Consider the following 72,089-nt stretch of genomic DNA (forward strand, 5'->3'; position numbering starts at 1 on the left):
CTGCCGAATGACTGTCCTCTTCATCTTGGCATAAAAATGCTGCACGCGCTGTCTCTAGGTTAGCTAACGCTAGTTAGCCTTTAGCTAAGCTAGCTACTAGCCGACATGGCTATCCCGACTGTCTGAACCACACGTTAGCACTCGATATTATAACGTAGCTAAAGTTAACTAGCTGTCCCTGCCTTTAGCTAAGCCGACATGGCTAGCCTGACTGAACTGTCTAACATGCAACAACTTTAATCTTCAGTCCATCTGACCGTCCTCTTTGTCTTGGCTGGCATAAGCATAATAACCTCCAATGCTGCACGCGCGAAATAGTCAAACGCAGCTGACGCACGCCGGCCGACTGAGTCTGTACACATGTAAGTTGTAACCCCTCCCTTCGTTGAAACCAATAGTATGTCTGCTGCAGAGCCCCAGAGCTCCAATAGTGAGTATGTCTGCTGCAGAGCCGCAGAGGAACAAGTCAGACACATTCTACAAACGTGTCTAATGTGAAATATATAAGCATATAAGCAAAACTAGATTTTAGGTCTGTGATGAAAAGGGGCCTCGCGGGAAGGGGGGCCTCACAAAAAAAATTATAAAAAAAATAAAATAAATAAATAAATAAAATATATATATTTATTATAATTTTTTATTTATTTTTGTGCAAGGCCCCCCTTCCCGCGAGGCCCTGTGCGACCGCACTGCTCGCACACCCCCTGAGGCGGCCCTGCCCATGCACACACTCACTTTAAACAAACACACTGCAGCACCCACTCTCCACACTTTATATTTATTGATAAAGGATTTGCACTACAACTCGTACACCTTACTGTAAATTGTACCTAAATTGTACCTCATCCCATTTCTGCTTTGCACTATATAGTATTATATATTAGTACACTGCATAGTATATTGTATATTATATGGTAACTCAGTTACGTCTATTCTGCATCGAACATTGTACATATGTCTATACTGACACTGTGACCTCATTTTTTTACTTCTAATTTACATGCTATACTATGTTATTTCATACTTATCTTGTCTAGCACAGTCTCTGGAGCGTAACAGTAAGAAGCATTTTGTATAAAAGTATTCTGTACTTCTGTATGACAACTATTAAAGAAACTTGAAACTTGAAACTTGAGTTGATCTTCAAGGCTTCTGATGGTACACTGCTGACCTCCAGCGGTCCAGCTGTTGGGCTTCCTGTGTGATGAGTTGTCCCTGTTTATTCTTCACTGATCGGCTAATGGTTCTGTTCTTCCCCGCTAGTTGTCTTGTTTTTTTTTTACATGACATAAAACTAGACACACAAACATTAACAATAAATATCCACAATAAATCACAGGACTATACAGTCCAGTATTTGAATCAATATAAATGTAGGTTACGCGATATATACATAATACTTACAATACAATACAATACATTCCCCCCCGACACTCAACTAACCGCCTCGGACAGTCCTTCATACCAGCGGCCATCAGGCTCCACAACAGTGGGCAGCGACTAGCAGCCTCCAGGCTCCACAACAGGGGGCAGCGACAGCGACTGCTACCAGACATTGACCTGGGACTTATAGGAACCCAAGGAGGACAACCTACACTACCTTAGGCTTACTGCACCCTATGTGGATACTGTGATACTGTGATACTGTGAATAATGTATATTTCAGTGGATACCGTGATACTGTGAATAATGTATACTCAGTAGATAGTAAATTATAACACTACCTCATGCATACTGCACCTTATGTGACACTGTGAATAATGTGAATATTCCTCAGCTAGTCAGATAGTAAATTATATTGACCATATTGATCAAATTGTTTACACTGCCTGTGTTGTTTTTTACTACCTGTATACTGTGTTGTTTTACTACCTGTACCCCCCCCCTCCCCCCATGCTGCTATGATGCCTGAATTTCCCCAAGGGGATCAATAAAGGAATATCTTATCTTATCTTATCTTATCTTACATACATATGCTCTTGCTCGCTCTTCTCCCCCCCCCCCCACCCCCCCTCAGGACCCCCCTTGGATAATCCATCCATTATTTCGTTTCTAACCAAGGATTACAAATTTATATGCTAACCTTTATTCTCTCCACCACCTCTAACCAGATTGCTATGCTGGCTTCATTGACACCTAAAATTCTTGCGGTAGATATCTCTAGATAAATCACATCGAGATAGGTAAGAACCCATACCTTCCGGCACATTTTATCCGGTTGAATCCAGCGTGATGCTATCAGCTTTTTAGTAGCCGTAAGACCGGACAAAATTAGTCTCTTTAGCTGTATAGAGGCTGCTAACTGAGAAACATCATTCAACAACAATACAGAAGGCAGTACAGGTATGGTCAGAAATAAAAATTCTGATAATTGCATTGCGCTAGTTGTCTTGTGATTCTGTAAAGATCTTTCATGTTCCTCTGTCCGGCTGCTATTTCTGCCTCACATGCTAGGTTGTCAACATATCTTCTCTTGTCCCTTCTCGTCTTCTTCTTCACTACCCTGCTCTTTTGTTGGTATTCTTGCCTACACTTTTCTTTCTTTGTCATAGCTGGTTCCCTATTGCACTTGTTTTTAAGGTTTTTCCTTTCCTCTATGTCTTGCCATGTGTCATCTGCAATCCAGTCTTTTCGTTCACCTTTTCTATAGCCCAAAACCTGTTCACAAGTGTCAATGAGGGCCTTCTTGCAGCTTCCACACTGTTCCTCAACATCTCCTGTTTCTGCTAGTAATTGAAATCTGTTTTTAAGTGTAAGCCCTGCTTCCTGTCTAACCTGGTGATCCCTTAGTTTTCTGATGTTGAATTTTCTCTGTGCTCTATTTTCCTTACAGCTTGTTTGAGTCTAAACTCTCCTATCAGCAGGCGATGGTAGCTTAGCCAGTTTCAAGTTTCAAGTTTTATTTGTCACATAATGTGCTTCATAAGTAAGCTTCACAAGAATGTGCTTCATTCAAGGTTTAAAGAATAAAGTCCAAACACTATACAAAATATACAATATACAAACTAAGGTACAACCTAAAGTATAAAATTAAGTACAAAAATGCAAACAATGAGGTACAAAATGCTAAAAAATTCAAATAAAATAAAATAATGCAAAAATGAGGTATGGATGTTGTTACAAAGGGTCAGATTAAACCGAATATATATATTTATTGCTTGATATCCCTTGTATAATATTTGTATATCGTTTGATATCCCCTGTATATTATTTGTGTATATATGTAGCCGGTCCAACACTGAACCTGCCACTATTTCGACCGTGCCTTGAGTGGGAGTCGAACCCCGGGCGTCCGCACGGGGGGAAGCAACACAAACCGCTGCGCCAAGAGAGGAATTCCTCTCTAAGCGCTGAGCTTGAATGCCTCTGGGGAGTGAGTTTTACTTCCATGCACCGCTACCGAGCCAGCCACATCTCTGGTCACACTATCGCGGTGCATATCCGTTACACTCACCCCCCCTAAACTCACACCACCCAAGGCATCCGGGTCACGGCACCACTGTAGCCGGTCCAACACTGAACCTGCCACTATTTCGACCGTGCCTTGAGTGGGAGTCGAACCCCGGGCGTCCGCACGGGGGGAAGCAACACAAACCGCTGCGCCAAGAGAGGAATTCCTCTCTAAGCGCTGAGCTTGAATGCCTCTGGGGAGTGAGTTTTACTTCCATGCACCGCTACCGAGCCAGCCACATCTCTGGTCACACTATCGCGGTGCATATCCGTTACATATACACGGAATATCCCTTTACCTGCGTACAAACCAGAGTAATATGCGCTCTCCTATTGGACACCCCCCCCAGGCTCCAGGCAGTCTCGTACTCAGACAGGTGCAGTGGGCGCGTTTGGGGCATGTTACAACATGCCTTTGGCAGTGTAGTGATTCAGAACCAAAGAGTGACCAGGTTGGCACTAGATTGTCACTTACGTATAAATACGGCGCAGGTGTAAACAGCAGCACTTCGTTCATTACTAGTAAAGCCTTCACCACGAGTCAACGACCAAGTGAAGTGAGCAACCTTGCGTCAAAATAGTTTAATGTGAAGTATAGTGCACAGGAGAATCTACACCGGCGATTGCAGAACCATTTCTGGTTGGATTATATTGCTTTGGTACCGTTACCGCTGGAGGAGAGTACCGTGGATTCCACTATCGTTTGGGATTTACCCCCGTGAGGATCATCACTCGAGCCCGCCTCTAGGAGGAGGCTGGCTGGCTGTCGTCAATGCTATTCGAGCATCTTGGATTACAACTGCTGCTTTGTCTGCCGATCAAGGGAGTACATGTACCGACTCCCGTAGCTGGAGCCTCTTTATTCCTCGTTGACCCAGACTTTGTACCCGAACCTTCCTCTACCCCTGCCGGCCTTACACCCGGAGGGAACCCCCCAGTGTCTCCAGCTGGTACTAGTGTGCCCTATGTAATTGCTATGCCACAGGTGGCGTCAGTTTAGACCAATCTTACTATTCTCATTGACTTACGCTATTTTTTTTTTTTTTTTTTTTAAACTTTGGCCATTCCCCTGGCTCTTTTATGTGTTTATCACATTTATACTGGTCATCCTGGCAATGTATCCATATTGCTCTGTAATGTAGAGTGTGTGGTAGTGCAGAGACGGAGGATACAAATAGTGCATTCTTCTTTTGTTAATTTCAGATTGACATGTCAAGGAAGAAATGCCTATTCGAGCCCTGTGACGGCAAGGACAATGACTTCTAGACATCTGGACCAAAAGGCATTACAGCTTTGCTTCAGAGGAGTGAAGAGCTTGACGATTCAGCTACAACTGAGACTTTATCGAACATCATTGCTACCCATGGTGTGTCAGCCTCTGTAGTTTGTCACAAATCATGTTATAGCTCATATACCTCTAAGTCTAGAAATGCAACCAAACGCAAGCTCAGCTCAGCTAGGGAAACGTATGTCTCGTTCTCATGCCTTTGAGTTTTCTAAACAATGTCTGTTTTGTGGTATCCTTTGCGAACCCAAAGACACCAAACACCCTGATAGATGGAAGCCAGTGAAACAATGCCGGACTGTTGAGAGACCAGGAATGCCATCCTTCAAAAACATTTGTCAGAGTTACATGATATATATGTAGCCAACTCCGGGCACAGTAAGCAGATACTTGTGTGACTTATGGTATGGTATGGTATGGTATGGTATGGTATGGTATGGTATGGTATGGTATGGTATGGTATGGTATGGAGATGCTGTAGCTGTCATGAAGGTGGAAGGGTGCCAGACTATTGTTGGTTTTAGACATTCCATGAGTTAGGGCTCGCGTCCACCTAGCGCATATTTAGGACCGCACGCGTCTGTTTTCAATGTATTACAATGGGGAGGGAGCGCATGCGGCCGCCTCTAGGAAGTGCGCTGCCGTCGGCTTCTTTTTTCAGCGCCTTTCAGCTTTTCGATGCGGCCGCACAAAGCCTAGAGAGTTGAAACTGGCTGAACTTTTCTAGAGCGGTGCGCCGAGCGCATATTCAAACAACCAATCACAGCCAGTCATATCTACCACTCTGCTTGACAACGGAGCTCCCCGTACTGCTGTCTCCGGCGAATGGTGTCGTGTATCCAGATTCTCCTCCTTGCTCTACGACCGTCTGGCACGGTGACAGCAGCAGGAACATCGTTAGCAGCAGGAACATCGCTAAATGTATCCGCCCCCGCTCGCGTTTTTTTCTCACCGCATGCATGCGCCCTGCCCCATTCTACCGGGCGCACTGCCAGCATGTTTCACGGAGAAATATGCGCTAGGTGGACGCGGGCCCTAACTCACTCAAACTGGTAAAACGAGATAAAACCACTGTTATTATCGTAGTTATAGCGTGGGAGACCCAAGTTCGAAACTCCCTCGGGAATCGAAACAAGTAATTACCTACTACTATTCTCGAAGTCAACTTCCTGTCTGTTGTTGCTAGGCAACTGCAGCGTGGGGGGAAACTGCCCCCCCTGGTACATTGTGTACGGTTCATTTAGTGCAGAAACGGATCGTTAAAGCGTCAAATGAAAGACTATCAAGCGGAATTTTCTTCAGTCCTTCACAATGCCAAAGAGCTGCTGTGTTACGCGTTGTACTAATGACAAAAACAGAAATCGCAAGTTTTATACCATCACGGAGGAAAAAATGGCTGGTGGCTAACGTTCGGCTAACTCGCTCTGTGTTGTGGTCGTGGTAGCTACATGCTAAGCTAACGTTAATTACATAATATCGAACCGATAGGAGCTTATCTTATCTAATCTTACGTGGATGTTTGATCGGGGAGTGGCACACGTGGTACCACCACGTAAGATTAGATAATATAAGCTCCTATCGGTTCGATATTATGTAATTAACGTTAGCTTAGCATGTAGCTACCATGACCACAACACAGAGCGAGTTAGCCGAACATTAGCCACCAGCCACTTTTTCCTCCGTGATGCATCAGCTGGTATTATATAAAACTTGCGATTTGGATTTCTGTGTTTGTTATTAGTACAAAACGTAACACAGCAGCTTCAATTTGGGTATTCGAGAGATGGCCATGTCTGCAGGTGTTTTGTATGGACATTATGTCAAGTCAATCAGGGGGAGATCTTTGACTCATATCTCGCCTTAGAATCACCAGAAAGGCTTTCGAAATAGTGAAATGCCATGTTGGCCTCAATATTTTCAAAACAAATCGTATGAAAATGTTATGAAATGAACAAGAATGTGATAAAACATGTAATAAAAACGGACCTCAACGCATGCATTTGATGGTAGAAATCCGTATGGTCCCCCTATACCAGGGGTCGGGAACCTATGGCTCGTGAGCCATATATGGCTCTTCTGGTGACAGCATATGGCTCCCAGAAATTTTTTAGTAAAAAAAAAGAAAATGTTTTTTTTTTTTTTTTTTTTTTTTTTTTATACTTGTGACATTTCTTAAAAATACTGTGTCATTTAAAAGTAAACAGAAATTAGTTTTGAAGATACAGCTAATAGTATCTGTAGCTGAAGATATAGCGAGCAGAGCTGGCGAGGGAACACAAGTGGACAGAAATAAAAGATCTTCAACCTGAAGACCAGCTGATTCTTAAAACTTGGAACGAGCTTCCTGTGACATACCACACAATGCAGCGTGAGTATTGCCGTATTGACCATGTTTGGCTCTACATATGCATGTGGGCAGTCATTCTCGCATATGAGGAACATTAAGACCAACCTACGCTCACGTTTAACTGATGGAAGCCTCAACGCCTGCATGAAGCTCCACCTCACCACGTATGAACCAGATTACAAGGCCATCAGCAAAACCATGCAGCACCAGAAGTCACATTAAAAGTAAGACATATTTAATGTATTATACGTTAAAAATACCATATGGCTCTCAATGAAATATATTTAGAAATATTTGGCTTTTATGGCTCTCCCAGTCAAAAAGGTTCCTGACCCCTGCCCTATACCAAGATGGTGGCGGTCTCGTGACATCGGAGTGTCTTCGAGAATGCAGTAGGAGGAAGCGCATATTGTTATGTTGTGGCCTATATGCTTGAGTAATGTAAATACCTTTCTTTTGTTATTTCTGTTTTATTAAGCTATGTTATTGTACTCACCTGGACACTGACTGGTCTAGGAGAACATGGAGATACCCCACCTGAACACTGACTGGTCTAGGACAGGGGTCAGCCACCTTTACTATCAAAAGAGCCACCCCCCCCCCCCCCCCCCCCCCACCCACAAAATAAAATGCCTCTAGAGCCGCAAAACCAATTTACCCTTAAAATGAAGATAACACAGTGTATAATATTTTATATATAGTTACCCCCAAGCATACCAGAACATTTAGCATAAAATGCCTGACAATTGCATACCCAAAGTAATTAACAATGTATTATACTTTATACTTATAGCACACAGTTTGTTGCATTAATGGAATTATAATGCAACGAAAAGAAAATGTTTGACTTTTTATTGCTGTTTTTACCTGTTATATCAAAGGAAAACCTCAAACTCATATGAAGAGGAGAAAAAATACTGGCTGTGTAGACCTATTTTTAAATAAAACACAGAAGAGGAGACAAAACACTGGTGTCTGTAGACCGACTTTGAAATAAAACCCTGAACTATTCAGGTATATTTGAGTCCTTCCCTTATTTGTGGAACATTTATAAAATAAAAAGTAGTCCACTTTGAAAAAAGACTACCATGTGTAGACCTACTTTGAAATAAAACACAGAAGAGGAGAAAAAACACTGGCATTTGTAGACCTACTTTGAAATAAAACCCTGAACTATGCAGCTCTATTTGAGTCCTTCCCTTATTTGTGGAAAATCTATAAAATAAAAATAAATGTTTTTGTTGTTCGCAAATTTCTCACCACATATCAGGCATAGGCTACAGGTAAGCCTGCATCGTTAGTCGTGAAAGCAAATTAATCTGTCCACACTGAATTAAACCCTCTATTTTCCTCAGACTTTCCTTTTCTTGGATTTATCCATGGTTAGCTTACTGGGGGGTCGGAAACTCAAGATTAGCCACTTGCAGACGGCAGGGCGAGGCATGGGGTGTGACGTACTGTATATTTTAGTTGATGAAATATTTTTGTTGATTTCATTTCAGTGTCATAGTATGACATCGATCTCCAAAATAAGAGATACAAAAAAAAACGTTTACAAAAAAGGGGTTGCCGACCCCTGGTCTGGAGAGAACATGGAGATACCCCACCAGGACACTGACTGGAGAGAACGTGGAGATACCCCACCTGGACACTGACTGGTCTGGAGAGAACATGGAGATACCCCACCTGGACACTGACTGGAGAGAACGTGGAGATACCCCACCTGGACACTGACTGGTCTGGCGAGAACATGGAGATACCCCACCTGGACACTGACTGGAGAGAACATGGAGATACCCCACCTGGACACTGACTGGAGAGAACATGGAGATACCCCACCTGGACACTGACTGGAGAGAACATGGAGATACCCCACCTGGACACTGACTGGAGAGAACATGGAGATACCCCACCTGGACACTGACTGAAGAGAACATGGAGATACCCCACCTGGACACTGACTGGAGAGAACATGGAGATACCCCACCTGGACACTGACTGGAGAGAACATGGAGATACCCCACCTGGACACTGACTGGAGAGAACATGGAGATACCCCACCTGGACACTGACTGGAGAGAACATGGAGATACCCCCCCCCCCCCCCCCCCCACCCACAAAATAAAATGCCTCTAGAGCCGCAAAACCAATTTACCCTTAAAATGAAGATAACACAGTGTATAATATTTTATATATAGTTACCCCCAAGCATACCCGAACATTTAGCATAAAATGCCTGACAATTGCATACCCAAAGTAATTAACAATGTATTATACTTTATACTTATAGCACACAGTTTGTTGCATTAATGGAATTATAATGCAACGAAAAGAAAATGTTTGACTTTTTATTGCTGTTTTTACCTGTTATATCAAAGGAAAACCTCAAACTCATATGAAGAGGAGAAAAAATACTGGCTGTGTAGACCTATTTTTAAATAAAACACAGAAGAGGAGACAAAACACTGGTGTCTGTAGACCGACTTTGAAATAAAACCCTGAACTATTCAGGTATATTTGAGTCCTTCCCTTATTTGTGGAACATTTATAAAATAAAAAGTAGTCCACTTTGAAAAAAGACTACCATGTGTAGACCTACTTTGAAATAAAACACAGAAGAGGAGAAAAAACACTGGCATTTGTAGACCTACTTTGAAATAAAACCCTGAACTATGCAGCTCTATTTGAGTCCTTCCCTTATTTGTGGAAAATCTATAAAATAAAAATAAATGTTTTTGTTGTTCGCAAATTTCTCACCACATATCAGGCATAGGCTACAGGTAAGCCTGCATCGTTAGTCGTGAAAGCAAATTAATCTGTCCACACTGAATTAAACCCTCTATTTTCCTCAGACTTTCCTTTTCTTGGATTTATCCATGGTTAGCTTACTGGGGGGTCGGAAACTCAAGATTAGCCACTTGCAGACGGCAGGGCGAGGCATGGGGTGTGACGTACTGTATATTTTAGTTGATGAAATATTTTTGTTGATTTCATTTCAGTGTCATAGTATGACATCGATCTCCAAAATAAGAGATACAAAAAAAAACGTTTACAAAAAAGGGGTTGCCGACCCCTGGTCTGGAGAGAACATGGAGATACCCCACCAGGACACTGACTGGAGAGAACGTGGAGATACCCCACCTGGACACTGACTGGTCTGGAGAGAACATGGAGATACCCCACCTGGACACTGACTGGAGAGAACGTGGAGATACCCCACCTGGACACTGACTGGTCTGGCGAGAACATGGAGATACCCCACCTGGACACTGACTGGAGAGAACATGGAGATACCCCACCTGGACACTGACTGGAGAGAACATGGAGATACCCCACCTGGACACTGACTGGAGAGAACATGGAGATACCCCACCTGGACACTGACTGGAGAGAACATGGAGATACCCCACCTGGACACTGACTGGAGAGAACATGGAGATACCCCACCTGGACACTGACTGGAGAGAACATGGAGATACCCCACCTGGACACTGACTGGAGAGAACATGGAGATACCCCACCTGGACACTGACTGGAGAGAACATGGAGATACCCCACCTGGACACTGACTGGAGAGAACATGGAGATACCCCACCTGGACACTGACTGGAGAGAACATGGAGATACCCCCCCCCCCCCCCCCCCCACCCACAAAATAAAATGCCTCTAGAGCCGCAAAACCAATTTACCCTTAAAATGAAGATAACACAGTGTATAATATTTTATATATAGTTACCCCCAAGCATACCCGAACATTTAGCATAAAATGCCTGACAATTGCATACCCAAAGTAATTAACAATGTATTATACTTTATACTTATAGCACACAGTTTGTTGCATTAATGGAATTATAATGCAACGAAAAGAAAATGTTTGACTTTTTATTGCTGTTTTTACCTGTTATATCAAAGGAAAACCTCAAACTCATATGAAGAGGAGAAAAAATACTGGCTGTGTAGACCTATTTTTAAATAAAACACAGAAGAGGAGACAAAACACTGGTGTCTGTAGACCGACTTTGAAATAAAACCCTGAACTATTCAGGTATATTTGAGTCCTTCCCTTATTTGTGGAACATTTATAAAATAAAAAGTAGTCCACTTTGAAAAAAGACTACCATGTGTAGACCTACTTTGAAATAAAACACAGAAGAGGAGAAAAAACACTGGCATTTGTAGACCTACTTTGAAATAAAACCCTGAACTATGCAGCTCTATTTGAGTCCTTCCCTTATTTGTGGAAAATCTATAAAATAAAAATAAATGTTTTTGTTGTTCGCAAATTTCTCACCACATATCAGGCATAGGCTACAGGTAAGCCTGCATCGTTAGTCGTGAAAGCAAATTAATCTGTCCACACTGAATTAAACCCTCTATTTTCCTCAGACTTTCCTTTTCTTGGATTTATCCATGGTTAGCTTACTGGGGGGTCGGAAACTCAAGATTAGCCACTTGCAGACGGCAGGGCGAGGCATGGGGTGTGACGTACTGTATATTTTAGTTGATGAAATATTTTTGTTGATTTCATTTCAGTGTCATAGTATGACATCGATCTCCAAAATAAGAGATACAAAAAAAAAGTTTACAAAAAAGGGGTTGCCGACCCCTGGTCTGGAGAGAACATGGAGATACCCCACCAGGACACTGACTGGAGAGAACGTGGAGATACCCCACCTGGACACTGACTGGTCTGGAGAGAACATGGAGATACCCCACCTGGACACTGACTGGAGAGAACGTGGAGATACCCCACCTGGACACTGACTGGTCTGGCGAGAACATGGAGATACCCCACCTGGACACTGACTGGAGAGAACATGGAGATACCCCACCTGGACACTGACTGGAGAGAACATGGAGATACCCCACCTGGACACTGACTGGAGAGAACATGGAGATACCCCACCTGGACACTGACTGGAGAGAACATGGAGATACCCCACCTGGACACTGACTGGAGAGAACATGGAGATACCCCACCTGGACACTGACTGGAGAGAACATGGAGATACCCCACCTGGACACTGACTGGAGAGAACATGGAGATACCCCACCTGGACACTGACTGGAGAGAACATGGAGATACCCCACCTGGACACTGACTGGAGAGAACATGGAGATACCCCACCTGGACACTGACTGGAGAGAACATGGAGATACCCCACCTGGACACTGACTGGAGAGAACATGGAGATACCCCACCTGGACACTGACTGGAGAGAACATGGAGATACCCCACCTGGACACTGACTGGAGAGAACATGGAGATACCCCATGATATGAATGTGTGATTTTTACCCCGTTATTACCTAGCCTCGCGTCACCAGGCTCTATCCCTCGTCACACAGAGAAGCATCAAGTTTGATTCTAAGTATTCATAAACAATGTCTGTTTTGTGGTATCTTTTGCGAACCCAAAGACACCAAACACCCTGATAGATGGAAGCCAGTGAAACAATGCCGGACTGTTGAGATAACAGGAAAGTCATCCTTCAAAAACATTTGTCAGAGGTACATGATATGTCGCCAACTCCGGGCACAGTAGGATGCAGTAGGAGGAAGCGCATATTGTTATTTTGTGGCCTATATGATAGTCGCTCGTGGTGACTCTGTACCCACTCGTCTAGGTCCTCCGCCCCCTCCTCGATGACGTCTCTGCCCCCCAGGACATCTCGGGGCATTCTGGCGTCTCTTCTGAAGAGCAGGTAGAAGGGGGAGTATCCCGTGGAGGAGTGCACGTGGCAGTTGTACGTAAGTACCAACTCGGGTAGGTGCTCCTTCCAGTCTCGCTTCTTCTCTGCGGGCAGACTACGCAGCATGTCATGCATAGTCCGATTGAACCTCTCACATTGCCCATTCCCCTGAGGATGGTAAGGCGTGGTGCGGCTTTTGGATATTCCGTACAGTCGGCAGAGCTCCTTGATGACGCTCGACTCGAAATTTCGCCCCTGGTCGGCATGGAGTCAGGCAGGGCAGCCGTAATACACGAACCAGTGCTTGATGATGGCGGCGGCGGTGGTCTTCGCCGTCTGATCTTTGGTCGGTATGGCAATAGTGAATCTGGTGAACATATCAGTCAGCACCAGTACGTTCTCGTAGCCACCCGCCGACCTTTCCAACACGGTAAAGTCCATGGCAAGGACCTCCATGGGTGCCGTCACGTTGGTGCAGGTCATCAGGGCCTGGGCTTTAGGAAACACGTCCCGGGCTAATGCACATCGCTTGCATTGCTGCACCCATCTCTTCACCTCCTCCGCCATTCCGATCCAGTAATAACTTTGCCTCATCAGGTCCACCGTCCCTCGCCCCCTGTAGTGTCCCCCATCCTCATGTTGGGTCTCGTAGATCCTCCGTCGCAAGGCCGTGGGCACCACCAGCTGCAGAACCTCCTCCCCGTCGCGGGGATCACTGACGCGTCGAAACAGTACTTGTTGGTGCAGACGGAACCGCTCCCACTGCCCGTATAACTTGCGGAGTTTCGGGTCTCCTTCTTTCAACTGTACTTTAGTGGGAGGGACTCCCTGTGTCACCGCCCGCCACACGGGAACCAACTCGGGATCGTCCGCCTGTAGCTGCCGCATTTCCGCCCAGTCATATCCGCTGTTCCCCTTCTTTTTTTTTTAAACTTCATTTTTTAGCGTTTATCGCTTTTCTGGTCAAGCATGACCGACAGATGCAGGGTGAAACGGGAGGGAGAACAGGGGAAGACATTCGGCAAATGACGGCGGGTCCGGGAATCGAACTCGGAGTCAACCAGATCCGTGACGCAGCACGGTATTCCCCGACGCTTTCGCGTCGAGGTACATGGTGAGCTACTGGAGCTCCCCCGCTGTTCCCCTTCTGTGCCGCTATCTGACGTGCACTGACACTTGGGACCTCCCACATCTCGGTCGGTCTCTCGGGACCCAGCAGGGCCCGTACTTCCTCCGCTGGGACCATGACATAGCCATCGCGGGCGACTGAGGCGGGGGCGTACAATGAGGCGGTCCGTTCCGGTAGACCCTGGCGGGTGAGTGCCGGTCGCGGGTATTGTTAGGAAGTCTTTCTCGGTGTCCTCCACTTCAGGCTCTGACCGCATCGGCATGCGAGACAGGGCGTCTGCGTTCTGGTTGAGTCGACCAGGCTTGTATTGTACCACAAAGTCGTACTCCGCGAGCTGAGCGTTCCAACGCTGCTCCACTGCTCCCAGGTTGGCCGTACTGGGCGTACATCAAGAGGTCTCGGAACTTCTCAGTGACTGCCCACTTCAGGGCGAGGAGTTCCAGCTTGAATGCACTGTAATTTTGGTCATTCCTTTCGGACCCACGCAGACCTCGGCTCGCAAAGGCGATGACTCTCTCCACGCCCTCTTGTTTCTGACTTAGTACCGCTCCCAGTCCCAAGTAACTCCCGTCTGTGGTCACTATGAAGGGGAGCTGGAGGTCGGGGTAGGCCAGCGCCGGAGGCGTCAAGAGGCACTCCCGCAGATGATCGAAGGCCGTCTGACACTGCGGAGTCCACTTGAAGGCCTCGGGCCGGCCTTTAGCGAACCCCTTCTTTTCTTTCCCCATCAGGGCATGCAGTGGCTGGGCCACCTGGGCGAAGCGGGGCACGAACCGCCGATAATAAGACAGGAACCCGATCACCTGCCTTACTTCCTTCGCTGAGCGTGGCGCCGGCCAGTCCTCCAACGCCTTCACCTTGTCGTTGTCGACCTGTATGCCGGCTGCGGAGATGACGTGTCCCAGGAACTTGACCTCGGTCTTCAGAAGGAAGCACTTTCGGGGCTTGAGTTTGAGCCCATGCTCCCGCAGCCGTCCAAACACCAGGTCCAACTTCTGGCAATGGCTCTCGAAGTCACTGGCGAACACTAAGACGTCGTCTAAATAGACAAGCAGGACGTCGAAGGCCAGGTCGCCCAGCACAGCGGTCATCAACCGCTGGAAGGTTGCGGGTGCGTTACACAAGCCGAAGGGCATACGGGTCCACTGGTAGAGGCCGAAGGGCGTCGTGACGACCGTCTTCTCTTGATCTTCTTCTTTCACCGCCACCTGGAAGTAGCCGGCGGTGAGGTCGAGCGAGGAGAAGATCTTGGCCTGCCCCAAGGCGTCTAGGGACTCCTCGATACGAGGTAGGGGATACGCATCTCGGTGCGTCACGTTATTGAGACGGCGGTAGTCACAGCAGAACCGCACGGAGCCGTCCTTCTTTATGACGATCACGGCTGGAGACGCCCACGGACTGCAGCTCTCTACCAGCACACCCTGGTCCACCAGGTCTTGTACGTGCCGCTTTACTTCTTGAAACACGTGGGGCGGTATTCGGCGGTGCCGTTGCTTGACCGGGGGTGCGTTACCGGTGGGGACGTAGTGAGTGACCGTGGTCGTGTAACCGTAGAACCGCACTCGGCGTGTTCTCTAGCATCACGGGACGCCGCATCCCCGCCGTCGTCTCGCAGCGGCCTGAGACGATCACTTCGCTGTGCGGGGGAATGACCACCGGCTCTCTGCCGGCCACTTTGACGTACCCCATTCTTCCCGGGGCGGTACACTCTCTGGCTTCTTGGGCCATGGCGGCGACCACACGGCGGATGGCGATGATTCTAGCGTCGACTCGTCTTCGGCTCGCCAGGCGCATCCCCTTGATCCATTTGAACAGGCCGTCTACCCCGCCGAGCACGTTCATGCCCAGAAGTCCCTGGACGGCGTCTCCTGGGGCCATTCGGGCGGGATCGTCCTTTAGTATGAATATGCATTTACCCGTAAATGTCATATCTAGGCACTTCACCTCGGCGTAGAGACACCCCACCACTGGGATCTCCAACCCGTTGGGGGCGATGAGGGTGATCCAGTTGGAGGGGGTCAACCTCGACCGCGGGAAGTGTCTTCGGAAGTGGCTCTCGTTCATGGTGGTGACTTCGGCGCCTGTGTCGAAGAGGCAGCGGGTCTCGACCCTGTCGATCTGGACGTCTAGGGTGAGGCACTCCCCGTGCACATCTCGCGTCTCGGTGCCCTCCGCGGCCGAGTCGGCGACTCCGGTTACGACGGCGTCAACTGCCCTTCGTGGTCCAGGTCGGTACCCTGACGGGCCCGGAGCTTCGGGGGTGGGAGTAGAGGCTGGGCGTGGGCCGCTGGCTGAGCGGGGGCCAGCGTTTCCGTTAGCCGGTAATTACCGGTATTTGACTGGCAAAATCTGTTGAAGTCCGACAAATTTAATCTCTCCGGTCATAGTGTCCGGTGAAAATAGTTCCCTCTGGGCACAGTTTGATTATTTGAATTGTATTTGGATGGGCTGGAGTTGGTGCGTTGAACGAAACAATCATTGCGTTTGTTGTCGTTGCTTCGCTCAGCAGCCGGTCTGGTAATGACGACGCTGTGTCAGTGAGAGCTTGTTGCTGGATTTGCGGAAGGCATGCAGCTGCAGACCCACAGAACCCACCAGCTTTGCTGGCACAGTGCGGTCCCCAGACCTGGAAAGCTGCTCTGCGGGTCTGCAGCTGGATGCTTCTTGCAAACTAACTGCGGCGCTCGCGCTGATATTGTTGGACCGGCTGCTTGGTGGAGCGACGATGAAACGAATGTAATGAATCGTTCGTCGCATGGGCTATTTAATTTTGGCCTGTTTTGGTACGGTTCGGGTGGTCAAGTTGTGCTTGGAGGGAGTTGTTTTCACCGGACATTATGACCAGCACCAAGTCGTTGGGAGGTGGAGTATATACATCACGCAACCCCACGATAATTTTGCCGTCTCTCTGCCAAATTTCTCAGTTCTTCGCTTGATATAATTAATACAAATGTCCAATATAACGGAATTCGTTAGCTCATAAATGTGATTATAACAGACTGCTGTTTATTAATGTCGGGCCGACTGCCCACAGACACCTATTTGATTTAAAGTCGGCAGCAGCACGGAATCTCTGGACTTATTTTATTTGGAATATAATGACTGTATACGCAAAAGTAGCCTAGCTTTAAGTTAAAATATTATAAATCTACATGCCTTGAGGATGTCATTCTTTATATAGCCTGTTGTTTTTAAGCTCAATAAACTCTGACCGGAATTTCTCTCATTTGACCGGTAGATACAAATCTACCGGACCCTGAGACCGGCAACAATTTTTTCTAACGGAAACCCTGGCGGGGGCAATCCCTGCTGATGTGGCCCGGCTGATTGCAGGCATAGCAGATCAGCCTGCCCTCTTCGTCTCGGCGGGGTGGTTCCCGCGTGGCGGCGGTCGCGTCGTCCCGGCGTTGCCGTCCGGTGGCGCCTCTCCGGGGCGCGTCACGTTCCTGTTGGACACTTAGACCCTTTGAACCTCCCTTACGGGCGCAGTTCCAGGCTAGGTCCCTTTCCACCCCTCGGCTTTACCATCCAGACTCCTCTGGACCGACAAGCCTTAGCTTTCTGCTTCCCGGCATTTTCTTTTCAAAAACACGGATCACAGAAACACTACTTGCTTACTAACTCATTCGGTTTCAGCTTATAGTGGTCTGACTGTACATTGAGCCGAACGCGGCGGCCATTACCATGGTCTTACTGCCATCTATGCGATCCGACCGGCAGGTGACCCAGTCGATAGCGATCCTAGACCCCGTAGTGGTTGTTGGCCACCCAGGTAAGAACCGACGGTCTGATCCCCACCCCACTTTGGGTATGGAAACTTTGACCATTTTCACCCGCCTTGCCTGTTCACAGAGGTGCCCGTGCACTTCTGCTAGGTGTGGACTGTCATTCACGTACCACGTGTTGCCCCCACACTTGCGTGTGCGACACACACGCCGACTAGACGGTACCACGGTGGTATGTTGATTCATACCTCATCAGACACGGGGGCCCTTCAGTCTCTCCCCAGCACTATATTTCCTATTTTAACGTGCCCTCTGGGACTTCGCAGTCCCACCGCCGCCTGTTAAGCCCCAAGGTTCGGGGCGCCTACCCCCTCCCTAAGGCTTGGAATAGTTGCTCCTGGCGCGCACCTAGCCGCTCCTGTCCTGCCTTGAGCTGCTTAATAGCTTCCAGCAGTGTGTCAATGCTCAGCGGGGCCTCTCGTCCCTCTGCGGCCGCGGCGTGGACTAAACCCCGGGGGGCACTCTTGTCGGAGGGGAGGACCAGCTCGTCCTCCGACCAATCGATCGCTGCCTTCAGCACCTGGGGAAGCGGCCGCGTCCCGTCCTCCCTCATGTACTTCCGCATTTCTCTCCTCAGGGCTTTGTCTCTGAGGCCCACCACAAACCGCTCCTGCAGCAGGGCGGCGGCGTCGGCGACCTGTGCAGGCGCCCGACGGCGTAGGCGACGGATCCTCTCCTGCAGGTCATAGGCAAACTGGCGCACAGTCTCGCCGGCGGCCTGTCTTCGGTCAAAGAACTCCCCCAGGCGAACGCTGACCGGGACCTTGTCCCCATAGGTTTCTTCGAGGAGCGAGAACAAGGCTTCAGTGGCGGGGACGGTTCCCTCCGTCAGGAAGCGTACCGTCTGCTTCGCCTCGCCTTTGAGGTGAAGCTGTACGACCTCCGCTTGTTCCTCCGCGGGCACTCGACTGGCATGGAGATGGGTCCTCATTGCCTGGATCCAGTCTTCCACAGGCAGTTCCCCCCTCTCTTTTTCACCTCCAAATTTGCTGCACTTCCGCTCTCGTTGGACATACACCACCGGGAGGGGCGCTGGGGGGAGCTGTTGGATCATGGCCTGCGCCAAGGCAAGCGACTCTTGGCGCCTGGCCTGCTCCAGGTGTTCGTGCTGGTGGTCCAGGACGCCCGCCTGGTCTTGGAGTTGACCCCTTAGGAACTCCACTTCTGCGGCCAAGGTCTGCACCGTCTCGGCTTCCCCTCCTTCCTCTTTGAGAGGGGCCGGCGGGTCGTCTCGTTGCTCCGCCCGGGACGGCCCGGCTCTGACCTCTGGCTTCAGGGTGTCGCCCTCCGACATCTTAGGTCTCTTGGTCGTCACGTACGAGGGAGTGGAGTAGGATGTGTATCCTGTTCGTGACGCCAAATGTAGCAGGGTGGATTATCCCTGCTTCGTGGGAACGGGTGTGCACAGCCACTGGGTAGCAAGACACAGTAGATCTCTGTCTGACTGCACCTCCGTCTTTGGGTCTGGAGCATCAACTGGAGGCTGGCAGTGGGAGTGAATGGGGCCCGGGATTTACCAACCTGGTCTGGTACTCTGGTCTTCCTCTCCCTTCCAGGGCGGTCAGCAGTACTCCCCAACACGCTCTCACTTCCCCCAATTACTCCTTTAACCCTCCCACACCTAGTGACTGAATTGTAAATAAATAACTTGGTTCCCCCTGCAAGCAGTACCCTCCCTCAGTGACACTAGAAACCTTACAGTAAGAAGGGAAAGGTGGAATAGGAAGGGGTTAATTGCAGCAACGTTACCCACACCAAAATGGCTAATACTGGGCACAGGAATGGACACGCACACAGAACCCCATTTAAGCCTTTATGTTAGTTGGTACTATTCGGTTACAAGGATTTAATAAGAATGGTCAAATAGAATGAAGTCCTACTATTACTCCGTTTGTAACTCAAGACCTTATAGACTCTTATTTACACCCACCTCTGGGTCAGTACCAGGGATAATATATTCCAATGTGCTCGACTCATCACCCACGTCTGGGTTAGTACCATGTATAATACCTCTATCAGCCTTTAATTATATGGCCAGAATAATACCTCTCTAAGGCTTTACTTATGATGCACCAGGTCTGTAACCTCCCCACAGGGAAAGGGTTAATTAAATGGGAATTATTATTAAAGAACCAACACGTTATCACACTCAAAGGAAATCAAAAATGTGGGCCCACTGTACCAAAACAAGAGTCCTATACTAATGCCGGCATAGAATGTATATGGGGTACCCCTATGAACTGTAGTTAGCAACCATTAGCTTCGCCCGTAGGCCGCATTACACTGTGTACTGTGCAATAAGATCCGGCGCACTGGCGCTCTGATGTACTCAACCAAGATGGCGTCCTCGCCGCGCCCCCACTGTTCGGGGTAGCAAGATGGCGTCGAGCGCTCTCGTCACGGGCACTAGCAAGCGGGGCTGGAGCAGAGGAAGCAGTAGCGGGCTGTGAGCGTGTGCTGGATGATGGCACCTCTGCTGGACGGGAAGAACTCCCGTGCTGGGCTGAAGACCGCCGGTGCAGAGCAGACATCCACGCCGGCGAAGACTGATTGTTGACGGCCGGTGCTGGATAGACGCGCAGCCATACACTTGCCCTACCTTACACTGAAGCTACTCTCTGGGTCCCAAACAGCCCTCCTGCTAGCCGTGATATATAATGACGCAGGGTGTCTCTAAACACCGGTCCTCTTCAGGCCACGCTGGCGGGGCACCTCACTAGAGGGAATATCTTTAACTTAAGCCACACTTGGTTATACCGCACTTCTTCTAGGATAACTCGTTGTATCACTAGGGTTATTCAGTGGGGAAAACATGCAACGCTCCACTACGGTTACTCTTCTAGGATAACCCGTAATATACTCAAGTTCAATACGTTCGCCCGTGTGCTCCACAACGGGGGCTCTGTCGAGACACGTCTGATCACATCAAAGTCCAAACTCGAAGAGGCTCGTTCTCTTCCTTCCGTCTCCATTCACCTGCTTCCTCCCCCGTCGCTCTCGTACGCTCACTGCCTGCCACCGCCCCCTGCTGGTCGCCAACTAGCCACACAGGGAAAACTGGATGGGTGAATATGATCCAGTGATACTGCTTATAATCCACATTCCAGCCGATAGAAAAGGAGAAGCCTGCGTCATTGTCCGAGAGAATATTAATGGAAACTAGTTAGTATGTCTTGGTGCACCAGGGGAGATAAAAGGCAAGTCAGCACTTCTGAATAATAGCCATAATTTCAGGGTGCTACACTAGGATAAACGTTGTCAGCTCAATGCTTCCCCTTCCTCCTCCAATAGACCACTGGCGTAAGACTCAAACTATGATATCCAAATTAATTTGGAATAATAAACACCCGAGAATCAAAATAACTACCACTCAGCATAGGAAACAGGATGGGGATTGATTAATTGATTGAACATTTTATTAACAGATTGCAGAATGGGTACAATACATTACAGCTCATTATACAACGGCATGCAAATTTCTCTATTCTGATTGGCTGAAACAGTCCATTTACACGTATGTATCCTTCATAATCCACGCTCCTGGTCCCAGGACCCGCCCACCACCGAATCACATCACTCCGCCGGATCACTCCGTCGGAAAAAACAAGATGGCGGACAATAATCTTTAACAAATGGATATGTTGATAGCGTCATAACGACTAAATATAAAGCGATTCTGTCAAGGGGAACGTGTTAGTATTTTAAACAATGTTGGATGATGTAATTGATGGGTCTTGACTCAATCTAGAACAAAAGAAAAATCGCGGATTGATTGATAGATTAATTGATTGATTTAAATTTCTTCCTTCCTACTTTCCGACTGCAGCGTTCTCTCTCACACTGTCCGACGCTGGCGGATTGATTGATAGATTAATTGATTGATTTAAATTTCTTCCTTCCTACTTTCTTGCAGCGTTCTCTCTCACACTGTCCGACGCTGGCGTACCCACAAACACACACACACACATACACACACACACACACACACACACACACACACACACATACACACACGCACACACACACTGTGACACACACACACACACACACGCACACACACACACACACACTCCTGTCTGCAACAGCGGGGGAGTCAGACTGAGAGAGAAGCAGCGCTGTTTTAAGTGAGCATGGTCTATTGAATTGATTGATTGATTGATTGCTAATTTTATTACTGTACCCCTGGTTTCCAACTGGTTAAGTTTAGGCTAAAAGAAATAAATAAAAAAATAGGGCGAAGAAAACGTTTTTTTCCTATAGGGCAAAGAAAACGTTTTAATAAATTTTCAATCAATCATTCCAATAATACACAGTTGGATGTGTTAGTTGGTTGGATGCACTTCAAGCTGCTTCCACATGAGGCAACTTCTCTCAATCATTCCAATAATACACAGTTGGATGTGTTAGTTTGGTTGGATGCACTTCAAGCTGCTTCCACATGGAGTTGTGGGAACTACTTTTTCTGGCGGATGGTTTTTTCAATAAATCTTCGATTAATGTGTGTTTATTGTATAGAAATAAGGTTGGATGAATCTGGCAGTTGTATAAAAGCTTTACACCACGTGCAGTCGTGATTTGTGACCAATAAACCATGCCTAGGGGGGTCTAACGACCCTCGGCTGCGCCTCGGGCCTAACAACCACCCCTAGGCATGGTTTATTGGTCACAAACCACTCCTGCGTGTGATGTAATGCTTAAATACACACAATTGTTAAGGGGATGCAGACCAGAGAAAGACTTTCATCTTGTTTACATCAGGGTCCCCCATTTTCAATTCATCATAACATATATGACATACATGACATACAGATAGACAGTACTGCTACATCTATACATTTATGACATACCAGATTTACAAATACAGTACTGTTTGTGATCCAAAAAGAGTTTAAGAAAAAGAGAGTATATACATTTGACGAAGAAACTGTACATTGGAGGAGGTGGGGGGGGGTGGTGGTTTGGTAGGTGGGGTGGGGTGGGGGGGGATATAGGTAGGCGGGGTGGGGGTAACTGTACATTGGATTATCTACGAAACCATACTTGTTTCCAAGAAGAGGGCCTTGTGTATTACTGGGTTAGGACATTTACTGTACATTGGAGGGGGTTGGGTTAGGACATTTACAGCGGCCAGTTTCGAATTGCAGTCTCCCGTAGGTGCTCCTTGAGAGTGGTTTTAAAAGTGGGTAGTGATTCACATTCCTTTACAGCTGTGGGTAGGGCGTTCCACATTGATGTGGCATAATTGCGAAACATGTTTAGTCCCTTGTTTGAGCCGAATCTGGGTTTAACATGATTTGTGGAGCTCCCTCTGGTGTTGTGGTCATGGTATTCACTGACCTTTGGGAAGTATTTTGACATGTACATGGGTACCTTAGTCGTGTAGTGTATCTTGTAGACCAGGCCCATTGCAAGTTGCTGTACTATGTCATCTACTCTAAGCCATCCTAGGTTGTCAAAGTGGGCAGGGGTGAGGTGGGTTCTAGGAGTAAGGTCAAGCAGTAGTCTGACCAGTTTGTTTTGTGATGTTGTCACGGGTGAGGGTGTGTGTCTGTGTGTGTGTGCTGATGGACCTGCTTGACCCTGAGAGGAGGACACGACCCAGTGATGGTCCTGTGAGGATCTACATGCGTACCTGGCAGGGTGTCAGGCAAGTGCATATGCAATATATGTAGTTATGGTAATTTCCTATAGCCGTGCCGTGCTATGCTGTCCATTCTTCCCTTGTCAGATGAAGTCCATGGTGTTCCAGTGGGAGGAGAGGAGCCGTCCTACTGATGTGGTGATATGCGCTGGAGTAATTGATATCAGGTAGCAGGTGTGTGTATTCATTGAGCGTGGGATCTACCCATGGGAGTTCCCTCTCTTACGTTGCAGGCGTGTGCCGCTGGAGGGAGCAGCGGATTGGCTGGCGGGCGTGTAGGGGCGGTGCCATGAAGCCCCGGGAGATGGTCGAAGGGGAAATGTGTTCTTGACAGCAGCAGAATGAGAGTCGGGAGGTCGACACCGGAGGACGCCGAGCTGCTGGAATACTGGGACACGCAACTCTTTCTTTGTGCTTTTTTCCCAGTGGAATCCTTTCCTGCTGCCTACTGCTGTGTTCACCCTGCTGTTGAATGAGTGGAGCCTCAACCAAGAGATACATTATTGCAACGCTGCATGCCGTGAGTAAAAGGAATACAAGCATATCAGAATACGCGCCTGACAAGCAAACTGGTTCCAGAGCGGTCAGTGGAGAAACAAACTAACTGTGATTTGGAATCGTGAATGATATTAACTGTGTCGAGCTGTGGATTATAAGAACGGCATTAATTCAAGTAACTAAGTAAACTGTGGAAGATTGGAACGCAGTATCCTGGACACGTCTCCCTCTGTGAAACTGCCTCTCTCTTGTGTGTCGAGAATACTATTGAAAGTGTGCATTGTGACTCTAAACCCACGCCCGTGCGACTTGGCTTTTGTCTGATTGTGCTCTCCCTTGCAGGAAAGCTAAACTGATCTTGAAAACGAAACGAAAATACCCCTGTGTGTAACCGACGCCTAAGGTGATACTTGAATACTGAATGTTAATATTGAATCAGACAATATTGAATACTGAATGTTAATTCAGGTTGACAGTTGACATCATTTGACAGTTGAGAGGGGGCTGGAAAGTTGAGAAAAAAGACTAATTTAATCAGATTAATCACTTTATTCAAATTGAGGATTTAGTTTGAGGATATAAAAAAAAGAAAAATTTGAAAAAAAGAATTTGAAAAAATATTTGATTTTTTTTTTTAAAGGTGACATGCATTATAAATGGCTTTTTTCAGTGTCTAGCATTGTATTAATAGTTTAGTAATAGTAGTTAGTATCAATGTGTCTGTGTCTCTAAATACCATATTGGCGGATTGCTCTCATTCATGTCCGACCATTTCCTGCTCGAGTTAATTAGGTCATTCTGATTTGACTCGCATCGTGACGTAACGAGGCGAGGATGGAGCGGATAGTGATCCGATTGGCTCTGTTGTAGCGCATAGTGTAACCCGACACTTCATCAAACGGGGTTTGACAGAGAGCGAGCGAGAGAGAGGGAGAAACAGATACACCCTCGCGACAGAGCACACATACACATAGGCGCCCACTTAACGGAGCAGACGATGCACGGGCTCCAGGACTATTGAACTTGGGGGAGCAAGCTTGTCTCTTTGCTCCCTCACTTTTTGATCATATCATATGATATAAATATCCCCCCCAATATATAAATCTTATCGAACCATAACTACGTAATTTCAATCAAATTAATAATACGCAATGACACTTAATAGCAAGTTTTTAAGTTTCCAAAGATTGTGTGACCCCCCCACTTTAATGGTTTGATCCAGTGCTTACGGGCCACGGTTCGTCGGCATGACGTATACGACATGTTGGGGGAGGCGGCTTTTTCGAAAGCGTTTGAAAAATTCAGGCTGGATATTGGATAACATTGTGATTCGTGAGGATTATTCTTCGGCGTTTACATCAAAATGGAGCAAATCATCACGTAAGTCGAACACTGTGACTGTATACTAAATGCGCAAACAGATTGAAACTGAATATTTCTCGTATGGTGAGCCTCGGCGCTGCTGCACCGAGTGAATCCAGAGATACAGGATGATGCGCAGGCGCTGTGATCACCCAACGGCGGAAATAATGCCGCTTTGAGCAGTTTATAAAAAAAATATTAAAAATATTTATTAGCAACGCCGAGCTTTCAAACCATCCCGTATCTCTGTGCGAACCCCTCGTGCAACTGTGAGCACCTTTGTAATGTCTCTGTGATACTTGTATAACGAACGGTTCGGCCAGAACCAGTCCTTCATGGTAAATCTAGGTTGGTTTCCCATTGAGGAGCAAGTGACTGTGGATTCACTCGGTGCAGCACAGTCACGAAAGGGGACCCTGATGTAAACAAGACAAACGTCTTTCTCTGGTCTGCATCCCCTTAACAATTGTGTGTATTGAGCCGTACTGTATTGTACCCATTCTGCAATCTGTTAAATAAAGTTTTCATTCATTCAGCCGCCGCGCTCACTGGGGCTATTGATAGCGTCAATTAGTTGTTGTTGTTGTTGTTGGTGCTGCGGATGTGAACGGGGCTGGAGGGGCTTTGGGAGGATGGGAAAGTTATTATTATTATAATAGTAATTGGCTATCATACGTGCCTAGCTAGCGTTAGCTAAAAGAGCCCTCGCAGTGAAGTTATTATTATTATAGCTATCATACTGCAATATAAACTGAGTTTTATAGTGAAAAGAGCAGCTTTATTTTGGTCAAGATTGAAGGCTCTATATTGCAGGAAATTGCACATACAGGTGTTCATTAAATGTAAAAAAATCTGCCGTGGAGGGGGTCGTGCCGGACCCCCTCCAAACCACCCCTTGCAAAAAAAAAAAAAAAAAAATGTAAAAAAAAATAATAAAAAAAAAAAAATTGCACCCCCACTTTCAACTATAACTAGGCGGCCGTGCACATACACACACACGTGTCGCACTGTCATCTCTCTGTCTGTCTCTCTCCCCCTCTATCTCTCTCTCAGTCTATGGCTGTAGCACACAGTGGAAGACTTCCTCAAACGGGAGAGGGAGAGAGAGAAAGAGAAAGGGGACCTGCGTATCTCACACACGCAGCTTTGTTTAAACAGTGCTCAACCAAGTGTGTCTCTCTCTCTCTCTCTCTCTCTCTCTCTCTCTCTCTCTCTCTCTCTCTCTCTCTCTCTCTCTCTCTCTGTGGGAAGTTTTGGTTGTTCCTCGAATCAGGACAAAAGGATATGGACAGTTAGACACTGGACAATGAGTTCAAACATCATGTATTGCATTTATTGAATAATCAGAAAGAATAATTACATGAATTATCGGGTGGTCCATGGATCACGACAAGCTTGTTGACAGCAATGCAGCATAGCAGAGTCGCCAAGGAGCTCTCTCCTCCTCTATTCTACAATGGTCTGATATACTCGTCCACCTAGGGTGTCTTCGCTGGCTGACCAATCAAGTGTGAGACACCTGTGTCCTTTCCCATATATGATCCAGCTCGGACCAGGTCCTCGAGGATGCATAGTTATGTAACAGGAAAAATGCACATGCGCCCACCCCGCACTGACCAGCCACCTTTCTGGAGATAAAGGGGCCCCTTTAACCTTGGCCTAAAAGCCTCTCAATGTAAAGGGAAAACCACTTATATTATGTACTTTTAACTTAATCAATGTTCCTAATTAGCTAATATATATATATATGATATAAGCCTAAAGTCTGACGTTAATTTCCGACATTTCCCCCTGTGGTGCTCTTAAGCACCAAATACATAACTAAACAACCTTATTAAACACCAAACAAAACAACAAATGTTCTGACTGAGAGTAATGGAGTATGATAAAACATATTAGAATTATAGGCCCCACCATTAATAATAATCCCCCTGTGGGGCTGTCCAAGCCCCAAACATTCAATCTAATATGGACTCATAAATCGCAAATGCCCTTCCAATATATACATCAAGATCCATCAAGCTCAGTCAGTGGTAGCATCCTATGAAAATAGAAAACTAGAATATGACTAAACATAACCAGAATTAATGTTAAAAACCACACATCATATATAATTGTAATATCAGACCATCATCATGCTTACACTTAAAGTAATTTACTCATTTATTATGTCAGAGAGTGAGAGGGGGTCCACATCTGCAAGTTGGGGCGAAAACCTAAGTGTTAGATGTTGTGAAACAGGGTAAAATTCCCCAACCACCCTCAGATGTTATTGAGCGGTAACATGACCTGTTTGCAGACGGGCACCCCCAACCACCCCCAATCAGGATAATCAACATGACATAGGAAACAACGAAATATTGCAAGAAATACGCTGTTTTTGTGACCTATATGGCATAAATATGGCAAGCAAATAACGTCAAAAATGCTGTTTTTGTGGCCTTCATGACCTAAACATGGCAAGCAAATAACACATACTACATATGGATCCACCCGGAAAAAGATTTTCAATAATCAACATGATGACAATCAGGGGCAGATTTAGGATTGTAGGAGATCCGGGGCTTAGCCCAGATAGGATTTTTTTTTCTTCGACACCACAATTTTTTACTTACCACCACCTTGAAAGTGTTAATATGCGTCTTTGTTTACGGTTTGATTATCACTGATACAAAGTAAAATAGCAGTGCAATAAAATAGTTAGTAAAATAGAATAAAATAATGCAATAGTGCATTGCAATAAAATAGTTATCATCGTATTTTTTCGGGAGGCCGGTAAGGAGTGCATTACAGTAGTCGAGTTGGCTTGAGATAAAGGCATGGATCTGGTTTTCAGCGTCCTTTTGATTTATAAATGGCCGTACTTTAGCTATGTTTCTAAGGTGGAAGAATTAAGTTTTTGTCAACTTGTTGATTGTGATTTAAAGCTTAGGTCTGAGTCTACCATAACACCAAGACTTAACTCACTCAAATACAGTTAGCAGCTGGATAGACCACAGATGGAAATTAGCTTCTGCTAAATCAGGTGCAAACATATTTTCATGTAACAATGATGAATTGTAAAAAAAAAAAAAAAAAAAAAAAAAATTAAATAGATTCTGGGCTTTTCAGAAAACATTCAGGGCTTGATCCCAAGTAGCCACCCCCTAGCCCCGCCCCTGATGACAATCATCAGTATCACATCATACAATCATACATAATTATGTTCCAACAGTTCGTATGAGACAAGTCTTCATCCTGGTCGAATTCCCCACATAATCTTTCCTGCTGTGTGTGTGTCTAAACTTCCCTGGGGAATGGCTATTGAAGTGATGGTCCAGAGTGGCTTCTAAAAAAACGCAATGCACTCTGGACATGAATTGTTCATCCGCCTAGTGACAGTGTCATAGAAATAAAATGTGAAATCTTCCGGGATGTGTGATAATAACCTGTATCAGCATATGCCTAGCCGTGTCTATCCGTTGTTGCGTGTGTTCCGGGGGTCGGGGTTATGGTGCTGGTGTCTGGGGTTGAGGGGGACAGGGGTTGTGATGATGAGGGGAATGTGGTTATGAGGACGAATAATGACGAGGGGAATACGGTTGTGTTGATGACGAATGATGACGAGGGGAATACGGTTGTGTTGATGAGGGGAATACGGTTGTGTTGATGAGGGGAATACGGTTGTGTTGATGAGGGGAATGCGGTTGTGATGACGAGGGGAATGCGGTTGTGATGACAAGGGGAATGGGGTTGTGATGACGAGGGGGCTGTGACGACCTCCTGGTCGTCGAGGGGGATGGCGATGATCTCCTTGGGGTCGAAGGGGATGACGTTGACCTTGTGGCGTCGAAGCGGATGGTGTTGACCCTGTGGCGATGAGGTGGATGGCGTTGACCCTGTGGCGTTGAGGTGGATGGCGTTGACCCTGTGGCGGTGAGGTGGATGGCGTTGACCCTGTGGCGTTGAGGTGGATGGCGTTGACCCTGTGGCGGTGAGGTGGATGGCGTTGACCTTCGTCCGCCAAGATATCCAAACCAGATCTCCCGCCTCGCAGCGTCTCCTTGGATTCCACCTCCCGCCTGAGAAAAGTAGTCCAAACAACATCCCACCCCGAACAAAGTTCCACCATCTCCATTCCAGCGTGGGAAAAATGATATCCAACGCTCCAGCCGGCCAATGTTACCTGTCTTAATACATACCGTGTAAGAACAGCACAGAAATATCCCCATTCTCCTGCTGCGTTTGGATATCACAGTTATAAATGATATCTCACCTGAGGCTAGCGACGGCCGCGGTAGACTCTAGAGTCATGTGTTAGCCATGCAAGATCATCATTAGCTGCCATCCTATTGTCACTATTCTGTCGTCTCAAGTCCGGCAAGACAGATGGACTGATCCTCCGTGAGTATGTTGCTGGTCCCAGATAACAATCTCTCACACTCACCAGTGTCCGTGCCGTAGTCCTTGGTCAGCCCTGTTCGTGGTATCACAACAAATTGTCCAGCGACGGAGGCACGGAGCCCACCATGCGCCTGACCATTGACTTGAGGAGAGGAACCACGCAACATGTTAGAGTCAGAAACAGCAACAACACCAGACCCAACATGGTTCTAAATCGAATTAGTACACCAGTCCAGTCCGTGGCGAATAACCATTTCCACCACCAATGTTCCTTCTCCCCTTGCGTATTCCTGACGTGTTCATCCCATAGATTTTTTTATTTTTGAATAGCCTTAGTTAGATTGCCTTCTTTTCCCATATGCATAGGAATAACAGTACAACAGTCTGGTCCAATACGCATGCACACTCCCTGGTCCTCTGCAGTCAACCCATCCAACACAAATCTGTTTTGCGTTGCCATGATTGAAGCAGCGTGCAGTTGTTCCTTCACCAGATCAAAAGCTTCTATAGTGAAATTGATGAATCGTTGTTGATTATACCATAAATGGTTGATCCATCTACCATTCTTTTCTGGAACGAACACGGGGTTGAACTGCAAATATTCTTCCTCCATTGCCCTGTGTTCATAAGGGATACCCCTCGGCCCCAATGGGCCTATTTCCACCCCTGGATCCTCCGCCCATGTTGGCCCTGCTATTGATCTCCTCCCTCTGTCAGCTGAATCAAACAGTTCCATTATCATACGTTTTCCTGTCAACATGACCGGGGCACAAACGCCAGTCCATCCAGGTTTCAGGGTGTCATGTATTTGCATATCTTCGCCACAGTACCAGAACACATCAGCTATCGAGAGTGTTCCATTGGAAAATGATGGTAGAGCAAACCCATGTCGAATCACTGTTCTATTGGAGGCTTTTCGCATAGCTACATATCCCCCATTAATCAAGAATTTCCATACATCTCATAGGGAGATCTAACCTGTCCGCGCACCTCCGGCTTTCAATCCAATCTGCACATTGTCGGGTTGTATCACTCTCAACAATGCATAAAGGAAACGTTATATTCTTTGGCACAGTTACGACGGGCGGGATGTATGCATTGTCTTCCGCCATGATCAGGAGAAAGTCCTTACAGTCAGGGTTAGAGTAAGTGCGTCCGGATGTGCCTGATATTTTTAACATGGCCCAAAGTAAACATCTAATATAGCATGTTCCCCCCTTCGTCAGATCTTGAGTGCAATGATCCGGAGCATCGGGAAAGGGCAGTACTTGGGGTGTTCTGGCCGCATTGTAGCAAGTGATGCATGTCTCCCGACTAACTTGTATAGCCGAGAACCTCAGTCATTCATAAAACAAATTCTTCTGACCGTGCCATGTTGGCTGGCGTGCATTCACTACCAGCGGACGCATGATGTCACGGGTCCCAGATTGGCGCCTTGTGTTACCAGATGCCCCCACTTCCCTCCATAGCCAAAGCCACAGCAGACACATAACCAATCTTCTCCACCCATGATTATATTGCCACCCCGATCGCCGCCCCCTCTGCTGCCTGTCCTGACTCATTGCCCTGCTTGTCTGTTGTATGTGTCTGTAAGTCTATTCTAACCTCCTCCAAAGTTCTCCCTGGTTCTCTGGCCTTGTAACAGTGGTTCAAATGGTGCCACACAGAGTTACCTTGTACTTTCACTGCAGTTGGTGTGGCTAGTACCACTTTAAAGGGTCCTGTCCTTTTTGCACCGTTCCACTTCCTTCTGAAATCCTTGATATAGACCCAGTCTCCTGGCAGCACCTTTCTCAGCTCCTCAGGTATCTTACTGGTCCTGTCCTCCGTAGCCCCTTTCACTTGTCGAAAAATCTCCCTGTGTATAACAGTAAGATGCACTATCAGATCACTGTTATTTACTCCTAAAAGCAACATTTGGTATACTATCTTCCCGGGCCCCAAGATGGCGTTTTAATTCGATGCTGCTTAATAACAAGGAATTCATTACACAACTCAAAGAAGCTCTCATAGTATTCCTACGGGAGAATGCAAACTCGGTGCAAGACCCCAGAATAATATGGATGTCGGTAAAGGGTATGATCAAGGATTTCAATGATAGATTTTCCTCCATAATGCGCAAGAATCAATGCACAAAACTGTCTGAACTGGAAACGCTTTACTCAACGTTATTTAATTCTTTAAAATACAACAACTCAACTAGACTAGAAAATCAAGTTAACATACTAAAAACAGAGATCAATGCCATATACAGACAACAATCGGAAATGCAAATACGCAGCACAAGACAACAGCAGTACTCCCAAGGTTCTAAACCTAGTCACCTATTAGCCATGCGATTAAGAATTAATGCAAAATTTGCAGATATAACTACCATTAGAGCACATCAAGTACTTGAAACAGACCCCAAAATAATAAACGATACATTCAAAGAATTCTACTCCGACTTATATGAATCAGAAACGACCTTCGATCAAAACAAAATGGACACATATCTTAATCAAATTATTCTCCCTAAACTTTCAGAGGATGACGCTAAACAGTTAGAAACACCGATCACACTAGAGGAACTCAAGAAGGCCATATCTGAAATGCAAAATGGTAAGGCTCCTGGAAGAGACGGTATCCCATCAGAAATGTACCTTTCTTGTTGGGACATAATTGGACCCTTATTACTAAATATGATCTTATACTCAGTCAAGGAGGGGAGCTTCCATAAAAACGACAATATTGCACTCATTTCAGTCCTTCTCAAAAAAGACAAAGACCCCACCGAGTGCGGTAGTTACAGACCCTTAAGCCTCCTCGGAACCGATGTCAAACTGTACTCTAAGGTATTAGCCATCAGATTACAAAAGCATATGACGTCTTTAGTTCATCCGGACCAAACTGGCTTCATAAGAGGTCGCCTGATCACTGATAACATAAGACGAATACTGCACATACTAGATGCAGACAAGGACGACACCATACCTAAGGCGATGCTGTCCCTGGATGCTATGAAAGCCTTTGACAGGCTGGAATGGTCGTATCTATGGGCAGTATTAGAAAGGATGGGGTTAGGAAAAGGATTCATTGATATGATTAAAGTATTATACAAAGACCCATCGGCCATGATTACAACAGGTACAATCATCTCCAAAATATTTCCGGTATCACGCTCAGCCAGACAGGGTTGCCCTCTTAGTCCCGGACTATTCGATCTATCATTAGAGCCTTTAGCACAATATATAAGACAATCCCAATCCATAGAACCAATCGTAATCAAGGGCACACAACATAAAATTAGTTTATATGCGGACGATGTAATATTGTTCATGCAAAGCCCCAACACCACATTGCCTCATCTACTCAAGTTGATTGAGAACTTTGGTGATTTATCGGGATTTAAAATAAATTGGCCGAAGTCGGCTTTCCTTCCACTTAACACCCATGCAAAAAAAGATACAACCCTCCCAGGTGAGATACCTATGGTAAAAAATTTTAGATGCTTGGGTGTGGAAATATTTCCCACCATAAGACAAACGGTGAAGCACAATTACACAAAAATACAGAACAAAATCAAAGACGACCTGGACAGGTGGGCAAAACTTAAAAACTCAGTACAGGCAAGGGTATCAATAGTTAAGATGGATGTACTACCTAGAATCAACTTCATCAGTTCAATGCTACCGTTACCCCCTCCAGAGGGTTACTGGAAAAGATTACACTCCTCCATATACAAATTTATTTGGAATAACAAACCACCACGTATAAAAAGATCCACCGCACAGAGAAATAAAGCAGACGGTGGCATGGCAGTTCCAGATTTTTTCCAATATTTTAAGGCGTACACATTAAGACCATTGACAATATGGTTTGATCCCCAAGCATTAGTATCCTGGAGAAAATTGGAAGAAAACATAGTAGCCCCACATAGACTGATGGACATAGCACACACTAAACTACCAATCAAGCACTGTGAGCGGAAATTTGGCCCCATAATTACCCATGCGATCCGGATATGGCGTGAAACACAAAAAAAATATCCTAACCCACAAAAATGGCACAATCACACTCCCTTATTCAATAACAATGCACTCTTAATTGAAAAACGTCCTATAAGATTCCCTATATGGGAAGAGCAAGGCATACACTCATTAGGGGATGTTTTTAACAACCAGGGTTTTTGTAGTTATGGAGAAATATGCACAAAGTTTAATCTCACCGAGTCCACATGGCTTTTTTACATACAGTTACGGCTATGTTTGAAGTCTCACGGTGTTCCATTAGACATACCAGTTGAACACCACAGATACCACAAATTCTTCTATGAAAGAGAGACATCGAGAGGTTTTGTATCAGGTTTTTATTATCAATTACTAACGTCCTCGTATGAAACCCTCCAACTAGACTCTGTCTGGAGGAGGGATATACCAGACCTGGAAAGTGACTTTGATTGGCAAGGAGCATGGGCAAATGTCCGTCTTACATCAAGGAACCCGGACCATCAACAAATCAATCTTAACTATATTCACAGGACATACTTGACTCCTATAAGACTGAACAGAATGGGTCTTAAACAAGACTCAAAATGCTCCCAATGTACAAATGGAGACGAAGGGACATTTATGCACATGTATTGGGACTGCCCACCAGTTAAGGCATTCTGGAAAGATGTGACCCATCAATTATCAAAACTCGTATCTTGGAATATACCAGTACACCCCTCTGTATTACTATTGAATGATGTTTTTGAGTTTGCAGTAAATCCACAGCTAAAGAGATTGGTTTTATCGGGTATCACAGTAGCTAAAAAACTGATCGCATCACGCTGGTTTCAACCGGAAAAAATGTGCCGGAAGGTTTGGTTTCTTACATATCTCGATGTGATTTATCAAGAAATATCTACAGCAAGAATTCTGGGTCTCAACAAATCCAAAATGTCAATGTGGTTAGAAGTGGTGGAGAGAATAAAAGCTAGCTTATATTGGTAGTGTCTGATTAGGAGTGAGGGATAATGGAGGTACTATCCAAGGAGGGGTCCGGGAGGGGGGGGTTCGAGCTGGAGCATATGTGTGTAGGGTTTTAGATAATAGGTATTAGGGGTATATCCTGTATAAGACATTGGTATAATTGGTAATTTCGTTGGATATACACTGTATACGGTAAAATATTATTATATACTTTTTTTTTTTTTTTCTGTTTCTGTACTTGCATGTCATTTTAGCCACCTTAATTGTTAGTTTCATTATGCATTGTGTGTTGAGTACTGACTTTTAATAATTTTGTTTTGCAATAATAATAATAAAAAAAAAAAAACAGTAAGATGGTGGACATAACTAGACAGTTCTTTTTCCAATTGTTCCAAGGGGGGGCCATTGTATGGTCCCCTAAAATATGGAACCGGGAGCGGTCTACCTGTAAGCATCTCATGAGGGGATAAAAAGGTACTACGACATGTCTGTGCTCTCATCGCCATCAGAACAAGTGGTAGAGCATCCACCCAATTCATGCCACTGTCGGCACATATTTTGGCTAGCTTATTCTTCAGTGTTTGGTTGGCCCGTTCGACCAGGCCCTGTGACTGGGGGTGATACACTGCGCCCAGTTTGTGTCTTATTCCCAACATCTTTGCTATTGTCTGTATCATTTTATGAGTGAAATGCGGGCCGTTATCACTACTTAGGAAATCCGGGATTCCGAAACGTGCTATGACATCACGACACAAGAACTTGGCAAATGAGGCTGCGTCTGGACTGCTAGTAGGTGCTGCTTCTACCCACCGGCTAAAACGATCCACTACTACCAACATATACCTTTTCTTATAAACCCTATGTATCATATCAACATAGTCCACCATAATGTGTCTAAAAGGTCCATCTGGTGGGGGTAAATGTCCAATAGGTGTGGGGAATGACTTCCTATTGTTGTGGGTGGCACATATTACACAGCTATTCAAGATTCAAGATTCAAGAGTTTTAATTGTCACGGTATACAGGTATACAATGAAATGCGGCTGGTCTTGCCCGCGACGATGTGCAATACAGTGGTACAACATATAATAGAATCCAATAAAAATACAGTGGTACAACATATTAATAGAATCCAATAAAACAGTGCAATAAACAGGTACATGGTGTGCCATCTCGGTATCTGTACATTAGTATTTACAGAGCATATAGGACATGCTAGTTAGCTTTAGTAGTGCAATACACTGTTCCTGAAGTTATACTACTTTAAGTGGCCTTTCCTCTGGCCATAAGTGTGCGTGTGTGCGGCATGAGTGTTAAAGTGGCTGCTAGTGTGTGAGCGTGCTCAGCGTGCGTGTCGTGTATGTACTTGTGTGTGGATAGTTCAGTTTCTGTGTCTCTCAATGTTCATTGTTCAAGGCTCTGATGGCCTGGGGGAAGAAGCTTAGCCTAAGCCTTTCCGTCTTAGTCTCTAGAATTCGCAGGCGTCTGCCTGACCTCAGCAGCTGGAACAGGCTGTTATTGGGGTGGTGGGGGTCTTTCATTATCCTGCAGGCTCTGGATTTGCACCTCTTGTTGTATAGAACCTGCAGGGGAGGTAGCGCAATACCCGTGGTACGCTCGGCTGAGCGCACCACACTCTGTAGGGCCTTCTTGTCCTGTGCCGTGCTGTTCCCATACCAGGCAGTGATGTTTCCGGTCAAGATGCTCTCTACAGCTCCGGAGTAGAAGGACTGGAGTATCTTCCCCGATACTCTGAACTTCCTTAACTGTCTCAGGTGGTAGAGGCGCTGCTTCGCTTTCTTTACTACTGTGCCTATGTGTGTTGACCATGTCAGGTCCTCTGAGATGTGGACCCCCAGGTACTTGAAGCTGCTCACCCTGTCCACGGTAGCCCCGTTAATCCTCAGTGGTGTGTGTGTCTCCCGCTGTCCTCTCCTATAATCCACGATCAGCTCCTTGGTTTTACCAATGTTCAGGAGCAGGCTGTTGTCCTGGCACCAACGTTCCAGTACCTCAACCTCCTCTCGGTAGGCCTTCTCGTCGTTGTCCGAGATCAGCCCCACCACCACCGTGTCGTCGGCGAACTTCACAATGGAGTTGGAGCTGAACTTGGCCACACAGTCGTGTGTGTAGAGTGAGTACAGCAGGGGGCTTAGAACACAGCCCTGGGGGGACCCGATGCAACGCATTGTCTATCATGACTGACATGTATGGTGACCACCAGGATTCCCGTATCTTTTTCAATACTTCCCTTCGAGAACAATGGTCTGTGTTGTGAGCATTCTTAATCAATATCTGAAGTACAGCCGTAGGGGCCAGAAACCGACCTTCAGGTCCCCGCCATAGATCTTTATGAGGTCCCTCCTGTGTACGAATTGCTCCCCTTCTTAACCACACAGTTTGTTCATATGGTCCTGCCGCCTTCTGAGCCTGAATAAGGGAAGATCAAGTTCAAGTTTCAAGTTTCTTTAATAGTTGTCATACAGAAGTACAGAATACTTTTATACAAAATGCTTCTTACTGTTACGCTCCAGAGACTGTGCTAGACAAGATAAGTATGAAATAAAATAGTATAGCATGTAAATTAGAAGTAAAAAATGAGGTCACAGTGTTCAGTATAGACATATGTACAATGTTTGATGCATAATAGAAGTAACTGAGTTACCATATAATATACAATATACTATGCAGTGTACTAATATACAATACTATATAGTGCAAAGCAGAAATGGGATGAGGTACAATTTAGGTACAATTTACAGTAAGGTGTACGAGTTGTAGTGCAAATCCTTTATCAATAAATATAAAGTGTGTTTAGGTGTTCTAAAGTGTGGAGAGTGGGTGCTGCAGTGTGTTGTTTGTTTAAAGTGAGTGTGTGCGTGTGGATGTGTGTGCTGTGTGCATTTGATGGTTGTTGTATAGTGTTTATTGTTCGTTGAGCAGCCTGATGGCCTGGGGATAGAAGCTTCTTCTGAGTCTTTCTGTGCTCGCCTTGAGACTCCGGTATCGCTTGCCTGACCGCAGCAGTTCAAAGAGGCAGTTGTTCGGGTGGCTGGAGTCCTTGATGATTCTCTTAGCCTTACCCCTGCACCGCTTGTTGTAAATGTTCTGGAGGGTGGGGAGCCCCCCTCCAATTGTGCGTTCGGCTGAACATGTCACTCTTTGTAGTCTGCTTGTCTTGTGCAGTGCTATTCCCAAACCAGGAGGTGATGTTGCCAGTCAGGATGCTCTCTATTGTACATGAGTAAAAGTTCTTAAGGATCTTCTGACTGACTTGGAACTTCCTTAGGCGCCTGAGGAAGTAGAGGCGTTGTCGTGCCTTCTTCACAACACTGTCAATGTGTGTGGTCCATGTTAAGTCCTCGGATATGTGGGCTCCGAGGTACTTAAAACTGTTCACTCTCTCAACCGGTGCCCCGTCGATGCTGAGGGGGCTGTAGTCCTTGACCCCCGACCTCCTAAAGTCCACAATCATCTCCTTTGTTTTGTTGACGTTCAGGGAGAGGCTGTTCTCCTGGCACCATCCCGCCAGGACCTTGACCTCTTCCAGGTAGGCCCTCTCGTCGTTTGCAGAGATCAGGCCCACCACTACTGTGTCGTCAGCAAATTTGATGATTGTGTTGTTACTCTCCTGAGCCACACAGTCGTGTGTGTACAGGGAGTAGAGGAGGGGACTCAGAACACAGCCCTGGGGGGCCCCTATGTTGAGGGTGATGGATGAGGAGGTGCAGTTGCCTGCTCTCACCACCTGGGGTCTGCCCGTCAGGAAGTCCAAGACCCACTGGCAGAGGTCATAGTTCAAGCCCAGGTCCCTGAGCTTGGCTATGAGTTTGGAGGGGACTATGGTATTGAATGCCGAGCTGTAGTCGATGAATAGCATTCTCACATAAGATAAGATAAGATATTCCTTTATTGATCCCCTTGGGGAAATTCAGGCATCATAGCAGCATGGGGGGGAGGGGGGGGGGGGGTACAGGTAGTAAAAACAACACAGGCAGTGTAAACAATTAGGTCAATTTGGTCAATATAATTTACTATCTAACTAGCTGAAGAAAATATTCACATTATTCACAGTGTCACATAAGGTGCAGTATGCATGAGGTAGTGTTATAATTTACTATCTACTGAGTATACATTATTCACAGTATCACAGTATCCACTGAAATATACATTATTCACAGTAACACAGTATCACAGTATCCACATAAGGTGCATTAAGCCTAAGGTAGTGTAGGTTGTCCTCCTTGGGTTCCTATAAGTCCCAGGTCAATGTCTGGTAGCAGTCGCTGTCGCTGCCCCCTGTTGTGGAGCCTGGAGGCTGCTAGTCGCTGCCCACTGTTGTGGAGCCTGATGGCCGCTGGTATGAAGGACTGTCCGAGGCGGTTAGTTGAGTGTCGGGGGGGAATGAGTCTGTGGCTGAACGAGCTTCTCATCTTGACTAGCTCGTCGTAGAGGGGGTGGTAGGGGTTCTCCATGATGGCAGCCAGCTTCCTTATCATCCCCCTCTCTGCCATCACCTCAAGTCTAGGTAGCTCGACTCCCACCACAGAGCTAGCCTTCCTCACCAGCTTGTTGAGCTTTTTGGTGTCCCTTGAGTTGATGTAGCCTCCCCAGCATGCCACAGCATAGAAAAGGATGCTGGCCACTACAGACTGGTAAAAAGACTGCAGCAGTCTGTTGCACACATTGAAGGACCTGAGTCTCCTCAGGAAGAACAGCCTGCTCTGTCCCTTCCTGTAGAGGGCCTCTGTGTTATCCGACCAGTCCAGTTTATTGTTCAGGTGTACCCCAAGGAACTTATATGAGTCCACCATCTCCACATCCACCCCTCGGATGGAGATGGGAATCGGGGGGGGCCTCTTCTTGCCCCTCCGGAAGTCCACCACCAGCTCCTTGGTCTTACTGGTATTGAGTTGGAGGTGGTTGCTATCGCTCCACCCCACGAAGCTCTCCACCAGGGCTCTGTACTCCTCCTCATCATCGTCGGTGATGTAGCTTACGATGGAGGAGTCGTCTGAGAACTTCTGCAGGTGGCACCCGCTTGAGTTGCGGCAGAAGTCTGAGGTGTAGAGGGTGAAGAGGAAGGGTGACAGCACAGTTCCTTGGGGGGCGCCGGTGTTGCTCACCAGTACGTCAGACTGACTGTCCTTTAGTCTGACGTACTGCAGCCTCTCAGTGAGGTAGTCCTTGATCCAGGCCACCAAGCCGTGCTCCAGCTACATCGCGGAGAGCTTCTCCGCTAGCAGTGACGGCTGGATGGTGTTGAAGGCGCTGGAGAAATCAAAGAACATAATCCTCACTGAGCTGCGCGGCTTCTCCAGGTGCGTGTACGCTCTGTGGAGCATGCAGATGATGGCATCCTCCACCCCGATGTTTGCCTGGTATGCAAACTGCAGGGGGTCGAGGGAGTCACGCACCAGGGGCTTGAGGTGTTGCAGGACCAGTCTCTCAAACGTCTTCATGACGTGTGACGTCAGAGCGACTGGCCTATAGTCGTTGAGGGTGCTGGGTCGTTCCTTCTTGGGCACCGGGACAATGCAGGAGGTCTTCCAGAGCTGGGGCACCCTCTCCAGCCTCAGGGAGAGGTTGAAAAGATGCTGGAGCGGTGCTGCCAGCTGCTCCGCACATACTTTGAGCACCCTGGGATTGGTGTTGTCCGGTCCTCTGGCCTTGTTTACACTAATCCTGGAGAGCTGCCTACTGACCTGACATAGTTCCCCTTCCTCTTGTCCAGGTGTGATGCTGCTGTGTGCAACACATGGGCTATGGCGTCCTCCGTGGACCTGTTGGGGCGGTATGCAAATTGCAGGGGGTCCAGGTTGATGGGGAGGGAAGAGCAGATGTAGCCCTTTACTAGCTTCTCAAAGCACTTCATGGCTATGGAGGTGAGAGCTACAGGGCGGTAGTCGTTGAGGCAAGCAGGCTTGGATTTTTTAGGTACAGGGATGATAGTGGACTTCTTCAGGCAGGTGGGGATGACAGCCTGTTCTAAGGACAGGTTAAATATGTCAGTGAATACCGGGGCCAGTTGGTCGGCACAGACTTTTAGGACGCGGCCGGGGATGCCGTCCGGTCCTGCTGCCTTTCTGATATTCACTTTTTTAAAGGTCCGCCTCACCTCATGCTCTGTTACCCTGAACACTGAGTCTCCATCAGCAGACCCCCCCCCCCCATTGCCGTGGCTTGTAGGCTGGTGTTGTTATTACCAGCCTCAAACCTTGCATAGAAGGTATTGAGATCATTTTCTAAGGAGATGTCACTGTTCAGTTTGAGGGAGGTGCCTTTGTAGTCTGTCATCGTTTTGAGGCCCTGCCACATAGCTCTGGAGTCAGCCTGTTCAAACTGAAGTTCAATTTTATCCCTGTAGCGCCGTTTTGCCTCTATTACTGTCCTCCTTACGTTGTATCGCGCCACCTTGTGGTCAATTCATGTTGCCTGCCACCAGGCCGTCGTTGTATGCTGTGATGCGCGCTTTCAGAGCTTCACGGACGGATTTGTCTACCCAGGGCTTTTGATTTGGGTAAACTTTAATTATGGTAGTGGGGATTGTTTCTTCCACCAAAGTACGAACAAACAACAGCACTGTCTCCGTGTAGTCATTAATGTTATCTGTGTCACGGAATACACTCCAGTCTGTGCATTCAAGCGCAGCTTGGAGCGTCTCCTCTGACTCCATATCCCATTTCTGTACCTCTCGCGAGACTACCGGAGTGCTCTTGATCCTTTGTTTATATTTTGGTGAAAGAAAAATGGCCGCATGATCAGATTTTCCGAAGCCGCTAGCAGAATGAGCCTTGTATCCACACTTGAATTGCGTGTAACAGTGGTCTAAAATGTTACCGCCTCTGGTGTTACAAGTCACATGCTGATAGAAGTCCGGCAATACCTTTCTCAGATTGGCGCTATTGAAATCACCCACAACCACAATAGCAGCATCAACGTTAGCTGCCTGGAGTTTATTTACCTCGTTGTGGAGCCTGGAGAGCGCGTCACCAGTGTTTGCTTGCGGTGGAATATACACCCCGACCAGGATGATCGACGTTAGCTCCCTCGGGAGGAAGAAGGGTCGACACTTGATGGATATATATTCCAGGTTGGGGGAGCAGTGGCTCGATAGTTCCTTCACGTTGCCTGGATCGCTCCAATTGTTGTTCAACATGAAGGCTATTCCACCTCCACGCTGTTTGCCGGATTCTGCTGGTCTATCCTTGCGGTGAATGAAGAAGTGTTCGGCCGGTTGGATGGCGTGGTCTGGGACGTCCGACGTCAGCCACGTCTCGATGAAGCAGAGAACGTTACAGTCTCTAACGTCTCTCTGGAATTGAATCCTTGCTCGGATGTCGTCTAATTTATTGTCTATTGATTGTACATTGGCTAGCAATATACTGGGTAGTGGCGTCCTGTGCCGTCTGGTTCTCAATCTGTTACGGACTCCAGCTCTCTTTCCTCACCGCCTGGTTCCTTTGTTCCTGGGGGCGAGATCCGGTCCTGATGTCCTCAAGATCTCAACAGGCCATTGTTGTGGTTCAGAGAGCTGATCCAGAGAGTAATCCAGTCGGTACATTTCCCGTAATCCAATGTCTATAAGTGACTGACGGTCATACACATTAAATGCACCTACTGTTGGTACAGACAAAACTCTTAAAACTATAAATATTAACAAAAGTAAGCACAGTCTCGACGGAGCGCACAGACAGGCAGCCGGTCGTAGCGGCGCCATTGTGGGGCGGCGTGGCTCAGGGGTAGAGCGGGTCGTCCAATGATCGAAGGGTTGGTGGTTCAAATCCCGCTCAAGCCCATGTCCATCCCACTGCCGTTGTGTCCTTGGGCAAGACACTTAATCTACTTGCCTCGTATGAATGTGTATGCATGTGAATGAATGTTGGTGGTGGTCGGAGGGGCCGTAGGCGTTGATTATTCGCCACGCTTCCGTGAGTCTGCCTCAGGGCAGCTCTGGCTGCAATTGTAGCTTACCACCACCGGTATGACTGTGTATGAATGAATAATGGACTCTGTGAAGCGCTCTGGGTGCCATGAAGAGCGCTATATAAATCCAAGTCATTATTATTATTATTATTATAACACGGTACATTTGTTATTGGATCTTTATCCTCTTTGGCCAATGTAACAGGGCCCATAATTTTTGTGCCCCCAGCCGCCCTTCTCGCTAGTTCATCAGCCAAATTGTTGCCTCTAGCCACTAGAGTGTCAGATTTTTGATGGGCCGGGCATTTGATGATTGCTAAAGCTTCGGGTAACTGAATGGAGGTTAACAATTCAGAAATATCGGGTCCGTGTATAATGGGGGTTCCGTCCGCTCGTCGGAAGCCCCTTTGTTGCCATGTTCTACCATGTAGGTGACACACATGATACGCGTAAGCTGAATCGGTGTACACATTCAGCCTCTTCCCAGATCCCACCTGGCAAGCAGCCGTAAGAGCCATTATTTCAGCTAGTTGCGCAGAGCATGGTTGGTCTATACCTTCTACTTGGACTTCAGAAAAGGTTTGTCCATCCTCATTGAGTCGAGCAATGCCATAGCCAGCGTGGTTACCTGTCTCGTCTCTAAAACATGAGCCATCTACAAACAGAGTGAGGAGAGCATCAATAGCTTCAGAGTACATATCTGGTCGGGGCTTAAAAAATTTGTCAGTTTGTTCTGTACAGTCATGTGATTCTCCTTCCGATGGGATAATCATTTTTGCCGCCGGATTTACAGTTGAGCACCGCTGTATGGTTAGTTCTGGTGCTGACAAAATTATCTCGTAACCGGTCCTCCTGGCTTGGTTCAGTACAAATCTTGGGCTTGTCAAAAGGGCATGTGACATAACTTTCATTCATTTTATTTAGTCTCTGTGATCGTATAGTCTTTACCCTTCTCTCTGCATTGTTTGCATTTCAGGTGTTCGGTTCTATGAAGGAAACGCAGACGAGGTGGTCTGAATCAAACAACTGGGGTGTTTATTCCATTCTTAATAAAACACAGCTATGAATCAAACAAGTACAGGATCTGCTTCTTCTATCTAATCATCTCTTTGGTGGTGGGGCAGTTGGTCCCGTTCTGATCGGCTGCGGCCGTCAGAGCGTTCTTCTCCTGGTGTTGGTTGTCTCGGCAACACGCTGCCTTTTCTCTGTTGATGCTGGTTGCCAAGGCAACTTTGGGTGTCCCGTTCTCAACGCTCAGGGCAGGGAGCGCTTGATTTCGTCTCGGCGGAGTCTGGATCCCCTGCTGCGAGGCGATCGTCTATGTCCGTGGCTCTGTGCGTGTCCGGCTCGGCTCTCGAGTCTCCGGTTCTCCAGTCTCCTTCTGTCAGCTTCCCTGCCGTTTAAATGAGAGAGAGAAAACCCTTTTCCCTGCCTGTCAGGTGACATCACCCCAGAGATCGGCCTTTCCCATTGGCCAAATTCCTTCTAGCAGGAATTCCTTTTGTGAGTGACACGTCATCCTGGTCTGGTGACACAACGTTACACAGTCTATAATGGGGAGAATCCGACTGGCTGTTAGCCGTTCTATTCCATTACCTTATTTGGGAATCCTTACAGTTCTTCTCTCCGTGCACAGAGAATAGCATACGTCCTTCAACAGAAAATAGAATACTTGGTCTCTGATTAACCGATAAGGAGTCCTGTGTCATGGTTTCTTTTATCCTTATTATTTAAGAGTTATTCTTTATTGTGACTACCGTTTCCTAATAGTTTTAAGAGTTATGCCTATATGTAACTTATGAAATTGCCTTATTTAATGTTACATCCTACTGATGGTATGTCTATTCTCTTAGTAATAACCTTTCTTTAACCTTATTTTACAAACTATGTCTTTGTATTTGGTTAACTTGTTGTCAACTTTTCATGCTTGCAAAACCTATTGTCTAGTGTGATTTTGTATGACAGTTTACTTTTAACATAATGGTCCTTGCTTTACTTTTAGTACATATGTCTTGTTCTTTGGTTAATTTGTTAATTAGGCTTTAACCTGGTTCTCTAGACAGCTTTCCTGACTCAGAATGACCGGTCACTTTTCTCTTAGTCAATGATTATTGCAGCTATTCAAATACCACCTATTGCCTTAAGTTACTAATCGACTGCAGAAGGCTATTTTCAGTTTGGGATCTGTGTGGTTTGCTGGGGGAAGCCTTTTATCTCCATCTAGGTGGGGGAGAAATCCGAATGGTCTCCTGTTCGATTCATTATTATACATGGCCATTTGGTTTTACTGACCAAGCGTTACTACAGCCCAAACCTGCTGTGCTCCCTGACCTAGGTGGCCTTCCTTGGAGCTATTTTTACAGGGGATGGTACGGTTAACAGCTGTTTGCTTGAATCTGGCTCCTTTGCTGAGGAGACAGAGAGCTGATTTTTGATTTATTCTCTGTAATACAACTTACCACAGTATTTCGTCTAGTATCATTTTGTACAGTTTCTGGATATTTTACATGTTTTATCTAGATAATATACGACATTCCACCCTTAGTGGGTTTCATAACCCACTATATAGCACCAATATGTTCTAAATTAAACATGTTAAAACCATAATTACCATTTTTGCTAATATTTTCTAAAAATTCAAAAAATCCAAAATTTACACCAATCGAACTACCAAACCCATTTTCGTCTGTACAGTTACCAAATCATCATTCACTCTTTCCGTTAGCTTCTTCCCCAGTCCCACACAATATCAGTTATTAATATGACTTCAGACTAAGAAAGTTGTTCCTGCTTTTACAAGGAAACACCCTTTCAATAACAGCTTTTTTGTTTAGACTATTTTATCCATGTTTACTTAGCTTCAATGTGTCTGTTGTGAAGGGCCAGATTAAACCGAATATATATATTTATTATATATATATATTTAATTGTATTTGTATATTCTCTAATATTCCTTGATATCCCTTGTATATTCCTTGTACAATATGCATTGAATATCCATTCTAGCCTACTGAACATCCCATAATAGTCTCCATTCTACTATTGGTCGAGACCTTGGTGCCAGGCTGCCATACCCCCCAGACCCAGTTCAAACGTACCGCTCAACATGTACGAACAAGTCCTAGTTCCGCGTAGGAATCTGGCTACCGCACCACTAATGGGACTATTTGTTCATAGTGCGTATATATACTGCGCTACTAAAGTAGGACTTCCTTTTCAGTCCAGTTTCTTACCCTCCAATAGAGTCACAGACGTAAAGCCTCCCCGCGACGCCACGTGTGGGAGTAAGGCCAAGTTCGGCCTACCATCGGTATTGAGACATCGTGTATATTAATATTTGAATAGTCATATTTGGCACTATATCGTCGAGTTGGACGTAGTCTATTAAGCTAATAATAGTCTGTTAATATATAGTGCTTCGTACGGTGAGAATACTACCGTAGTCAGCACCCCATCGTTTCGGGCAGAAAACTGGCTGCTTATCCAGGCTGATCGACCCCATGTGAGATTGCACCCGAGGAGCCCCAGAGCCGACGAGCGAGTGGACCTGCATACCGGATTATTCTACCGACGACAGCCCGCCTTCCCAGGCACGGATTATGCTTTGTATACGTTGATTATTCCATGGATAAAGACCCCCGACACTGCCGTGTGTTGGAACCCCCCCCCCTGGAGAGGACGCAAGGTGAGGAGACGCTCTGCAAGACGAGGTCGCTTCACGTCTCTCCTCCGTGGACCGGAGGACGCCGGCCCACAAAGAGTCCATCTGCTTTCATCTGTGGTCCAAGGATCGCCGGCGCATTGAACGGCACTACAGTGGGTTCACCTGGGATACCCTTGGCCGGATGAGGCAGCCGGACTCTACCCCCCCCCCCCCTTCCTACTCCTGTCGGCTTACAAGCGACCGGATTAACCCCCCCTAGTGTATCCAGTCTATAATCATTGAAGTATCATTGCTATTATTCCTTAACTATTCTAGGTCGTATATGTACCACCTGCGCCTTCAGAGATTGGACATTCTCTATTGATATACCGACGAATACTCTTGCCATAAAAGTGCATACTAATTCCCATTCATAAATGTGATTGATTTGATTAAGTGCTTGCTCTACACACCATCGCTGTGTAGAAATAAAGACCTATTTCTAATTCGTACATTTGTGTTGGATCCGTTTCATCTACGTGACAGTGTTCATCATAATATATTTATGCCGAGTACTGGGTGGCCGAATATTAAGTACAAAGGTAGTGGTAGTAAGTATCATATCTAGTAATACAGTCAGGGAATTGTACCCCTCAGTTACAATTGGTCCTTCGAGCCGGAGGGTAATTAGTGTAATATTAATATAGTGTTATTAATATTGAAATGGCCTATGATGAACACTCCACGAAACGATCCTCCTAACCAACGCCCGCAGCGCGAACGACGGCTCCCTCAGTACTTAGAGGCTTACGCTGTCAGTCAACAACCTAGTCTTCTACTAACAGTAAACGCGGTAAAACTAGAAAGTAAAAGTATGTCTAACCCCAACGCCCAGACTACCCCGACCATAGAGGCCCCTACGGGTTCTAATGTAACTGACCAAGTTCACGGTGGGGACCAGTGGGAACCAGACATGACTTCACACCCCGCCAGTACTGAAGAAGTAGTCCCCGATGAGTCCCGGGAGGAATACAATGCTACCGAGAGAGAACTCGGCACGGAAGAAGACGGGGAGAGCACCGTGGAGATAGAGCTCCAAGGCTCCGCAAGGAGTACCCCGAGGGAAGGCTCCCCTATACAACCGCCTTCTCCCAGCGAGGCAGAGAGGACCCTACAGCAGGCCTTCCTCATCAGCCTGAACGCCGCTGCTGAACGCGACCGACTGCAGATCCAGCAGCGGAGCGAAGAAGAGCATATACGTCTAGAAATAAGACGCATTCAGAGGGAAGAGAATGTGGCCCGAGACCGAGCAGACAGCCAGCGGGCAGCTGCTGGTGCTCTACGGGACGCAGAGCGCGACAGACAGCAAGCGCAACTAATAGAACAGCTGATCAGACGGACAACACCCTCTCCCTCCGCCAGAGGCTCCAGGAACTCGTCTAGACACACCTCCAGGGCGGCATCCCCTAGCCGAGTAAACAACCCTGAACTTGACCAACAGACGAGGTCTATACCCCCCACAGACCACCTCCCCCCACCGGTCCAAGCGAGACCTAGCAACCGGGAAGGAGCAGCATATCCTGTGGAGAGGCTAAACCAGAGACTACAAGCACTGGATGACCTAACTGAAGACGAAGAGGAAGAGGAGGAGAACCACGCCCGACGACAGCACAGTACTCTACCGGACCAGGAGGTCCGGTACAGCCCAGGCTATACTCCCGCGGAGCTGCGCTACAGACCCCCGACTCTATACCCGGGTGAACACGACGCACGACCCGCACCGAGGAACAGCACCTGGACAAGCGGGCCATGGTACACTGCCGGTACCAGCCCATACCAAGGAGCGGGAGGAGACTCGCCTAGGAGGCCTCTCCCCCAACGCTCGCCGATGTATCCACAGTCAGCGTCATACATTGGCACGCCTATGGTACCCGACTTCACCCAAGAGAACCGGGCCCAGTATACAGAACTCCGCATGTGTCTGGAGACCATGTTGGTGGATGTATTGGATGAACGCCACAAATACGCCATCCTACTGAAGCACTTAAAGGTACCCCGCGCACATAATATAGCGCTCGCCTACGCGACTTCCACCACCCCATACACAGCAGCGCTGGTAGCATTGGACCAGAGGTATGGGCGCATATGGGATTACGTGATCCAGGAGATCCGACACATCGACCGCTTACCCCCAGCAATAGACAATCGAGCACTGGACGACCTGTCCATCAGAGTGCAGTCCCTGGTAGGGATGTTGGGAGCGCAGAGAGAGAAGGGGAGGCATGAACTTTACGCCAACTCAAATGTGGAAAGGATCTTGGAGAAGCTGCCGCCCGCTCGACAGGAGCGTTTTAGGCGGCAGAGAGACCACCGAGACCCGAATGGCCCCGAACCGAACCTCCTCGATCTAGCAGACTTCCTGGCGAGAGAAGTCAGCAGCCTACGGCTAGATACATTCGGACGGAGCACCCCTGGCTCCAGAGAAGGAACCAGACGACTAAATGATGGAAGAAGATCGGTGACTGTGATGCACCAATCGGAGTCAGTACCGAGCAGCAGGAGCCACAGTACCCCCTCCAGAACGGAGAAGTGGAAGATAGTGTGCCCCTACTGTGAGAAAGAACACTGGCTAGCGCAATGTGACTCCTTCCCCAAGCTGAACGCGGAGGAAGCAAGTCAATGGATAAAGTCCAACAAGCGCTGTTTTCGCTGTGCGCGCTCACACATGGCAGCCGAATGCCGCTTAAAGAAAAGGTGCACCAAGTGCGATGGAGCCCATCTGGACATACTTCACGACAGTAACAGACGGCGCCCTTCACCCGCACCATCCAGCAGCAAAGCGAGCGTCATGTACATCGATCCCGCCAGCAGCAGTGGAGCCCGAGTACTCCTAAAAGTAGTGCGTGTGACACTAAGCTACCAGAATAAAGTCCTGGACACTTACGCCGTCCTCGATGACGGGTCAGAGAAGACCCTTCTGATCGCCTCCGCTGCGGCCCAGCTAGGGCTGCGGGGAAGCGAAACCCAAATGACAATTCGGACAATAAGACGAGATTTGAAGACGATAAAGGGCGAGAATGTCTCATTCTCTATCGCAGCAAGCGGCCAGCCTGAGCGACGGTACCAGATTACAGACGCTTTCACCAGCCAAGAAATAGGACTGTCGCGGTACACATACCCCGTCGCCAAGCTGATGGAGAAATATGCACATCTGCGCAAGTTACCGATCCCGCTCATAGACAATGCTATGCCGACCCTGTTGATAGGCTCCGACCATGCAGACCTCATTGTCCCGATAGACCGGGTTCATACCGGACCCCGAGGCTGTCCTGCAGCAGTCGAGACCCGTTTGGGATGGACTCTCCAAGGCCCGCTCGCCAAATCTCTCAACCGAAGTACAGCCACTAGATGTCTCCACTCCCGAGTCACAGAGGGAGAAACCGCACTCCTGCAACACGTAGAGCGGCTATGGACCTTGGAACAAATGCCCTTTAAGAACGGAAAGAAAGACATTCGCTCTAAAGATGACATTTACGCCATTCACCTCCTCGAGACAGGGACCAAGAGAGTCCCGGTCAACGGCGTGTTGCGATACGCCACGCCACTCCTGCGGCGAGAAGGAATGCCTACTTTCCACGCCAAGACAGACGCCACAGAACGGTACCTGCTGAACACGGAGCGGCGCTTAGCCAAGAACCCCGCCCAAGAGAGTGTATACCGCGCTGAGATTGAGAAGCTCATCACAGCGGGACACGTCACAAAGATGGACATTAAAGAGGCTGACCAGACCACTGAATCGTGGTACGTGCCTCACCACAAGGTCCATCACAACGGTAAAGACCGCATAGTATTTAACTGCAGCTACCAGATCGGATCCCAAAATCTGAATAAAGAGTTACTGCCCGGTCCCACACTCGGCCCCTCCCTACTCGGCGTTCTACTCCGCTTCCGCCAGGAAAAGGTGGCCATCAGCGGGGACATTAAAGGAATGTTCCTGCAGGTGAGATTAGTAGAGGAGGACAAGCCCCTGTTACGGTTCCTATGGAGAGAGAAGCCAGGAGATGAGCACCCAGCCATCTACCAATGGGAAGTCCTCCCCTTCGGAACGACGTGCAGCCCCTGCTGTGCTACATTTGCACTACAGAAACATGTAGCAGAGGACCCAGCAGCGGACGAAGAGGTCCGACACAGCGTAAAGAACAGCTTCTACGTAGACAACTGTCTACAAAGCCTTTCAACCCAGGAAGAAGCCGAGGCTCTCCTGATTAAACTCCGCGCCTCATTGATCAAAGGCGGCTTTGATCTCAGGCAGTGGGCCAGCAGCGATCCGCAAGTACTGCGCAGCCTCTCCTCCGAGGACAAGGCAGCCAGCAGCGAGACCTGGATGGCTACAATCCCGGGAGAAGCCCAGGAGATGACCCTGGGATTGGTGTGGCGATTCAAAACAGATTCGCTTCACTACAGACACAAGCCCCTGACTACGGAGCAGGGAAGGCCGGCGGCGGCGCCGACCACCAGACGGAGTGTGTACACAACACTCGCCCGACAATATGACCCGCTAGGATGTATTCTACCGTACACCACCAGGGCAAAAATGATTGTACGAGCATTGTGGGACAAGGACCAGGGCTGGGACGACCCCATTCCCGCACACCTTGCATCCACCTGGAGAGAGTGGGAGATGGAGCTCCACTCACTCCCAGGCGTTAATATGCGCCGAAGCTACTTCCCACCCACGGTGAGGCCAGAGACATGTAAAATGGACTTACACGTCTTCAGTGACGCCTCAGAGGTCGCATACGGATCAGTAGCCTACTTGCGGGCCCAAGAAAAGGGGGGAGAGATCTACACAGCATTTGTCCTCGCCCGCTCGAGAATAGCCCCACGCAAGCAACAATCTATCCCACGTCTAGAGCTCTGCGCAGCCCTAGCCGGAGCGCACCTAGCCACGCTCATCCAACGTGAGCTCACCATACCGGTGTCTAGAACAATCCTGTGGTCAGATTCCACGACAGTACTCGCCTGGATCAAATCGGACTCATGCAAGTACAAAGTCTTCGTGGGAGTCAGAGTCACCGAGATTCAAGACTTAACCGAAGAGTTAACCGGAGAAACAGAGTGGCGCTACGTTGATACAAAACAGAACCCAGCTGACGTCATCACCCGGGGGATGCCCCTAGATGACCTCACCCGTCGCAATGTCTACAGTGACGGCCCAGCATTCCTAAAGCTCCCGGAAGGAGAGTGGCCCACGCCTATCCCGAGGAAAGCCAGTCAGGAGGAGGCTGAGAATAAGAAGCCTGTGTTCTGTGGATTGAGCACTGTTATCTCCGCAGACCCCAACACACTCCTGATGGGGCGGCTAGATCCCGCGTTACCCCAGACAATGTACCGGCCTGAAGAAGCGAACGGCCGACGAATGTGGAGGTACAGCCAAGTATTAGCCGACAAGTTTTGGAGCAGTTTCCTACTGCACTACCTACCGTCTCTACAGACCCGCCAGAAGTGGGTAAAGGAGAGAGACAATTTGACAGAAGGAACAGTCGTCATGATTATTGATCAATCACTGCCCAGAGCTATGTGGCCGGCCGGCCGCGTAAGCAAAGTGATCACCGGTGCCGACGGCAAGGTCCGAGCAGCTGAAGTGCTTGTCCAGGGTCGCACTTACACCCGTCCCGTGGCGAGGCTCATAGAACTGCCCCGACTCCCAGACACAATCGATGATGACCATGACCCTATAACCCTATGACTTTGTGAAGTTGACTGACCCTACAGCAAACCCTTATGTGTAAATAGACAACGCGATTAATCTGTCTCTGCTTAACTGATTAGGTCTGGGACCAATCAGGGGGTGGCTGTTGTGAAGGGCCAGATTAAACCGAATATATATATTTATTATATATATTTAATTGTATTTGTATATTCTCTAATATTCCTTGATATCCCTTGTATATTCCTTGTACAATATGCATTGAATATCCATTCTAGCCTACTGAACATCCCATAATAGTCTCCATTCTACTATTGGTCGAGACCTTGGTGCCAGGCTGCCATACCCCCCAGACCCAGTTCAAACGTACCGCTCAACATGTACGAACAAGTCCTAGTTCCGCGTAGGAATCTGGCTACCGCACCACTAATGGGACTATTTGTTCATAGTGCGTATATATACTGCGCTACTAAAGTAGGACTTCCTTTTCAGTCCAGTTTCTTACCCTCCAATAGAGTCACAGACGTAAAGCCTCCCCGCGACGCCACGTGTGGGAGTAAGGCCAAGTTCGGCCTACCATCGGTATTGAGACATCGTGTATATTAATATTTGAATAGTCATATTTGGCACTATATCGTCGAGTTGGACGTAGTCTATTAAGCTAATAATAGTCTGTTAATATATAGTGCTTCGTACGGTGAGAATACTACCGTAGTCAGCACCCCATCGTTTCGGGCAGAAAACTGGCTGCTTATCCAGGCTGATCGACCCCATGTGAGATTGCACCCGAGGAGCCCCAGAGCCGACGAGCGAGTGGACCTGCATACCGGATTATTCTACCGACGACAGCCCGCCTTCCCAGGCACGGATTATGCTTTGTATACGTTGATTATTCCATGGATAAAGACCCCCGACACTGCCGTGTGTTGGAACCCCCCCCCCTGGAGAGGACGCAAGGTGAGGAGACGCTCTGCAAGACGAGGTCGCTTCACGTCTCTCCTCCGTGGACCGGAGGACGCCGGCCCACAAAGAGTCCATCTGCTTTCATCTGTGGTCCAAGGATCGCCGGCGCATTGAACGGCACTACAGTGGGTTCACCTGGGATACCCTTGGCCGGATGAGGCAGCCGGACTCTACCCCCCCCCCCCCTTCCTACTCCTGTCGGCTTACAAGCGACCGGATTAACCCCCCCTAGTGTATCCAGTCTATAATCATTGAAGTATCATTGCTATTATTCCTTAACTATTCCAGGTCGTATATGTACCACCTGCACCTTCAGAGATTGGACATTCTCTATTGATATACCGACGAATACTCTTGCCATAAAAGTGCATACTAATTCCCATTCATAAATGTGATTGATTTGATTAAGTGCTTGCTCTACACACCATCGCTGTGTAGAAATAAAGACCTATTTCTAATTCGTACATTTGTGTTGGATCCGTTTCATCTACGTGACAGTGTTCATCATAATATATTTATGCCGAGTACTGGGTGGCCGAATATTAAGTACAAAGGTAGTGGTAGTAAGTATCATATCTAGTAATACAGTCAGGGAATTGTACCCCTCAGTTACAGTGTCTGTTTTGTGTAATTGACTCTGCAAGAAAAGATTAATACATCACACCCAAAAGATTAACACTCTAAAACATCGAGGGAGATTCAAACAAGCAAACATAAATAATTCTTTCTCCTTGAAAAGACCACTGAGGCCTCAATTATCCTTCGCTTTCATCCCTGTCAGTTATCCCTATTCCAACCTCCTGAGGTCTTTACTGCTAACTCGTTTTGACCGTTGCTCCTCGTTGTAATTTGTGCTGACCACAGTTTCTTCTTTGTTGTGGGCAGTTCTTGGTACTGCTCTGATTTTCCACAGAAGGAAACGATTTTCCCTCTGTCCTTTTTGCTTTTTGGATTTGTTATTTACAAACACACAATGGATTGGAAGGTCTCATTTTCGTTCAGATACATCTTTACTGTTCTGTATTTGACAATACATTTTTTTCCAAATTAGTTATCTATATATTCCATGGCTTCTCAGGTTAATATTCAATCAAATCACCTTTGTCTCATTTAGTTTTGTGCTGTACTATTTTACTAGATCAAATATCTCAAGTTCAACACAACTACTACTTCCACCCTTGTGTTATAGTGGAATAACCATTTATACACTTAACATCAGTGGCATTTCCCTTGTCATTTCCTCAATATTTACGCATTGGAAATGTCGGGCATCTCTATTTATAACATTTCTAGAGAGATTCGGTGTGATTTATTTGAATATAACGATACAGCCTTAGCTTGTTTTTGTCCGTTCGTCCAACCGGAAAAACTGGAGGTTTCCAATCCCTTGTGTGTTCCTTTCACCTGATTCTCTGGGGAACATAATCATTAGTTCCACACAGCCTATCAACTCTAATACACTTGGTAAACCTGCTCCTTCCGCTGTTCCAATTTCTTTTTGCCTTGTTAATCCGTCATTCCGATCTCATTCTATACTTTAAATGACCGATTAGCGTATTAACTAAGTATAAATGTAATATTAACTTCACCACTTGCTTTCTACTATGGAAACCACAAATTATACTTCTTCCTACATTTCTTTCCACTTTTACATCTCAACCTCTCATCACATTCTTCATACAACATCATCTTCCATTATTTTTTCACACATTCCCCCTCACAACACCAAAAAATCCTTTGGTGTTGTCTCTGCTCCCAACTACCATCAAGGGAAAAAATAAATTTTTAGCAACTTAGATCACTAAACCCTTGACCGTCATATAGCCCAGTTGTTCATGTTATTAAACTCATGGACACCAGCACTATATCCACAGCAATATCCCCCCAGATCCCTGAATTCACAGAGACCCGCCATTTCTCAGCCCAAAGCATTTTCCTTACAGTATCGATCCTGAATGAAAACACCCCAGGCCCCTTTTTCAAGGAATACTACAACACCTCCCACCATTACCTGTACCCAGACAGGCCAGCGCCCATCTGGTACCTACTTCACATACATAATAACAACGCAGTTCAAATAAACATCCACCCAATAACACACAACATGACGCAAAGCCAACCCTGTTTCCAAGGACCCTAACAGACGGGGGAACTAGGGGACCGACACCTTGTCTAAAATGGAAAAAAAACACACCACAACTGTCTCTAAACAAAACCAACCTAATGCAAAACCCATTCCCTCCATAACAAACGCTTGTGGACGCTTCACCCCCAGTCTAAACATACATGCCACACTCAAGGCTAATATTACCCTTAGGGCCAGTCAGGGAGATGGAGGGACCCCCAAATGGAAACCTAAACCCAACTTAGCAGACCTCCACTACCCAAACTAGCCATGGTCTGCAGCGTACTCATAAACCATTCGAAAGCAAGCATTGGAGGGGGGGCACACGTGGAGAAAGGAAGGGAGGGAGGGAAGGAGAGGCACAGGGAGAAATACAAGGAGAGACAGCGGGGGGGGGACGGAGGGAAGGGGAAAGGGGAGGGGGAAAGGGATGGAGGGACGGAGGGGGGGAGACAGAGGAAGGAGGGAAGAGAGAGAGGGATAGAGAGACGGAGGAAGGGGGGGGGGGCTCCCAGGCTCCCAATTGAACCTTAACTTTATCAAATACTTTTCAGAATTAACTAGCAGACCTTACCGTATCACCTGGTCCAGTTAACTCACAGGGCTCTAATCACTATCTTCAGCATCTGCTGCCTAACCTTAACTTAAATCAAACCCTACTTTAATCAGACTCAAATAGTCTGCATGGAGTTCCTAATATCTAACACTATACTTTAAACCTTACCAGGGGCACTTTAACCTGAATAGAACCCCTTCGAGAACCTCGTAGCTCAACAGCCAAGCAGGGAGAGAGGGATAGTGGGAGGGAGAAGTTGAGCTGATGAAGTTGATTCTAGGTAAGACATCCATCTTAACTATTGAAACCCGTGCCTGTACTGAGTTTTTAAGTTTTGACCACCTGTCAAGGTCGTATTTGATTTTATTTTGGATTTCTATGTAATTGTGTTTCACCGTTTGGCTTATGGTAGGGAATACTTCAACTCCCAAGCATCTAAAGTGTTTAACCATTGGTATTTCTTCTGGAAGACTTGTATTCATTGCAGGGGCGTTCAGTGGAAGGAAAGCCGACTTTGGCCAGTTTATTTTAAATCCCGATAGGTCGCCAAAGTCATTAATCAACTTGAGAAGATGAGGCATTGCGGTGTTAGGGTTTTGCATGAACAGTATTACGTCGTCCGCATATAGACTAATTTTGTGTTGTGTGCCCTTGATTACGATTGGTTCTATGAGTTGGGATTGTCTTATATATTGTGCTAAAGGTTCTAGTGATAAATCGAATAGTCCGGGACTAAGAGGGCAACCCTGTCTAGAAGAGCGTGATACCGGAAATATTCCGGAGGTGATTATACCTGTTGTAATCATGGCCGATGGGTCTTTGTATATATCAATGAATCCTTTTCCTAACCCCATCCTTTCTAATACTGCCCATAGATACGACCATTCCAGCCTATCAAAAGCTTTCATTGCATCCAGGGACAGCATCGCCTTGGGTGTGGTGTCGTCCTTGCTGGCATCTAGTACGTATAGTAATCGTCTTATGTTGTCAGTGATCAAACGGTTTCTTATGAAGCCAGTTTGATCCGGATGAACTAAAGACGTCATATGCTTTTGAAGTCTGATGGCTAATACCTTAGAGAACAGTTTGATATCGGTTCCGAGGAGGCTTACGGGTCTATAACTACCGCACTCGGTGGGGTCTTTGTCTTTTTTAAGGAGGACTGTTATGAGTGCAATATTGTCGTTCTTATGAAAATTCCCCTCCTTGACTGAGTATAAAATCATATTAAGTAATAGGGGTCCAATTATGTCCCAACATGAGAGGTACATTTCTGGTGGGATACCGTCTCTTCCAGGAGCCCTACCACTTTGCATTTCGGATATGGCCTTCCTGAGTTCCTCTAGTGTGATTGGTGTTTCTAACTGTTTAGCATCATCCTCTGAAAGTTTGGGGAAGTTAATTTGATTAAGATATGTGTCCATTTTGTTTTGATTGAAGGTCGTTTCTGATTTATACAAGTTGGAGTAGAATTCTTTGAATGTCGCGTTTATTTCTTTGGTGTCTGTTACAAGTCCTTGTTGTGCTTTAATGGAGGTTATATCTGCAAATTTTGCGTTAACTCTTAATCGCGTAGCTAGTAGGTGACTTGGTTTGGAACCTTGAGAGTAATGCTGTTGTCTTGTGCTACGTATTTGTACTTCAGATTGTTGTCTGTAAATGCCGTTAATCTCTATTTTTAGTAAATTAACTTGAGATTCCATGTTACAGTTTTTTACGATTGCTTTGACGCATTTTGCACATCAGAGTTTCAATGTGCAAAACTCAAAATGCTAATTGCTAAACTGACTTTAAAAATTCATATGCTATGCTTACATATAAAGTGCAAAACTGTTAATTAATATATAGTGCCGTGAATCAATAAAACAGTTCTCATAGCAGGCTGTTATTTCCTGCAACTTAAAGATGCAATTTCAATATTATAGCATACTATAGTGCAAATGTAAGTACAGTGTATGAGGTATAAGCTGGCCCCAAACTTCCACTGCAAAAGCAAAGAAATCTTTTTTTAATTCTTTATATTACTATTATTATTATTATTATTATTATTATTATTATTATTTTCTTAACCACATGGTGGTGCTGGCGCATTCTCACGGTGGCTCTGTGCCCCTATACCTATAGTACTATACCATTGTTTAGGGACCCAAATCCATTGATGACACAATCATCCGCCACCAGTTGAAACTGTTTGTTGGCTCAACGCCAAAGACGTAAGGAGAAGCAGCAGCTGACATCAATGAAAAGTGATGTTGAGTTGTTTTCACGACTCTACATTAGCTGTCAAACAAGAGATGGAAACCTGGAAGACTTCTTCCAGCATGAGAACCAAGCATGGCCACCAGGACTCTAATAAAATATCAAAATATATCACTCTCTGATGGAGGAAGATTACGACTTGGGACCAAGAGTGACCTTCTGAAATGCCTGGAGGACCTGTCTCCAGCTCAGACTAAAGCCCCTGATGCTACCTGTGTAGTTCTTGACGGAGCTGCCATCATTCAGATGATGAAGCCAGCAGGTGCCAAGACATTTGATGAATATGCCCAGCAGATTTTCATCCCATATAGACGGTGGGCCGAAGGTTGCTAGAGGCTTCCGTTAATGAAATGATTGATCTGGTTTTAGAGAGTATATGTTATTGTAATATGAACTAGTGGTCTGCAAGGGCCTTGAAATGAGGCCCTGCCCGAAAATAAGCCCGACTGTAAATAATATTTTAAGCCCTAGCCCGCGTGAAAACCCGATTTTCTTTTTATTATTTATTATTAATTTTTTATTTTTATTTTTTTAAATATTTGAAACACGGTTTTATATGAACTTAATAAATAAACAAAAACGAAAATGTTCAATAGGTCTACCTAAATAACAGATAGTGAAAACGAAAGAAACATTAATATATATATTATAACATATAGCCAAAAATTATTTAATTTTTTTGTTTTAAATATTCTAAACACTGTTTATATATTAACTTAATAAATAAACAAAAACGAAAATGTCCAATAGGTCTAACTAAATAACACATTATCATGCTGAAAACTAACAACCATTATATAGCCTTTTTTCGCAAATTCTATTTCCCAGCGCGAGTCAGCCTCGTAAAACTCGTAATTTGAAGGCTATATGGAATCTTTTTTGACACACACACACACACACGACACAATAGCCTACTCAGTCACTGTACAAACAAACAGAAAACATAAATCAGATTTCGAGCAGAGCAACATTTATATAATGAAAGCGCAACAGAACAGGGCAGCAGCGACGTCACCCCAGACACCAGCAAATAATAATAATCAAACTCACCACTTCGCTGTGTTGATGTCAGCAAGGCGTTGAACAACGTTAACAACGTTAACATCCAAGAACAAATTAAAACATTCGCCAACTGGCTATATTCCAACTTCAACCTATGCCGCTTCGGTCTGGTTAATTTGTTCATCATCCACCTGAGCCGCGCGCTCCCCTCAAGTTATCCCTGCAGGCTGCGGAGGGAGACATCCAAATGTTTCCAAAAATGCAACTTTCCCTTGACTATTTTATCTGTTAACCTATACATCTTGACTCCTCAGACACGAGGCTTTCACGCTCTGATGACAGCACTACGTTACGCGAAAATGAAACAGAAACTTATGGTTATCCTATAACCCTAGTTATATGAGTATAGCGAGCAAAAAAAAAAAAAAAAAAAAAAGACGCAATAAAAAAAAAGATTTTTTAAAGAGGGCACTGCCCGGTCCGGCCGAGCCCGAATTATTTATTTAAAAACAAAGCCCTACCCAGCCCGAACCCGTCGAGTCGGGTAGGGCCCCGTCGGGCTTGGGCAAGGTTGCAGTGCACTAATATGAACTACATAATATACTATAATAACACATTTCCGTTTGTTGGCAACGGTTTTTGGGTCATATCTTTATGAAAATTAATGTGTTGATAAGATAAAAACTACCTACGTTTGTGAAAAGGGGCATTGCTGCGGAACCAATCAAAATGCGTTACAACGTCAGGTGACTTGATTTCTCCCAATGACATTCCTCAAGCTCCGGAAACTAGGAAGTAAAATTGCGACTTGTCTGTTGACAACACTGGATTTAGCTCTGCATCGGTAAGCTCTCAATTCATATACATTACTATTGAAATGCATTTTTACTTAACTTTACAGCATTATTCAAACGTGATAGGAAGTTATGAGTCATCAGCAGTTTATATGCAGTCCGTTTTGACTTCCGATTACACATTGGAAAATGTTGTAGCCAGCTCACATAGACTAACGTTACGTTAGCATTTTAACTTTCTCAGATAGCAATCTAACATTACGTTAGTGTAAATCAAACAACTCTAACCCAATACTAATAATAGTAACTTGTTTCACATTCTTGCTGTGTGTTACACTATGGTATAGCGGTCTGTGTTGTTGCCTGTGACGTTGTCACAACCGTTACATATGTACAAAATATACTGTCTCATAAATATACTCTTCCAATATATAAATATACATATAAATATATTGTTTTAGATGCTGTTGTCACTATGAATTACAAATGGGGGGCCCTGATGTAAACAAGACAAACGTCTTTCTCTGGTCTGCATCCCCTTAACAATAGTTTGATATTGGATGGTCCCTGTGCTGTTGTTTACTGTCTATCTGTATGTCATGTATGTAATATGTTATGATGAATTGAAAATGGGGGACCCTGATGTAAACAAGATGAAAGTCTTTCTCTGGTCTGCATCCCCTTAAACATTGTGTGTATTGAGCTGTACTGTACCCATTCTGCAATCTGTTAATATGATGAATAACGTTATCTATTGTAGTAACAATGTTCCAAAATGTATTGATTGTTTTTCTGTTTCCCCAGATGCTCAACCCTGGACCACACGACAGATATATTCTAGGCCTAATCTAACCCTAGCCTGAGGGTTATATAGTAATCATGCAAGCTCAAAGATTGAGCTCTTGAGGTGACTGGCCCTGCTCTATATCAAGAACCATTATCAGAGTGGCAACTGCAGGACCTGTATTTCCCAAAACAATGAATATCATGATTGAATGAGAGGCTATGGTAAACAGCACAGTGAATAAACAATGTGCAGTCCCCTTATATATATATATTGTTCTGGATAGAAGTGGGGCCAGGCTAATCTGCAAGAGCTCAACTTTTGAACAAGGATGGTCATCCTCTCACATAAGCTGTCCGGGGACGACTCACACAGCTCTCTACTCTCTGGGCCCTGGACTGGACACCCCTCCACTGTACTAGTTACACATTACACACATACAAATGACAAGAACACTATGTAACAACCATCAAATGCACTCACAGCACACACATCCACACGCACACACTCACTTTAAACAAACAACTCACTGCAGCACCCACTTTAGAACACCTAAACACACTTTATATTTATTGGCAAAGAATTTGCACTACAACCCATACCTCATTACACCTTACTGTAAATTGTACCTAAATTGTACCTCATCCCATTTCTGCATTGTACTGTATAGTATATTGTATTGTAACTCAGTTACTTTTCTACTCTGCATTGCCGGTTACAGAGGATGAGGTTCGGGAGATCTTGATCAACCTGGGGGACTCTTCTCCGGGTTATGATGGTATTGGAGGCAGATTACTGATATCCATTCAAGAATCCATTGTGAAGCCATTATGTCATATTTTTAATACATCACTGGAGAAGGGAATCGTCCCACTGGAACTTAAAATAGCTAAGATCATCCCTATTTATAAAGATGATGACCCAGCCGTCTTCAACCATTACAGACCTATATCCATCCTTCCTACCTTGTCAAAAATACTTGAAAAGCTTGTCTATAAAAGATTAATTGAACATCTTAATAAGCACAATATTATTTACACTCACCAGTACGGGTTCAGAAAGAAACATGCAACATATATGGCAATAACACATCTAATTAATGAAATATAAAAAGCTAAAGACAGAAAGGAAAACGCTATAGGTATTTTTTTAGACTTATCAAAGGCATTTGATACAGTCAATCACAATATCCTCCTGCAGAAGCTCTCACATCTTGGAATAAAAAACAATGCACTGCTATGGTTCACCAGTTACCTTAAAGATAGACGTCAGTCTGTATCCTATAATGGGATAAATTCTCCTTTTCTTCCTTTACTTTGCGGTCTGCCCCAAGGTTAAATTATTGGGCCTTTGTTATTTTTGTTATATATCAATGACCTCCCTAACGTCTCAGACAGGCTGTCGAAAATTTTATTTGCAGATGACACGTGTGTATTCTATTCACATAAAGATCCTGATACCATCATTAGGGTCATAAATGAAGAACTTAACAAACTATCAATTTGGTTTAAATGCAACAAATTATCACTAAACATTAAAAAAAACGAATTTCATTTTTTTTTGTCTCAAATCTGTGATTTTTAACTCTTCATCTAAAGTAGTGATCAATGACATCCCCATAGCTAGGGTGTGTTTTACACGATTCCTTGGTGTTCTGCTTGATGAATCCCTATCATGGAAACCTCATATCACAGCCATAACTACAAAAATGGCCAAGAGTATTGGTATTCTTGGAAAAACACGTCACTTGCTGAGCACCGAGGTTGCCACAATGTTATATTACTCTATGGTTTACCCATATATCAATTACTGTAATTTAGTTTGGGGTAGTACGCATCAGACCAAACTTGAGCCCATATACCGTCTGCAGAAACAAGCTCTAAAAATAATAAGCTGTGTTCAACAAAGTCATTCTTCACAGCCTCTATTCCATAAGTTAGGTATACTCAGTGTTTATCAAGTGAATCATCTTCAGACTGGTTTATTTGTGCATAGTTCTTTAAACAGAGCCCTTCCCCCTTTTTTTCATGACATGTTTGCCCACAATCACCAAATTTATAATTACCCCACACTAGGGCTGGGCGATATGGCCTAAATATGATATCACGATATTTTCTGACCTTTCGGCGATACACGATACACATCACGATGTTTTTCTTTTTTACCCCAAACAATTCATTATGAGGCTTACCAAGACAGTATTTGAGTTTGCAAGCTAACATTAAAGACAAAATAAAATACCAAAATGGAGGACCCTTATGTAAAAAAGCCGAAAGTCTTTTTCTGGTCTTCATCCTCCTGTACTGTATTGTACCCATTCTGCAACCTTTTAATACAGTTTTCATTCATTCATTCTGACGGAAACATAATCATTTTGATTGACAGTCGAGTCTGCCAATGACGTCACACCGCTTGCACCCGCCCTGCTGTTCTTAGCACCAATCGGCAAGCGTTTGACTTCCTGAATGTCCCGTGTGCTGAACATCAACAAAGCTACTAACGTTAGCTCCCCGCGGCCGTCGAGTAGGAGACCAGTGCTTCACAGGATGACTAAATGAGGCATAATGATTTTACTACAACGAATGTTATAATAAAAGCCTTTCCATACATCTGTCTGATTGAAAACTGTATTAACAGACCGCGGAATGGGCATATCTCAGCACAGGCTGAGATATGAACGAGTAACGTGTAGACAGATTGACGCGACACAATCCTCTTGGGCAAAACATCACGATATCCACGATACATTGAAAAAGTGTATCGCTAATGAACTGTACCCGATATTTATATAATATCGTCATATCGCCCAGCCCTACCCCACACGTAGTTCCGGTTTGCTTAGACCACCCTTTTCCCGCACTTCCCAATCTCAGTTTTGTTTGCTCTACCGAGGGTCAAAGTTGTGGAACTCTTTGCCTCCACATATTTTGGAATTTTCTTTTCTGAAATTCAAAAGAGCACTGAAATCTCATCTCCTAGATCACCAAGATTTCCCATATGGACTTCCTTTACAAACTGTGGTCTGATGGCTTGATGTATGTTGTTATTGTATTTTCGTTTTATTATATATTCTTCCTGTCATTGACTGTTTTCTCTATACCAGAAATCGTATGGCATGGGGTGCCTACTTTGGTGTCTATGTAGGCCTGCTTGTGTGTGTTTGTTTGTTTAGGGGGGGGGGGGGGATTTTATTTTATATTTTATATTTATCTTGATATAATGTAATTTTGCTTCCTGGTGAATGCCACATGCAAGCCCCTTGAGGGTTTTTAGGCAATTCTCCTACACATCCCTTGTGGACTATATTGTATTATATATGTAACTGTTTTTATATGTGTAAATAAACAAACAAACAAACAAACAAACAAACAAACAAACAATGGCAGCCTGAAACAAACATGTTTCGGAATTACATATTCCTTCGTCAGTGTTATAGCAAGCTATAACACTGACGAAGGAATATGTAATTCCGTTTGTTTCAGGCTGCCATTAAATACTTGAACCTGAGAGTGCTGGTCTAGCTTTACTGCTTCTTTTTTATATAATACTTAATGGGATTTCAGCACCCAGTGTAGAATCTTGAGAGCGCGGTCTAACTTGACATTTGATGTATATATTGAACACTTGTCTACGTACTTGACTTCTATTTTATACTTATCTATTTTTATCTAGCACAAGCTCTGGAGCAAAACAGAAAGAAGCATTTTATATAAAAGTATTCTGTACTTCTGTATGACAACTAATAAAGAAACTTGAACATCAAAAAATCAACATTCTGTTCTCTATTCCAGGCTAGATCTGACCTTCTGTGTTTATTGTGTCATACTGGGGAATAATATTAATATTATTATGTCCTATTGGGGACATAATTTTAAATTCTGAGCAATTCAATTGTTTTTTTTATAGAGAGGACGTCTGACATTGATTGAAAACTGTTAACAGATTGCAGAATGGGTACAATACAGTACGGCTCAATACACACAATTGTTAAGAGGATGCAGACCAGAGAAAGACTTTCGTGAGAGACCAACAAAGTGAGGTATGTAATACATTTCTAATCAAATTGTGGTCGGTTAGATCTAACGTTAATATCACGTTATCCATCACGTCGGTATGGCTTAATACAGTGCGCCATCTAATGGCTAGAAAGCTCACCTGACGTCGGTATGGCTTAATACAGTGCGAAATACAATCTTATAGTAAGAAACAAAACACAAGTTGAACATAGTTTTGAACGTTTTATTACAATAGTATTTAGGTCGGATAGATCTCTAACGTTAATATCACGTTAACCATCTAAAGCTCATCTGTGACGTCGGTATGGCTTGATACAGTGCGAAATACAATCTTATAGTAACAAAACAATACACAAATTGAACATAGTTTTGAACGTTTTATTACAATAGTATTTACTGTCTCATGTTGCAATGTATAATCCAGCTAGCGTTCCAGTCAGATCCATTCTCCGTTGTTAACTTGTTGACAATGTTGGGGTCCCGATTCCCGTTTCTGTATCCTGATTCAGCTAGAGGTGTCCAAAGATATGCATGAGCAAACATTTAATTTAAATGTAAGATTACGAACACCAATGACCACCAGACGGCTGGCCAACAAACGTATTTTGACTCAACATAATAACTAGATATCACACACAAAGAAGTGTGTAGTCTCCCAACATGGATCAATCAAGTTCACTTTAGACAGACTCGGCCTGCCATCTAATATATCTCTTCTCAGCTGTGCAGTGTGTCACGTGTGGACCTCGTCTGGGATACTTACAAGGATGACTCTCGGAAAGGAACAGCAAGAGTCAAGCGTGGAAAGGGTGTAAGGAGACGTGTGGTTGGGGAGGCTGCCATACCAGGAAAGTGGCAGAACTTTCTGCGGGTTAACAGTAACAACACAGAACTATTCAGCTTCCTATCCAAGGTCCTCTCTCAGGTGTTCAGTGAGGAAGACAATGAGGTTGTCCTCACTGATGGGATGGGGGTGCTCAGCACACAGCCATTGCAGGATCTCCACACCCTAGCCATGAAGAAGCAGATAGTCGTATGCTACTGCATGTATCACAAGCTGCACTGCATGGCCACCACCAATTGCTCATTTGCACTGTTGACATCTTGGCTGTGTTTGCCATAACACAACTACCAGCTGGATGTGAACTGTGGCTAGCATTCGGAACTGGCAAGAGCTTTCGCTACTTGGCAGCCCACCAAATAGCTGCGTGCCTCGGACCAGAGATGTCATGTGCCCTTCCAATGTTCTATGTTTGACAGGCTGCACCTGACAGATGCACTACTGATGCTGGCAAATGGACCAAAGGAGATCCCAGATGATGCAATGAACATTATTGAGGTTTGTCATACTTCATTTTGACAGAACCAGCACCTGCACCAAGGTGGACCAGGCAAGAAGGAAACTCGCCTACCCAAGCTGCTCTGGTGGAGCACGTCAAGAGAGCTGTCTACCAGGGTGGTCACATCTGGGGGAAGACACTGCTTCCAGACCCTGTGCTGCCATCACCAATTGACTGGGGGTGGGTGAAGACAGAATCAACGTTTGAGCCCCACTGGACGACATTGCCACAAGCATCATAATCCTGCCACGAGCTGATCTCTTGTGGCTACAAGAGTTGTTGCAAAAAGTGCTGCAGGTGCAAGAAGGCTGCACTTCAGTGCACAGGGCTCTGCTTCTGTGATGGAGAATGTGCCAGTTGAACCCTGTAATCGCTACAGTTTAATTGGGCAATAGGCCTATCACCATTTTGTGTGTGGGGGGGGATACAAAGGAAAATGTTTGATACTGTTTTGTAAATTGTTGTATAATTGTTGAAATATATATATAATATTTTTTTAATATAGAAATTATAAAAAGAGAATTAATAAAACATGTTCTTCACTTCGACTCCGGCTGTCGGCATTGCCTCCGGCTTGGGCCGGCCGTCATACTAACTCAATTGGCAGAGTTAGCGGGTGGAAGTCGATGGGTGGTAATCCGTGGACAGCGACTCCTACAGGTCGGTTGGGGGATGCCTGCACAGCAGAGACAGGAAAATGGAGGGGGTAGTGTGAGCCTTCCACACGTTACACCTCGCCAAATGAGAGTCCGCGCTGGCAGGTGAAAAGATGTGACAGGCTGCCTCCACATGTATCGGAGGGGACATGTGATGCAAGGCTTCTATCCTCCCTACAACCGGCCAGTGGGGGGCATATGCGAGCAACGTTCAAGACAGGGGAGGGGAGAATTAGCACGGCTAAATTGGGATGGGAGAAAAATAGAAAAAGAGGAGAAAAAGTGGATAAAAAAAATAAAACATGTTCTTCACTTTAACTTGGATGTAAATACTATTTGTTGTGTTAAAAACATGGAAACAATAGCTTTGGTGGCCAAAGTGTTCTATGCCAGTAACCGCTGGCAGCCATTTTTGGAAATGGTTACCATGGTCACCAGAATGCCAATCTGCAATGCCCCAATATCGTACCCGCGGTTCCTCTTCTGGGTCACCATCCGTCCTGTGACAACTGGCGAGTACGGTATGGGGGCCGTGACTGTTAAGAAGCTCTTCTCTGTGTCCTCCACCTCCGGTTCTGACCTCCTCGGCATGCACGACAGGGCGTCGGCCTTCCGGCTGAACCGGCCGGGTTTGTAATGGACCACGACAACGTGGCTAAGGGCGACATTCTCGGAGTCGGGGCGACGACTACGGGCGGGTCGCATCCCCTTGATCCCGTTGAAGAGACCGTCCACTCCGCCGAGCACATTCATCCCCAGAAGTCCCTGGACGGCGTCTCGCGAGTCCTCGGAGGGGGTCGTCCTTCACGATGAATATGCACTTCTCTGCGAACGTCATCTCCAAGCACTTCACCTCCGCGTACAGGCACCCCACCACGGGGATCTCCAAACCGTTGGCGGCCGTGAGGGTGATCCAGTTGGCGGAGGTCAGCTGCTGCTTTGGGAAGTTTTGCTTGAAGTGGCTTTCTGACACAGTCGTCACCTCGGCTCCGGTGTCGACCAGGCAGCGGGTGTCCACACCATCTATTTGTACATCTAGGGTGAAGCATTCCCCGTGTACCTTCTGCTCCTCTGGGCTCTCTGCGACTGGGTCGACGGCACGTCGCGACGGCGTCGATCGCCCTTCGCGGTCCAGGTCGGAACCCCGACGGGCCCGGCGCTTCGGGAGCGGGGGAAGGGGCGAGGCGTGGTCCACCGGCGGGGCAGGGGCAATCTCTGGCGATATGGCCCAGCTGTTGGCAGATGTAGCATATCAACCTCCCGTCCTCGTCTCGCCTGGGCATTCCACGCGGGGCCGTGGGCACGTCTCTCCTAGGTCGCCATCCGGCGGCGCCTCTCTGGGGCGCATCTCGCTCCTGTTGCAATGCCTGGAAGAGCTGTTCCTGGTGCACGCCTGTTACATCCCAATGTATATATTCCCCAGTGTGTGTCTCCATGTGTGTGTGTTCTCCATTTTGTTTCCTCCCTCCAGCAATTGTTCCCTTCCCCATTGGTCCCTGCCAGGCCAATCCTTCCATTATTGCAACACAGCAGTGATTGGTGGATGGCTTTCCAGACTCCAACACTCAATCCACACCACCCAATCATGGATCACCCCCACACCTGTTAAAACATGGCTTCTCACTCCAGTCTTTCTCTCTCTCTGGCATGAGGCTAGGCATGTTGTGTTTTTTGGTAAACCTGTAACTTTGACAGTATTGCATTTCGTTTATTACCTTTGGTGCTTAGTAGTAATTTCCTTGTGTGTGTATGGCCACAGAGAGAGCATTGTTAGCCAGTTAGTTGTTTTTGTATATATTCTGCTTTTGTTTCTGTATAATTAATGTGTTTTTCTCTCTTTCTCAGGAAGCACAGATGGGGTGAGCTGCCATTTCCTTTGGACATTGTTTTCTCCTGTTTTGGTTAGGTAAGAGTAGTTTAGGTAATGTAATCTCTTTTACCATAGATTAAATTGTGTTTATTTGGAGTATAGTGGTGTTTGTTTGTTGTTTTGGCCTGGGCTCACCCCTGAGCTACATGTGCTTCCTTTGCCTCTATTCAATAAATATCATTGTTGTTTACAAACCTGGTCCATCTTTTCTGTCAACCAACTGTTATGTTACAGCCCTTTACCCTTAGACACACAGGGGTCGTAACATAAATGGGGGCTCTGCCTGGATTTTGTAACCCGTGTTCAATTGTTGGTTGATGGATTTGGTGAACTGTGTTTGTTTACACTTGTATAGTTATTAATTTGTGTAAAAATGGCATTTGTGTAAAAAAAAATAATGGCAGTTAGTACTTTTGATCTGGGGAAATTCTTGAGCAATCCTACTTGGGAAGCGCTAGATAGCTGCCGCAAGGCAGACTTAGTGGAGATTGCCACACATTTTCAACTCTCGGTTCAACAAAAGCATCTTAAGCAGGATATCAGGTGTCTTGTGGTAGATAAGCTGTTGGAGCAGGGGACGCTTGTTTTACCTGCGGTCTCTGATGAACATGCAAGTCCTCCTGGTGAACCTACGGAAGCACAGCCTTCTGAGGAGCAAGCCCATGGTGCTGAAAAGGCAGGTGTGAACGTCACATTGCCACATTTTCACTTGACCTCTCCTGTGTCAACTGGGTCTCGAGAAGGGGCCCAGGTCAAGGTTAGAATAGCACGTCTCCAGATGGAGGCTCAGGAGAAGGCACAAGCACGTGAGGCGGAGTATCGGCTTCGTAGAATGGAGCTTGAGGCAGAAAATGAAAGGGCTGTTAACATTCGTAGGTTGGAGCTTGAACATGAAGTGGAAAAAGAGCTCAGACTGCGGAGGTTGGAGCTGGAAGTCCTAAGGAGTGAATCCAACTCTGCTACACCGACTCCTCCACAAGGCCCGGGTATGTCCTCCTCCACAGCTTATTCATCACACACTTTTGATATAAGTAAACACATTGCTTTGGTGCCTCCGTTCCGAGAGACAGAAGTTGATGCTTATTTTAATGTGTTTGAGCGTATTGCTGCTTCATTGCGCTGGCCAAGAGAGGTCTGGCCTTTGTTGCTTCAATGCAAATTGACTGGTAAAGCCCAAGAGGTTTGTTCAACACTTTCCCTAGAAGATAGTTTACTGTATGATACTGTGAAGGCTGCCATCCTTCGTGCATATGAGCTTGTGCCCGAAGCTTATAGGCAGAGGTTTCGCAGTCACAAGAGAGCTGTCAACCAGACCTTTGTAGAGTTTGCTAGAGAGAAGGGAACTCTCTTTGATAAATGGTGTGCAGCAAGCAAGGCCTCAGATCTTAACTCTCTCAGAGAACTCATTCTATTAGAAGAGTTTAAGAATCGTTTGCCAGAGCGTATTGTAATTTACCTGAGTGAGCAGAAAGTGTCCACTCTGCAGCAAGCTGCTGTATTAGCTGATGAGTTTGCGCTAACCCATAAAACTGTGTTTGTAGATAGGCGTGACTCGTTTCTCCCCCATGATTTCTCTCCGAAACATTCTGTCCCCAACCATTCAGAATTCACACACCCCCGACCAAAAATGTCACCTCCACGCTCAAAAGAGGAGCGGACATGTTACTACTGTCATAAATCTGGTCATGTTATTTCTGACTGTTTAACATTGAAACGTAAGCAGCAACCGTCCTCTCAGAACTTTAGACAACCCAAAGGGGTTGGTCTGATTAAAATGGCACCTGATTCCGATCAACAGATGCACAATGATCAGGATGTTCTCGATCCTTGTTTCAGGCCATTTACTTCCAAGGGTTTAGTTTCCTTGACAGGGGATCCAAAAGATCAGTGTACAGTTCAGATCTTACGAGATACTGGAGCCTCACAATCCTTTATCCTCTCTGATGTACTACCTCTGTCTGAGAAATCTTCCTGTGGTTCTAGTGTCCTAGTTCAAGGTATTGAGATGGGTTTCGTGCCAGCCCCGTTACACTGTATTCATGTACAATCTGATTTGGTCACTGGTTTCTTTAAAATAGGGGTGAGACCTTCCTTGCCAGTTAAAGGCATTTCCTTTATCATGGGAAATGATTTAGCTGGAGGACAGGTGAACGCTGTGCTGGAAGTGTTGGATCACCCAGACACAGATTCTCTTCCTGATGACTTGTCACAGAACTTCCCTGAAGTTTTTTCTGCAAGTGTTGTCACTCGGGCTCAATTGAAAAAGAGAGGTGATGAAATTAATTTGTCTGACTCTGTTTTTGCTTCAGCCTTTGTCAGGGAGGAGTTGCTGGCTCCAACTTCTGATACCGCTGACAAACCACCGACTCATAGTAAGGTACCCCCACAGACAACTGTAACTAGTTCCGACGCTTTGAAGTTACCCGTTACTCGTGAAATGCTAATTACTGCCCAGAAGGCTGACCCTTCTCTTGCAAAATGTTTCTCTTCTCTTGAAACAGAACAGAGGAGAGAGTTGCATTCTTATTTTGTGGATGAAGGAGTTTTGATGCGTACCTGGAGGTCCCATGGTACTAGACTGGCAGAGCATGCACAATCGGAGATAGGGCTACCAGATCAGGTACCAGACTGGAGCACTGTTTATCAGATTGTTGTCCCTGCAGTTTATCGTCAGCATGTACTGTTCTTGGCCCATGACCACCCTTGGTCTGGACACTTGGGAGTCACTAAAACATACAACAGAATACTTCAACATTTCTTTTGGCCCGGTTTGAAGTCCGATGTAGCACAATACTGTCGTACCTGTAGTACTTGTCAGATCACCGGAAAGCCAAACCAGGTAATTCCACCTGCTCCCCTCTGTCCTATACCAGCGGTCGGTGAACCATTTGAACATGTCATAGTTGACTGTGTTGGTCCGTTGCCAAGGACCAAAGCCGGCAATCAGTTTTTGTTGACAATAATGTGTACCGCCACCCGTTTCCCTGAGGCTATCCCTCTTCGCAGAATTACAGCGCCTGTAATAATTAAGGCTTTGACGAAGTTCTTCTCCACGTTTGGACTGCCTAAGGTAGTACAAACGGACCAAGGCACCAACTTCCTGTCTAGGTTATTTGAGCAAGTGTTACAGTCCCTGGGTATCCGACATATAGTGTCCAGTGCCTACCACCCTGAAACTCAGGGGGCTCTAGAACGTTGGCATCAGACCTTAAAGTCCATGCTGCGTAAATATTGCTTAGACACAGAGAAAGATTGGGATGAGGGTGTCCCCCTTGTTCTATTTGCTGCGCGAGAGACCATACAGGAGTCTCTTGGTTTCAGTCCTGCTGAGCTCGTTTTTGGGCACACTGTTAGAGGGCCTCTGAAAGTTCTTAAAGAACGGTTCATGTCAAAGGGTGCCAGCACACCCACTAATGTTCTAGATTTTGTTAGCCAGTTTCGAGAGCGACTGCATCAGGCGTGCTCTCTCGCAAAAGAAGCGCTCTCTTCTTCCCAGAGAACTATGAAACGGCGCTATGACGAGAAAGCTGTTTCTCGATCTTTCCAGCCAGGTGATAAGGTTCTAGTCCTGTTACCTATCCTTGGTTCTGCTCTTTCCGCTCGTTTTTCCGGACCATATGCAATAGACAAGAAGATAAGTGATACAGACTATGTGGTTCGCACCCCTGATCGTAAACGTCACTCTCGTGTTTGCCACATCAATATGCTTAAACCATATTTTTCCAGAGATAGTGTGCAGGTGAAGACCTCAGACCAGACAGCCGGACTGGCCGTCTCTGCTGTTGCCTCAACTCCAATAGTTCCGGACTCTCCTGACGTTAGTGGTGAGGACGTAGATGGCTTGGAGTTGCGCAATGCAGCCCATCAGGGTGCTAGATTGTCCAACACTGAGATGTTATTGAACCTGCCCACTCACTT

The sequence above is a fragment of the Notolepis coatsorum genome, assembly GCF_963971535.1.
Source record: "Notolepis coatsorum genome assembly, chromosome: 10".
NCBI classification, from domain to species: Eukaryota; Metazoa; Chordata; class Actinopteri; order Aulopiformes; family Paralepididae; genus Notolepis; species Notolepis coatsorum.